This window comes from Hyposmocoma kahamanoa, unplaced genomic scaffold, assembly GCF_003589595.1.
Source record: "Hyposmocoma kahamanoa isolate Upper Pololo Valley unplaced genomic scaffold, ASM358959v1 88, whole genome shotgun sequence".
Classification (NCBI taxonomy): domain Eukaryota; kingdom Metazoa; phylum Arthropoda; class Insecta; order Lepidoptera; family Cosmopterigidae; genus Hyposmocoma; species Hyposmocoma kahamanoa.
In genome coordinates, this window is record NW_020654466.1 from 18,364,260 (window position 1) to 18,436,348 (window position 72,089).

General features: G+C 37.4%; 2 protein-coding genes across 4 annotated transcripts in view; both read right to left on the reverse strand.

Annotated features, from left to right (window-relative positions):
- Window positions 1-15,316: 15,316 nt before the first annotated feature.
- LOC113235961 (membrane-bound alkaline phosphatase-like) lies at window positions 15,317-22,629 on the reverse strand. Its single transcript, XM_026471883.1, has 7 exons — window positions 22,429-22,629; window positions 21,376-21,568; window positions 20,387-20,544; window positions 19,814-20,147; window positions 18,772-18,974; window positions 17,357-17,465; window positions 15,317-15,719 (listed from the first exon to the last, which is right to left on the reverse strand). The coding sequence occupies exons 1-7, from the start codon at window positions 22,627-22,629 to the stop codon at window positions 15,517-15,519; spliced, it is 1,401 nt and encodes a 466-aa protein (XP_026327668.1). The 3' UTR covers window positions 15,317-15,516.
- A 31,728-nt stretch (window positions 22,630-54,357) lies between these two features.
- Window positions 54,358-72,089, reverse strand: part of LOC113235616 (membrane-bound alkaline phosphatase-like) — a 66,108-nt gene continuing 48,376 nt past the window's right edge. Inside the window, exons 3-9 of one of the 3 annotated variants that reach the window (XR_003310884.1) lie at window positions 68,675-68,867; window positions 65,773-65,942; window positions 60,134-60,298; window positions 59,417-59,582; window positions 58,434-58,757; window positions 57,491-57,896; window positions 54,358-57,434 (exon numbers count right to left, since the gene is read on the reverse strand). Coding sequence is in view for 1 of the 3 variants with exons in the window: in XM_026471386.1 (XP_026327171.1) it covers window positions 57,592-57,896; window positions 58,434-58,757; window positions 59,417-59,582; window positions 60,134-60,298; window positions 65,773-65,942; window positions 68,675-68,867 (1,323 nt within the window). In the remaining 2 variants the exon portion in view is untranslated. Of the gene's footprint in view, window positions 57,897-58,433; window positions 58,758-59,416; window positions 59,583-60,133; window positions 60,299-65,772; window positions 65,943-68,674; window positions 68,868-72,089 lie in introns of all 3 variants that reach the window. The other 2 variants (XR_003310883.1, XM_026471386.1) reach the window with 2 other exon arrangements.

Sequence of the window (72,089 nt, forward strand, 5' to 3'; positions counted from 1 at the left end):
TTAACCTGAAAATTACCCTTTAACATAACATTTACTTAATTTAGGCTTACCTAACTCGGCATCTTAAAGCCGCTAGATGGTGTTAAATCTTGTAATGTGTATTTTCTAAAACGCTATATTAAGTTGTTCACGGAAATTGTATAACTGTGGAGTGACTATAATATAAGTACTTGCCATTGGGACAAAAAGGTTATTTGAATATTTTTGAGACGGCTTTAGAATCAAATCCAATAATAACGTAAACTTGGCGCAAACCTGATAATCACTCCAATTATCTGGTTTCAAGTGGGGAATTCCTTCTACACTTTTGCCATTATTCCGAGTAAATCTGGGGGCACTACATATGTATCTGAGTACTCTGTAGAGCACTGACAGTTAGGTCATTTTTTTTCTTTTCAATGTTGTCTTTTTTATACGACAGACTTCCGTACCGATTTCCTGGTCTCAATATTTAGGAACTCCCTGTACTGTGAGTACCTGAGAGCAACGAAATTAACTCCTGAAGCTAAACCAGGCCACAAAAAAAAAAGATTTAAAACGTTCATTTCTCAGATTTATCTCATCGGAATGGAATTTGGGACCTCCTTATCTAACGCTCACAGTGCTAACTGCTGAGTCACAGAGGTTGTCACATGCATCTTATCCCTTTGTTTCCCTCGAACAAACAAAATGAATCCGTTATTGGAGAATGGATTATGTGTAGGATGATCTAGCAGCTTTGTATTCGTGTACTCGCCCAAAAGGGTCTACTCTGAATGACCCGCGGCCGACCTCATTGGCCTACTTCTCCTGCAATTAATTTTACGATTCGGAGGTGAGTTCATCCATTAGTTTGTACAGTTGACGCCTCAAGATAAAATCTATACTCCTATTGTACAGGACTTACAGCTTACTAATCGTCAACTTCTAAAGTTCAGCTGAAAACGAAAACAGCGCACCTACGTATAACCTTTGTATAATACTTACCAAAAACTTTGCAGGACTATAGAACTAACATTTTTTTCTTTTAATTATTAATACAAAGATCGAACACTCAGAAAAAACACTCAGAAAAAATTCCTTCGATCCGGTCGGATTCGAACCGACGTCTTCTTGCATACCGTGCCAGACGCTATACCAACTAAGCCACGTAACGAACCAACGGACCTCACGAATTTTTCTATGTGCTTGCGTCGTGTCTTTGTACTTGGTCTTTCAACGATTTTTTAGTCGTAGCGCCATCTATGAGAAATCTTTAACAGATTTATCACCCAGTTAGTACCTTTACAGCTACCAGTCCTGACGAGAGATGTCTTTTTGATGTGTTCTTTTGTTATCAAAAATGGGACGAACAAATCGCGCCTGGTAGTAAACAATACGCGTGCCCATACTTTTACTGTAGTATATACTGCGTCAATCAATCACGCCAATTACTTGGTTTCAAAAAAAGAGGCCCCTGTACCATGTCTACGAGATTAATGAAATCAAATAGAACTAAAACCTTTTTTTTTTAAATGTTCCTAAATTACTCTACCGAGAATACTATGCCATGAAAAAAACGATTTCCGTCAATCAGGATGCACACTCTGTTTTTGACAACATCCTGTCACTTCATACGCGTCCTTTTAAAAAATTCCACTGCCGATACGATACATTGTTGCGTTAATCAATAACAACCTTATATCTTGACCGTAAAGTATACTTTCTATTGCAGTAGCGACTTTACGAGTGAGATTTTTTTTTTATTATACCTAGTGACGGGACGAATAAGTCGTGCACCGGGTGTTAAGCAACACGCCTGTCCATAATAGTTGCAGTGACTGTCAGAGCTTTAAATCGCAAAGATCTGAGTGGCACTGCCACTGCGCCCGTCACCCTGAGACATAAGTTGATAACTTCCACGTGTCTGTAAGTTCACCAGCACCCTTCAAAACCGAAACGTAGTAATGCACGTCACATCACTGCTAGGTTGCAGAAATAGGTAAGGTGGCAGTACTTCTCTGAATGAACTCTTTCACAAGGAGGATAACATATCACAAACTCGAATTTCTTTTTTCCGAAATAATGTTTGTTGGAATTTTCATTGCACCGAAAACCGAATTATAACGAAACCGTTGTTCTTTCAGGATATGTTGGATATTTATCGCAAAGACACGATTAGGTTCGGTTAGGTTAGGTTAAGTTGGAGCGGCGGCATGCGCCCTGACTGGATCCGCACTCTGGGAGCTCGAGGCGTCCGTCCTCGAGCAGACCTACAGGTGCCGTGCGGAAGCCAGGGCACGTGGAGAGCGCCCCACACTAGAGGAGCTAGCGAGGGTGCGGCGTACCGCCAAGACCGCCTTCCAGGTAATTGTATTCAATTAAATTAAAAATAAGCGGTGCTACAATGGGCGGTCTTATTGCTTTAAGCGATTTCTGTCAGACAACATTTGAATGGAAGTAATTATACAACTCACAGGAAAAAGAGTTATATAATACAACTATAGAGTTATATAATATAACTGCCTCCGTAGCCGAACGGATACCATGCCGGAGTGCCACGCAGAGGTCCCAGGTTCGATTCCCGGGCCGGGAGAAATAGTTGTATGGCCTACAATTATTTCTCTTGTGAGTTTGGGTGTAATTTGTGGTTGTCTATGTGTGTGTCCATGGCACCCGCGACACAGGTTTTCCTAGTGCGGGGCTATGTTGAGTGTGTGCGTTATTTATTTATAATTACTTCCATCCAAATGTTGTCTGGTATTATACAATATAATGACTTGCTAATGTGGACATTAGCGTTTGCGTGACCAAAAATGAAATAATTTTGTAGCGTAATAAAGATAACTGTGTAAGAAAATCATTGATATCTTTCCTATAATTTCTGATTTAATATACGTCAAGAACTATAATAGTGGAAGTGAGTGAGCAGAGCTAGTGTTGCGCCCCTTTGTGCCCTTACCGATTTGAAAAGATGTTACCGCAATAAAAGCGATAAAAATAATGGCATTTTTTTTAAAGCTACAAAGTGGACTCTTCAAATAGTGAAAAATTTTCTTTTTGTCATCTCATGCCACCACTCAAAATGGTGCCATAGTCAGAAGAGCCTTCTCTATCTAGATCGGATTCATCTATGTCATCTCATGCTATGCATAGCCTACAGGTTTTATGTGTATATGGCGCCAGTGACATCACGTCACGTGTTTGAAATTGGTAAGTCACCTTAAATCGTTGAACAACTGAAAATAGCTAGTGATAAGTAAGTATAGTATAAGAGTATAGTAATTAAATATTTATTGAATTGATATTCACAATTATTTTTGTGAAATTACTCCACTAGTAATTATAATTTATTAATAGAAAAATCGAACACTTAGAAGAAATTCCTTCGAACCACGCCTCCTAGCAAACCAGACGCTATGCCAACTAAGCCACGGAACGAACCAGCGGACCTCACGAATTTCTTTATATGCTTGTTGTTGAATCTTTGTATTTAGTTTTTATCGACTTTTTAGCCGTAGCGCCATCTATGAGAAATCTATAATAGTATTTCTTCACCCAGTTAGATACCTTTACAGCTACCTATACTATAGTACTATATCACTATAGTATAGTAATTATAGTCTCATAAATTATAAGCATCATGAAAGTTAACAAACGGCTTCGGCGTTTACATCGACAGCGTCGTCAATGTCAATTTGATGTTCAAGTTAGACTGCTAGACGTGATTTTTTTATGAAAGAATAAGTGTGCATTTGACCTCCATCATCTTCATCATCCATCCATCATCTCAGAAATAATTACTGTGACATACGTAAGTAATACTCGACCAAATTAAAAGGAGCACGACACGAAAAAAAAATGCGGTCGAACGAATTGCGTCGCGGTCGCGCGGACGTCGTGTCGACAATGTGCGTGCGTTGGCAAGACGCTGACGCTCGAAGGAGTCTAGTGTGGGGAGTCTCTTAGGGTACTGGTGAAACTACGGGTATATGGAACGTGCCAATTTCATGTTATACGATGACGGGTGCACCGGCAGTGCCTCTCAGGTATTTGTTTTTTTAAGCTCTGAATTGTTTACAACCACTCACGATTTACTCGTCTTGTCACTGTAGATACATAGTTAAATCTTATTAATGCAATATAATGCTTTCTGGTCAAATCAACAAACACTCTATAATTGCGTAATGAAGCTCCCTTAAAACAAAGTAGGTTGTACCTGTTTGAGGAAAGACTCAACAAACAGTAATTTTGCCTTACATTTTTAGGATTTTTTTTCAAATTTAAAGCGTATTTATAATTTACGATGTGATTCTGCCTACCGATACGCACAACTTTTACTGCATGGACCCTACATTCTCTTGTGATACTTCCCGCGAATCGCGACAATAATATCGACTTTTCATGCGAAATGCTCATTCCTATTCGACCGAAACTCAGCCAGTTTTTATTTTCGCAGTGCGGTGTTACCGCGGAAAAAGTACTTTTCATTGATGAGTATCTACTTGCATCCATCATTGTGATCATACGTCATACAAAAGTCATAAAATGTGAAATTTTACAACTCATCTACATAAGCATAAAAAAGTTATGGAGTAATTTCGTTCATAGAATCTTTAAACTTCTATCCTGAAAAGCAGTCATTTTGCAGATGTGGCCTTATTACACCAAGGATGCGAAATATAATATTTTTCACTGCTCTTAAAGTTCGTATTTATGCCGGGTGTAGGCTGCGTAAAATAGGATTTTATGCTCTAGTGCATAAAATAAAAAACTATCACATTAAATATGTCTAATTGTTGTAATTTTACATCCATATTTAATTAAATAATCGTTTATTTGTAATATTGCTGTTTAATATCCTCGCAATCGAAGTGCAAAGCAGAGTGTATAACTCGTTCATAAAACCCATTTTACCGTCGATTTAAATATCCACAGGTGAGTATCCGTAGGACAAACTCGTATGGGGTAAAATGACGCGTTTTATGCACTTGTTTTACAATCTACTATTGTATAATGTGCAACGTATATATTTCTTTTATGAAAAAAACTAAAACTAAAACTTGCTATGGTGTTTAAGTTGCGTTGTATTCATTTATTTTCTGCATACCGTGAACACTGTTTTATAACGATTGACACAATATTGACACTCGATGAGCTTCACCAAATACTTGCATGTGACCAGTGGCGTAGTGTGGGGAGTGCAGAGGGGGCCATGCAGAAGTATTCTTTGCGGCCATATCACAACAACGGTGGCGGCGGTGAGCGCGGCCGAGCCCTGACTAGTCAATATTATATTATTTTACTTAACATTAGAATAGTTATGTGTTATGCAAGGATGCAAAGTTGTTTTTTGAGCATGTATGCTAAGATTGAACCATGATCGTCGTTCGTGGGTCAAAAATAGAATCCTGACCGTAGCGAAGGTTTTAAGGCACGAAACGCAAAACAACTTTGCTGCCGAGCGAAACGCACAACTTTTCACCTCAATAAAGCGAGGAAAATGGTAGGTGAAAGAAAAATAATGGAACTATAAAACATCAGTTTTTTTAATCAAAAGAAAAAGTTTTCCTTCGGATGCGTTCTGAATTTGCACCGCATCAATTTATATTCATGCTTGTACTTATAATTTTGTGTGATTATTGATATTATTTTAGTTCTTCTAGGAATTAAAATAATTTAATAAACAAAATTGGTAGCCACCAGCGGCTGGCCACGTCCTGCGCAGCCCCTCCCCGAGAAGGGAGACATATCGGTCCCCCGACTCCGAATGTGAGGCTCGTCGAACACCAGACGAGCCTTCTGTCCCGGGCCCCTCTATGCTGGGTAACGAACTCCCCCGAGTCCGCTACCCAGGGGCCATGGGGGGCCAAGACAGCATACACTCAACTGTGATGTGTGTGACTGCTCCCTCAGCCCCCGCGGCGGATCTGATGGCAGTTTCCGCCGCAACACCTAACGCGCATCAGAGTACCTTGGAGCGTCTACCACAGGCCAACCGCCCAAGTTCGGCCGCTTAGGATAGGACGGGCGGCACGTCTCTTCCCCCGCGGCCCCATCGCCACTGCATCATCGTAAGCGGTGCAGCCCCGCCACTGTCGCGGAGGACAGGACGAGCGGCAACGACACATCGACATGTCTCTCCGCCCGCGACCCTCCTCCCTGCGCGCATCCGCGCGGTCCCGCTGACCAGACGAGCTCGCGTGGAACGTCCTCCTCCTCGGGCCAGCCTACCACTTTCGGCCGGCCCCGTGGTTTCCTCTTAGATTCACCGTGGGATGAAATCGACCATGGCTACTAGAAGACAAGGCGAAAACCCGTGAGTACCCGGCTTAAGTAAGCGGTGTAACGTTGCGATACCGCATTGCTCGTCTGGTACTCGGTGCGGCGAAATTATAGTGTAGCGATGATGCAACGCATTGACAGCACCCATGTGGCATCGCTCTTACTGTACTGCGTCAATCAATCACACCAATTACTTGGTTTCAAATAAAAGAAGCCCCTGTACTATGTCTACGAGAGTATGACATCAAATAAACCAAAACCTATTTTTTTAAATGTTCCTAAATTACTCTACCGAGAATACTATGCCTTGAAAAAAACAATTTCTGCCAATCAATATCACGATGCACACTCTGTTCTTGACAACATCCTGTCACCACATACGCGTCCTTTTAAAAAAATTCATAGCCGATACGATACATTGTTGCGTTAATCAATGACAGCCTTGTATCTTGACCGTAAATTATACTTTCTATTGCAGTAGCGAACTTACGAGTGCGATTTTTTTTATGATACCCAGTGACGGGACGAATAGAAAGAAAAAGTCGTGCACCAGGTGTTAAGCAACACGCCTGTCCATAACAGTTGCAGTGCCATCCAGAGTTTTAAATCGCAAAGATCTGAGGGGCACTGCCACTGCGTATATAACCCAAAGACATAAGTTTACAGTCCAATGTGCCTGTAATTTCAACAGCACCCTTACCCTTCAAAACCGGAACTCAGTTATGGTCACATTACTGCTTGGCCGCAGAATTAGGTGTCAGTAAATTGCTGTAAGTGAATATATGCTGTAAATTGTAATCTTTTATATAGATCTTCAAATAAAACCATATTAATCCATAATAAAGGAGATTACATCACCATTACTCCTTAATATTACATTATGTTTGTGCGTCGATCCGTGAAAGGGTTGTTCACAAACATGAAAGAGACATAGCACGTCATAATTTGACTTTCGAAAGGAATAATAATAATAAAAAGTTTGTTTATTTTCTCATCACAATATAGGTACAATGAGCATAATAAAAAGAACTAAAAAAAAAAAAGAATTATACTGAGACTTGCGCCTAAACTATTATTAACTATTATTAACTAGTATTTCAGGTCTGGTCAGGTATTTCACAGCAAAAGTACATCTACTGGGGGTGACTGCGGATCTTTAAAGTTATCAGGATTTTCAAAGTGATATTAGAGTGAATGAAATGAATGAATAATAGTTTATGTGACTGTTACATAATGAAAGGCATTAAAACAAGAGTGTGGGTTTATATGAAATTAGCTTTATCTATACACGTATGTATTATAAGCTCTCTAGTGTTCAGGTACCGCATGTTACGACCGGCATTGCGGCTTTGATCAGAGCTGCTATTAGCAGTAATTTATTAGTAAAATTATCCAAAAAGCTTATTTCTGTTGTTTCTAATCTTAAACATAGAACTAAAGAGGTTGTATATTTATTTAATATTTATGTGCTTCGTGACGTAAGTCATTCGTCATTATAACTTATATTTACTTACAAACATCTTATTTGTTTAAATTGCATAGGTGTTTTATAAAACAACAGATTACATTTAAAAATACCAAAATATTTTCCATAAAGATGGCTGATTGAGTATTAACAATGACCGGAGGTGAGCATTACCCGAGACCGCTGCGCGCCGCGCCACTAATGTAGTAATTTTAATGTGACTGAATACTAGCAACAGTTGCCACATTGAAAAAAGTCGGCCAAAAAAAAATACTAACTTTTTTCATTTACATTGCCGCCTTTTTCATTTCCTTTTTTAAAATACTGTTTTATTTTACTTTTAATGTGGTTTTTTCGCAAATGTATTAAAAAAAACGTCGTTTGATACACATGCGGATTTGTCATTTTTACTTGTCTCGAGTCTTGACCTCGAGGCCTCGAGTCTCGTAAATAATGACTAATTTTCCGCACTTGTATCAATAATAACTATATCTTAATCCTGGTCGTAATTTGCGGTTTTTTGTGTAAATAAATCTTTATAAAAAAATATTGGTTAAATTCCTTTTTTGCCTGCTGGGCACGGGTCTTCTCTCAGGCGAGGAATTTAGGTCATAATAGTAAATTTCAAATTAAATTTTGTTTGTGCGAGTCTGGATTCAAACCCACGGTTTTTGTTTGAGAGGTGATAGGTCAAACCATTAGGCTAGCACGGCTTCATACACTGAAGAAATAATGTAATTGAAATAAACAAGACGTTGTTTTTTTGAGTTAGTCATATAATTTGTATCCTTAAACATGTTCTGAGGCTATTAAGCAAAATAATTACAGCAATCATTTTAAGTAATGAATTTAATCACATTGTGTTTGATACCATCAAGTATTTGAGAGGCAAATTTTGTTAAAGTTACTATAAAGAATTTTCATATTTACAATATTGTTATTTTAAATGTAAAAATAAAGAGTAAAGTAAAAAAGTTAAGTGAAAAGCACTTAAAGTTATGGGCACTTAAATAACAACGCAGTAAAAATAAGGAAGTTTTTAATCCAACTTTTTTGTATAAAAGTATGATTTTTTTTATTAGAATTATCAAAAGGTAATATAATTCTATATTAACTTAAATATAAACTAAATACTCTAGTATGTTCAGCAGTTTTACACTTTGGACTTCGGAGCGTTCTTATCACATATGCATAAAGGTGAACTCATTTAAATCCTCAATATTATTTAAATTACTCCTCAAGTAAAGATAAGCATGCTGCTGCTGTACATCTTTTTTTATACAATTACCTACCTATTGGCGACTTAGTTTAGGAACTTAAATATACACAAAATTATTCTAAAATGTGATACATTTTTGTAACAAAAGTGTCGCTTAGAATATAGTAAATCTATTTTTTTTAACTCACTTCAAAAAAAGGAGTAGATTCTCAATTCGACTGTATGTTCTTTTTTTGTATGTACTTTACGCGATAACTCGGCATTTGTAATCCGATTTTGATGATTCTTTTTTGTTGGAGAGCGAGTACCTCATATGTGGTTCCATTTAAATTAAAAGAAAATATTCCACCTCCAAGGGTGACAAACTAGAGGATGAATGACTATTGAGGTCGGGTTTTTTAGTACTCTGTATTGTTTTTTTTTATATTTAGGAAGTCGTGAATCGGGAACACGATCTAAACTGTAAATGATTATTTTTGTAGGGATACCTCAAATCACGACTCTACGTCGACAAGAATTTGAGGACTCGATCCGTTAACAAATCAACAGAGATTCTACTAAGAAGACAGAATACCAATTTTCCTAAACGCCTTCAACAATGTATGGACGATATTGGCTGTTATATGCCATGTATCATTTTCCGTATATGACCATATGAAATGCTTTGTTTTTTTTCTAATTACAAACGATCTGGCGCACCAGATCACCGACATTTGGGATGTGGCTTCCACGATCTGAAATAATCTCAATTGTTTTATCCGCAAACGGATTAATGCAAGTTAACCTCGCTAGCTGTTTGAGACGGTTGGATTTTTGTGGCGTGTCGCTTTTAGCACAAATGCAGTAGGCGGTCCTGCTCAATAAGGCACGTATTGTTCGCCGGTTCGTGAACCAGAGTTTCGTTAAAAATTCTAAATATTCAAAGGCCGTTGGAGATAAATAATAATAATAATAGCATCGTACACTCATAGCCGGGCACTAGAGAAACCCTGTATCGCAGGTGCCATGGACACATAGATAGACAACCATACAAAGCCTTTTTAAAAAAGTGCAGATTGCGTGAGAGCACCAATGGTATCCTGAGGATGATAGCAGGAAGAATGGACTCGGCTGTTTTCCGTAGGTACCTACACCGTGTTACATGAGGACATATAATAATGTATTTATAATATAATAATGTAATTTAATTTAATGTATTGTAATTATTTTCTACTAACTTAGCTTACAAGATTGTTACTAACAAATATGGACTAATTAGTCTGAGAAATAAAGATTTTGAATTTTGAATTTTCACTGCCATGACTTCCAAAACTATTTAGTGTAATTAGTTATATGTGTAGTTGTACGTTCCTTTTGTTATTAAAATTTGCTATTCTCAAGTGGCTCTATATAATAATTATTATGGTGTTAGATTTAGTGGATCGTAGTAAATAAGCTGTCATGGAAGTGAATAAAGTTTTTATCTATCTATCTATATTGTGCTATCCAAATATTTCTCCCGATCCGGGGATCGAGCTCGGGACTTCTGCGTGGCAGTCCAGCATGGTAACAGTTCGGCCACAGAGGCAGTTAAATATAAAACAAAAAAACATAATATAGAAGACAAATAAATTAAACATAGAAAACAATTGTAACAGGTGGACTAGCATTCATTCTTCTCGCAAAACGTTGTAGACATTTTTTATGATAAAAAAGTGACGGGAAAGATTTCAAAGATTTCAGGGGCACTGCCACTGCGCGACTGGGTGACGACTCAGAGACATAAGTCGTCATCCCATGTGCCTGTAATTTCACCAGCACCCTTGCCCTTCGAAACCGGAATGCAATAATTGCGGCAGTAATAGGTTAGGATTTTTTATTTAAGATGTCCTAGAAATGTTGCTCAACCATTAAATTTTCTTTACATATGTAACTATACTTTTCCTGGCTTCCCACCATGCAAATAGTTTCAGATTTTGTTTCGTGCAATTTTAGACAAATTTTTTCTCGTGCTTCCTTTTCATAGGACTAAGAAATATTTTAGCAGGTAATTAATATGACACAAAACAATGGAATATGAAACGAGGAATTTTCGGAGTTTTTCCGGAGGTCAAGATACGAAATGAGGTTATCGGACAGAGAACCAAGGTCATCGACATAACTGGAAGATAAGCAAGCTGAAGTGATAGTGGACCAGCCGTATCTGTCGAAGAACCGATAACCGGTGAGGGAAGCGAGTTCTTGAGTGATGATCTGCGAAAGGCTGCTGGCAGCAGCCAGCTGGTTGCGACAAGCTGAGGACCGGGCGATATGTCACACGTTGGGAGAGGCATATGTCCAGCAGTGGACTACTATACGCTGATGATGATGATGATGAAAACAGAATGTGACGAATATATTCAGATGCAATGGACCTTACATGGTATATAATGGAACTGAACACTCAATAAAACGCACGTTCCAAGCGATTTCTATTCATTGTCGATCTAATTCTGACTTCAAAATCTTGATTGCTTTTGAGATTAACTACAAATTATAATAAAATAGATTTACTAAGTGCTAAGTGACATTTCTTCGATAACACAGCAACCAAATAACTTTTACCACTCTAATACTGAACTTCGACACACGCGACTCCGACAACATGTTACATCGACATGATATTACTCAAACATTACGTTACTCCGACAATACGTTACTTCGACATTATTTTACTCAGACACTACGCTTCTCCGACATCATGTTACATCGACATGATTTTACTCAGACACTACGCTACATCGACAACACAGACGAGGTGTTTATTAAAAGAAATCTTTATACTCTGATAAGAAAAATAATCATTATCAAACCAAACCCATCTAGGAAATGGTTTCTTATTATATATATCGATCAATATAACAAAAAAAAACAAAATCATCGTCAACACCTCGTCTGTGTTGTCGATGTAGCGTAGTGTATGAGTAAAATCATGTCGATGTAACATGATGTCGGAGTAGCGTAGTGTGTGAGTAAAATAATGTCGAAGTAACGTAATGTCTGAGTAAAATCATGTCGATGTAACATGTTGTCGAAGTTCAGTTTTAGAGTCAACTATTACTAGAACCTATTTCAATTGCAGAAAAAAAAAACGAATCGAAACGTTATTGACACTACTGCTTTTTTCGTGTCAGAAAATAAAAAGAATATTAGTGTCCCTAATTATGTACTTACCGAAAATTAATTAACAGCACACTAAAAAGATGAACAATTTTGCATACTTAATATAAATATATATACACAGGAACGTTTACACTTTAATACAATAACCCTTTACAATGATTAATTTCATTTCCTAAAATACATAATAAACGTCTTTTAGTGTCATTTGTTCATACCAGTACAATAAAATAGTGGGCATAATTTAGTGCTCATACATTCCAGAAGACGTTATTTGAGTACCTTGTATTCAGTTGAAATTATTAAAGCATAGTATTATAAAACAAGTAGGGTAACTCCATACGCATGTAGCAACGCGGTTTGTATGTGTGCATGCTGCGCCCACACACACACACATTCGCATAATTTCGCAGTGCAGTCGCGTTGCACAGTTATTAATTCAACTTAATAAAAATTCATATTGTTAAAATAAAATAATTTGTAACACATAATGTGGTGTAAATTGGAATGTTTCTTTGTAAAACTAAAAATAAGATATTTAATTAATAATTTTTGTAACTACAGTGAAGAAATAGGGTGGTTTACATTAATATTAGACATAACTGGTTGATGACTGTGCCACCTCAGTCAACCGTGACGATGACCTGTAAAGGGCCCGAAACGTTGGTTTGTTTGAAAAAACAAATATAAGTACGTGATTTAAATCCGGAAAAATATTCTCGTTTCCTATGTGTAACAATCGCTAGATCTAATTTAAATAGCCAATAGCGCGCGCTTATTTCAATTTTATCGCGCGTGTCGCGACTATCACGCGTTGCCATGCTACGGGGGCAGGAGTGTATAAATACCCCACTGCTGTTTTCACGTTACAAAATAGCACTTGAAATAGTCGAAACTAGAAGTCAGCACGATTGCATATAAACTGAGTCGCAACTGCAAAATTAATGACGACTCTCTACCTTGTTTCCATTTACAAAGATGCCACACGATGCGTTACGTCGGGGCGATGCGATGCCTGTTCAGGCAGGTGCAGGTGACGCTGCATTACATATAAATTACATTGACGACAGACGCAATGCCGAGTGACATCGTTCTTACAATGCAGATCGTGTGGCTACACCTTTCTATAGTAACAATTATAGATTTATACGAAATGTAAAGCGAAAATTCTAAGATAATGTTAGTTCGTGGCTAAAAGCTCAATCCAACATAGATTTTATTGGACTATTGTGTGAGTGTATGTTTTTACAGTCCTATTGTTACATCCTTATAAATGGTCCATTCACTTTCAATTTGATTTAAGGGTGGAAAACCTTTTGAAGGGGAAGCTAAAATTGTCTTCCCCGTTTCCTGTAGGAAGCCGACTTTCTACGTTTATTGTCTCTATAATAATTTGTGATATAATGCGATTTATAATTCAGTTACTATGTCTACCTATATAACGTGTATTTTTGTTAAAAAAAGACTTATGCCGTCGATACGTATACAGAGTAAATTCGTGTGCAAATTCGTTTGTCATAAGGGCAATATCTTTGTATGAGCTATGTCACCTGCAATAAAAACGTGGCACATATTATTTAGAGTCATATTTATTGAAATTACTAAATAGTTATAATTATTAATACAAAGATCGAACACTCAAAAGAAAGCCTTCGTTCCGGCCGGATTCGAACCGATGTCTTCTAGCATAGCGCCATCTATGAGAAATCTATGAAAGTATTTCGTCATCCAGTTAGATACCTTTACAGCTACCAGGCCCGGCTAGAGATGTCGCTATTCACTGGTATGGTATTATTTATTATAAATAACTCGAATTATTTATAATAAATAATTCGCGCGGCATAGGACGCTGCGCGTAAATGGCAATGGGTTCCCAACAACAATCAAGTCAATGAGCTTTTGGCGTTTATCCAACACGCCATCGATACCATGGCCGAAGTCAGCATCGTGCAGATCTGCAAATCCAACTTCAACGAGGATGAGATTTGCAATGGCAAGATGCTGTTGTTCTAGAGCCTGAGAAGATTAGCATCTTCAGCGAGATGGCTCTCGCCGGAGGGACGAAGGCGTGAAGAGTCTCCAGAATATTATTTATTACACTCCTGAAGGAGATTGACCCGGACGACGTGCCTACATTCGTGGTGAAGGAGCAACGCAAGCTGTCACGTTCAACCACGTAAATGTTACCAGGCTGCTGAAGCATATCACTTCCTTGAAGTCAAGACTGGCCGAGTTACAGTGTAGATTGGAGGCTTCACATAACATCATAAGTGAGCTGCGTGTCCAAGTTGCGTTATTAAGCAACCCTGTTTCAGTCAGTTCGTGGGGCGCAAAATGCATACATCAGCAGTGTCGAGTCGGCACAAATGCCGCTGATGCGCTGCGTCCAGCTGCCTTCTCCTCCACCCCGGTGGAAACGTCACGCTTATGTTTGTCAGCCACTGCACGTGCTTACTCCGCTGTAGCTGCTTCTACCAGCCGACCCGCCACTTCGAAACCGAGAGAATAAGAGTAAAAGTAATCCCCGTGTGCCTGTCTTTGAAGTTGCAAAACAACATATGCAGACGGATCAACGCGACGAGGACGGCTTCACAACGTTGGTGAAGAGGAAGCTGCCGTAACCTGTGTGGCACAACACCGAGGATCGAATTTTTGCTCCGTCCGGTCATACCGAAGACGCTACTGTACCTGTCGCGACTACATTACTCCACGAAGTCTGAGGAGATAGTGGAGTACATCAGGCTAAAATACAAGGTCGAGCGAATTTTATTCGTTTGTGACGAGAGTGCCGACATCTGTCGGCCTTCATGAAGGAATAGTTTTGGCCGAAGGGTGTCATATATCGGCGATTCCGCAGCCGGTTACTTGACACCAGATTGCGCCACACGTCGCCGACAAGTCGTGTAGATTAGTTATTTAGTTCATTTTATTCTCATATTAAATTGTATGTATGTTAGTCCTGGTATATTATATGGGTCCTGTGGCTTGAAATAAATGCCTGCGTCCATCACCCTGAGACATAAGTTCACCTGCATCCACATCAGCCTCTGGAGGTAGAGCACCTCAAATCCTTGCGCTTTAAAGCTCTGAGTAGCACTGCAACTGCTATGGACAGGCGCGTCGCTACCATCAGGCGCACGACTTGTTGTCCCATCACTTAGCAATGAAAAAATTTACATTGTGATATAACGAGTTTACTTGAAAAATTTCCTTAAAACTAGTTACGCCAGAAGTCAGGAGAGGACGAAACGTTCCTTTATTCCCAGGATTCCAGGTACTCAGTTCGACGTGAAACTATTGTAGCCCTTAAATATCATATTTATTCCCACTAGTTCCATGTAATTTAATGCGAATGTATTTATAACAATACAACAAACGTTCATGGAGATTACTTCATTGTAATTACACTACTTGTTATAGTAATGTAAATGATTAGTTTTCATTCCACATTTCAAGTTGTAAAGTCCGAATTACATAAGGTCAACCCAGGTCCTATACACGCAGCATACGCAATAGCATGGGGAATGAAATTCTGTTCATAGTTGCCAGAGAACAGGTGCGACCATGGTCCCTTTGCGAAAACAGCCACGTCTTCTCCTCCATGAGTCTCACGATATAACGGCACGAGAGAAGGATACGTGTAGTTTACATGTTCTGCAAGAGAAAAATTACTATTATATATAATTATTGGTATGTAATATTGGAGACAGAAAATTGTTGAGGATCGTTACTGCGATAATCTCAAAAGACATATGTGATATAATTTTCAGATTAATTTTTCAAATTATTTAAGTAATTTAGTGTAATATCGTGAAATACTAAATAATATTTCAGGGCACCACACACGAATATTAAATAATACTTCATGGCAATATTCCACAATATTTAAATAAAAACATTACCATCGAAATCAAGTAGAGGAAACTAACCTGAAAATTACTCATTTCTTTCTTACTTTGTAAATACACAAATAACTTGAAGATAACCGACTGAGTAAGGTGTAACAAAAATAATATTTCTGAATACAAGTTATGCATATTATCTTTTTTTATAAACAAACTTTGTTGTAATATCTGTTATTCTCAAAAAATGAAAACGCTCATCGAGCGAAAAAACGCCCACAACGCGTTGTGGTCTCATTAACATGTCCACACGTTATGATGGCACTTTTAAAAATAATTAGAACGCGTTGTGATTAACTGAAAAAATGTGATCTTTTTCAGTTTATTGTTTTGTTTTTAATAACCGCAACGCGTAGCAGTCAAATTGCATCTAAGCCACTATGCGAATCTTATGTGGTCTCTTTTTCGGGTAGTCACAACATGTTTTGGCTATTTTAATAAGAATAATGTCGATGCCGGAAAGGCAAAACTTTTAACGTACATTTGGAAAATATTACAGAAGAGCGTTTTAAACTAATTATTTGTTATAATGGAAAAGCTGAAACTTTCTAGTTTTATTTTCCATATAAGAAATGAAATTAGACTTATGATTTAACGCCTGTAATAATTTCCAAATGCACTTAGACGTTTTACCATTCCAGCGTCGATGTGATAAAGATATTTTGAAGAGACCACAACGCGTTGTGGACCTTTATATGTCCCAATGAACGTTTTTGTTCTTTGATTGTAACTTGTTGTTTTTTAGCTTACCTGGCAGCATTTGAGCTGCCTGTTGCGTTTGTTTCTAATGTGTTTATTTGTCCTATGTTTAGTTTATGCAAAGTAACAAAGCATTATATTATTAGTTATTTAATATAAATTCAGTGTACTTTAACAATTAGACACTTACACACTCACTCTCTTAAACTTCTATATGTTGATAAAAAAAAAATTTTTACAGTGTATAATAAGTAATTATACACAAAAGAGCGACATCTATTGATGCTATTTCGAAATAATTCTCATACGTATGGCGTTGACTATATATACTAAGACTGAGTAGGTACAGAGACAAATAAGTAAGGGCAATGCACTGAAATACCCTCTACAAAGGTGTAGATGAGTCTTGGTTCAAAAAACGAACTTTGATTTCGACTAAGAAAAAATGGTTACCTAAGCAACTTTTTCGTATTTATAAAACGAACTCTGCTAACGAGTAGATTCAAACTTTAATTTAATTTCTTGCTTAAACTTATTTTGCCTAAGTTTCGTAAATACGAAAAGCTTGCTCAGTTCTCCATGTTTAACTAAGCAGTTAAAGTCATAATTCGTTTTTAAAATCTTAGCCTAATAGTTCCTTAAGTTCACTATTACAATCGATATATCTTTTAACATTCGACAAAAACTTACTTAAATTATCCAGAAGAAGGTTATGTCTTTGAGAATTGTTAGGTATCTTATAACCAGGTCCGTTCGCGTAGCTCAGAGTTGTGTACGGCAGTTTATCTGTTCCATTACTCTGAAACAATAATAGTCACGCTCTCTTGTAAGCAAGGTCGAACTCAAGAAGAATTGCTTTTCGCTATTTAAGATCAATAAATAGATACAATAGAATATATCTCAGGTAGTAAGGATTTTGTATATTTCACTTCTTCTTCTGTTGCAACTTCTCAAGGTTGGCGACAGTCACGAATATCCTTGTTTTTGATACCATACGAAAGACGGAACATGTGTTAAGATTATACCAATCTCTAAGATTCTTTAACAAGGAGGTTTTCCTATTGCCACGACTACGTTTTTCTTGGATTTTCCCCGGCATTATTAGTTGAAGGATCCGGTATATATTTCCCCTCATTACGTGTCCAAAATACTGCAACTTCCTTTTTTACGGTTGTGGGTATTTACTGCGTTTTCCCCATTCGACCCAGACGACACACCAGACGACACAAGACATGCCAAGCATACGCCTGTATAGTTATGTTAAGATCAAGGTTCAATCGTCCATACTAAAAGGCAAGATGGTGTAGACATGACAGCGGACCAATCGCATGCAGAGTATATCTCACTAGAGATTACAATGTATCACTTTGTTCTATTCACTAAATAGACAACCAAACTCAAAACTACGATCGTCAACAAAATTTGCGGAATCAGTTTTTGAGGCAAGTTCAGTCCACGAAACCAAACATGTTTAATTACCGAGACTTCTTTTTTAAATCATGATTATAATCATGTTAAATATTACTTATATTTCCTAGCTGCATACACCAAAGTTTGGGGATCAAGCACGAAAATCAGGTTCTTTGGTCAATTTAATTTTCAAATTCAAGTTGTAAAAGTGACTAAAAAATCCATCGATGTAAAAAAAGAATAATTTAAAAAATCTGGCAATAACGTGCTTGATCCCTAAATACTTTTGATGTGTGTATTTTGTTATATTCATCTAGGAAGAATACAAAATATTGTTGAGAGTAGATTACAGTTTAAGTTTGAAAAGTATGTATTGTGATAGATCTATATAATATATAGTAATGATATAAAAACTAGTTTGCTTTTATACTTGCTTTTGCTTATTTACTTTTTTGTACTTACTTTATCCATGATCTGTCGCATCAAGTTTTATAAAACAAAAAATATAGTTATAAAATTTCATAACTCGTAGAACCCAATGATAACCCGAAATAAAAATCATCGTGTTATCTTTCATGCCACCTCATAACTTTCGTCACTAACCGTCACTAACGTCATTGATTCATAGTCATAGCTAAGTAACACCTTTGAACATAATGTATACGAAAGCTATTAGTGTCAAAATCAATTCTTACCCTGGATAATCCAAGTATATCTGATCCCCGCTTATTATAGCCACTATACGTCATAGTATGACTGTGATCTGATGTAACTACAATCAGAGTGTTAAGTGGATCTACCATTTTTAAAGCGGCTTCTACTGCCTTTGCAAACTCAGCTGTCTCATCTAATGCTTTTCTAGCTTTAGTCTCGTGATGGGCCATATCTATTTTACCTCCTGAAAATAAAATAATTTCACAAAATAACATTCGTCCATTATACATAGTACGAAAGCATAACAATTTTGAAATAAAGGGATAAAAAATATCCTCAAAAAAGGCATAATAATTATTTTCAACCACCTTTAGGAAAATTTACATTTTTACAAAAAACCGACCTCAAAATTTCGTGGAATTACATCTATTCGTCAAGTTTTACTAATTGGGTTACCGGAAGGTGCGCGAAACCATTCATCCTCTAGTGTGCCATCTTTAGAGGTGGAATATTTTCTTCAAATTCAAGTGAAACCAATACTGAAGTACCCTCTTTCCAGCATAAAATAATCATCAAAATCAGTTCACAAATGTCGGAATAATAGCGTAACTTACAAAAAATAAGTTGAGTTGAGAACCTCTTCCTTTTTCAAGTCTGTTAAGAGGAGATTTTTTTTAATACATTTGTACAGGCATACAATTTTACGTGTAACTTCCGCAAATATGTAGAACTATACCCAATTACTTCAATTACCTGTATGTATTGACAAGTGTTTATAGTCGGTCAGTATAAAAATGAGTCATCTTTGAAAGGTCATAATTGTTATCTTTTTACTGTATTAAGTTAAAAATTTAATCGTTTACAACAGCTTACATATCCTTAACTTAATGGTATGAATTTTAAATCACTAGCTCTACAAGGATAAATTTCATGGAAATATGCTTAAAATGGTTCGTGCAAACAGGCACTCAGTGAGAGCCCGACAGCTTTTTTACAATTAATGTACAGTCGATCTCAAAAATAGTTTCGAACCATCCATCTCTCGAACAAAAGGCGATATGCAAATAACAGAACCCATCTTACCTTCAACGAACAAAAAGAATCCGTTGTCATTCGACGACAGCATCTTTATTGCTTTGGTCGTCATTTCGGTTAACGTAGGATAATCATCAGGGGAGTCCAAATGATACGGCATGTGATCGGCTGAAAATAGTCCTAGTACACTATTGTATTTTTTGTCATCAATTTCTAATAATTGTTTTTTGTTGTAGACAAAAAGTGGGGATTTTTTTAAAGAATTCTTTGCTTTGATCCATTCTTCGATGAGATTTGCGCCGTCTTTTCTACGACCAGCATAGCCTTGATCGTCTTTGTATTTTGTAGGTAGAAAGTTGTTTCTACCACCACCAAGAACGATCTGAAAGCAAAAATAGGAAAATTTTATTTAATTCAATTGATCAGGTGCTTCATTTAGATGTGTTCATTGGTTACAAATATAGCAAAAAAACACTGTTGTTTTAACTCTAACTATTGTAACATATTCCTACAAGTAAGTTTCAAATTTCGCTTGGTCCATGTCCTGAACTTGGCCCGACTTTCATATTCATATTCATGGTGGATAATGTGACCTTGTCTTTCAAACTTTTAATCACTTACATCAATATTGCTACCAACGCGCCCTCTCACCAACTGCTTGGCAATATCGTCGCACTGAGTATCCTTTAAATCGACATCGGCTTCCCATTTCCGGTCTGCCGAGTGTGCGTACGCAGCTGCGGGCGTCGCATGAGTTACTCTCGTTGTTGTTACTAAACCTGTAGTTGAAATGTGTAGTCTATAAGTTGGGTTAGGGTTTCCAATTGGAGCGCTCTCCTAGGTGGACTGGGTTCGTGGCTGACTATTTTTTTTGTAATATCAAGTGACGGGACTGATTGTAAGATACACGTCTGTCAATAACAATTACAGTGCCACTCAGAGCTTTAAATTGCAAAGATCTGAGAGGCACAGCCACTGCGTCCGTCACCTTGAGACATAAGTTGACAAGTCCCATGTGCCTGTAATTTCACCAGCACCCTTATTACCCTTCAAAACCGGAACATAGTAATGCTGACATTACTGCTTGGCGGCAGAAATAGGTAAGGTGACAGTTGTACCCTGGACGTACTCTTTCACAAGGAGCTTTACTGCAACTAAACTAACTTTCATTCTTGAAAATATGATGCAACAAGTAAAGACGGAGTCGAGTATGAGAGTTGTTTATGATAGTGTATACACGACATGTCCTTAGTTACATTTACGATGTTCGAGCTTTGAGCGTTCTAGTAACGGTCCTCCTACTAAACAATGTCGTCTTTTTTGTGTTACCAGACAAAATCGGTGAATGTGTAAGAAGCAGACGATTGATATCGTATTTGAGCTCTGCTTGAGCTCCATTATTCGGTCTACGGCCTTAGTTCTACTGATTCGAAATACTGAAATAAGTCTGAGCAATTCCAATTCCAATTGGAATGCACATCTGTTTGAATTGGGTTCGTGGTTAGCTGATAAAGAATTTCTGTCGACTTTTTCTTACGCGGAATTAGTTTAACGCACGTCTTATGCCTCTAAAAATGGTCCATGTTAATTTAAAAGACACTCTAACTTACCAGTGGCCTTAGCTGCTTTTTGAGCCCAGTCCATAAGTCCTGTGACAGAATGCAGGCCGTCCTTCTGGCTCTTACAGTCTCCATGTTGAACAGCCGCACTGAGGCCCACAGTCCCGATGTTCGCCTTTACACCCGAGAGATATGCTGTGCCGCTGCAGGCTGAATCGGCTACATTGCTGTTTACGCAGTATGTCTGTAATTGAAGAAAATCAAGTCTTTCGACAATCTTTTTGTAGCAGTAGAGCTCCTTGTAAATTAGTTCCTCCAGGGTAGTACTGCCACCTTACCTATTTCTGTCTCCAAGCAGTAAGGTGAGCATTAACTGAGTTCCGGATTTGAAAGGTAATGGCGCTGGTGAAATTACAGGAGCATGAGCCTTATTAACGTATGTCTCAGGGTGACGGAAGCACTGGCAGTGCCCCTCAGATCTTTGTGTTTTAAAGCTCTGAGTGGCACTGCAACTGTTTAGGACAGGCGTGCGCTTACCATCAGACGCACGGCTTGTTCGATACGTCACTTAGTGTCATAAATAAAAAAATAAAAAGCTTTTTATACAAGACTGTGTCAAATTTAAAGATATACAATTGTATTGAAATATTGATGAATGTACCACAATATGCTGAAATATTTCACCAAAAGTATAATGTTAAAGAACGGCCAAGTTCTTTTGAATTATTATAGGCATGCAAATATATTGAAATTAATATTAATACCAAGTTCATAGAACTCGTTATGTAAAATAATTATGTAAATTTAATAAAATACAAGACATAATGTGATACGTATAGCAGGCTCGTGGTATAGTAATCTCACTTTTACGTACTTACATTATATGCGTACTTTTTTATTTAACATCACGTTTAAGCAAATTTACACATCTTTGTTATTTTCATTCGTGTCCATTTGCACTAAAATTAAATGAGTTTTAAGCTAAGCAAAAGACACTCTTAATACATTGCGTTAAGAGTGTCTTGTCAATTTAAGCATGGGTTTACGACGTTCTTAATTTAGTACTAGTGGACATTAATATGCTTAAATAAAGGTAATAAATACCTTAGCCAATCCGGTAAAAGGAAAAACTTCGAAACTCAGCTTGATTTCTTCCCCGTAATGGCCATATTTCTGGCCGAGATAAGATCTGGTCGCAGCGAGTGTCGTGATGCTCATGCCGTCACCGAGGAACAGGATGAGGTTCTTTGCCACTCTCTTGTTCAGTTCTGCGTGCAGCTTGAAAAGCAATGGTAAATAGTACATTTTTAGACTCACGATAAAAACTGGATCAAAATGAACAGCAACAAAGTAGTCAATAAGTTGGCTATGGATCGAGAAGTATGGGAAGGTTATACGCATGGCTCTTAAATGAAGGTTGTACCATGATTTTTCATATATTTTTTATGAAAATGTTTCATTGATTTGTTATTATTGATGCTTCTGGTAATTACAAGGGTACCTGGCCAAGTGAGTAATTTTATAAGTCTCTCGCGGGTGCGTGGACGGCGAAAAATACTAAAGTCTATAAAATACACATAGAGAAATTCGTAAAGTCTGTTGACTCGGTCTGTAGCTCAGTTGGCAAGAGCGGTGGCCCTAACATGGCAACAGACACTAGTTCCGGTCCAGACAACTGCCATCCATTAACTAAAATGTGGCTAAGTGACAAATGGTCAAATAACAGTTTTCAATAGCAAAAAATAGAACACATAATTCTCCTTTAAAAACAGTTAAAATTATTTAACATGTTCGACTTGGCGGAACTTACCCTAACGATGCATAGTTGAAATATCATTAAACAATTACAATATTCTAAAACTGAGTTATGGTTTTTTATGATATTGGGCGTTTTGGGGGCTCCACCTACATCTTGGAGCCCAAGCTAACCTCACCTGCAAGTGGTGCGCCTGCTGATAGACGGACGAGGCTCTAGCGAGGGGTTTTCCCTTTCGGGGGTTGGGAGGTCAGACGGCAGTCGCTCCCGTAAAAACCAACACCGCCACATCAACTTATGGAAGTCAACAGAAGGATATGGCATAGGGATAGGGCGCCGCCGCAAAACGGCGCGCAGGAGCCTCGCCCGACTTCTGTGGCAAGTGGACTAGGGCTACCGTGTCAAGGGTGGGCACGGTTAAAGAGGCGAGCCCCTACCCATCACAGGAAGCTCCGCTTTGCCACGTGGAACATTGGCACGCTGACTGGACGCGCGAGGGAGCTAGCAGACGTGCTTTCCAGGCGGAGGGTCGCCGTGGCGTTCCTGCAGGAGACTCGGTGGAAAGGCAGCAGATCCCGGCTCATTGGGAATGGCTACAAGCTGATCTACACCGGTGCTCCTGGGGGCGTGAACGGGGTGGCCGTGGTGCTCTCCGAGGAGTTTCACGATCACGTCCTGGAAGTGAAACGCTTTAGCGACCGGCTTATGGTAGTGAGGGTGCTTATCGAAGGGGTCGTGACCCACTTGATAGGCGCCTACGCACCTCAGGCCGGTTGCAGCGACACGGACAGGGCGAGGTTCTGGGATCAACTCGGGGAAGTGCTGAGTGCCATTCCTTTGTCTCAGGCAGTCGTCTTGGGTGGCGACCTGAACGGTCATGTGGGTGAGGCGTGTGAAGGGTTCGAGCGGGTCCACGGTGGCTACGGGTACGGCAGTCGCAACGCGGAGGGAGGAGACATCCTCACAACGTGTGCGGCGGCCGATCTCGCCATCGTGAACACGTTCTTTAAAAAGAACCCCGAGCATTTAATCACCTATAAGAGCGGCGGACACGCCACCCAAATCGATTTCCTACTCACCAGGAGACACCATATCAGCAAAGTGGCCAACTGCAAGGTCATACCAGGTGAGAGTCTCACTGCGCAACACCGTCTTCTTGTCATGGATCTCTGCGTAAAGCCGGCCGACAAGCCCGCTGAGCGCTGCCGACGCCAAATCAGATGGTGGCGGCTTGATAGTACCACGTCCCAGGAGTTCATCTCAGCGATCGGCGATAAATGCGCCGACACTGAAGGTGATCTAGTCCAGAACCACTGGGACAACATTCAGGCTGCCATATCTGAGGCGGCGAAAGCGGTGCTGGGCTTGTCCAAGGGTGGTCGCAAATGTGACAAAGAAACTTGGTGGTGGAACGACACAGTCCAGAGGGAGGTGAGGGTGAAGAAAGCCCTCTTCAAAACGTGGCAAGCGTCCGAATCTTCTGAAGACCGCGACGCATATAGGGATGCCAAACGTGCCGCTAAGAAAGCTGTAGCCAGAGCCAGACGGGACCACTTGCAGCCGTTGTATGACAAGTTGGAATCGTCTGAGGGGCAGAAGCTTATCTTTAAGCTGGCACGTTCGAGGGTCTTAGCGGCACAAGATATTTCCAAGTGTCGCTGCATTAAAGACCCTCATGGCAACCTTATATGCGAGGTCGACGCGGTGAAGGAGAGATGGCGCTCATATTTCCACGAGCTGCTGAATCAGCAGCACAGAGAGGTGCAGCCACCGGTCCTCCCTCCGAATCAGGGACTAGTGCGACCGGTAACGCCTGAGGAAGTCCACTTAGCTCTTCGTCGCATGAAGAATCGGAAAGCTGTCGGAGCCGATGGGGTTCCCATCGAGGCCTGGAAGGCAATGGGTCCCCGTGGTGTGGGCATCCTTACCGGCCTCTTTAATCGCGTGCTCCTCACCGGTAAAATCCCTAACCAATGGAGACTGAGTATTATCACTCCAGTCTTCAAAGGGAAGGGATCGGTGCAGGAGTGTGGCGATTATCGGGGCATAAAGGTCATGTCCCACACCATGAAGCTCTTCGAGCGTATAATAGACTCTCGGATCCGACAGGAGAGTGCTGTCTCGGAGGGTCAATATGGGTTTCGGCCTGGTCTTGGGACCATGGATCCTGTTTTTGCCCTAAGGGTCATCATGGAGAAATACAGATTGAAGAATACGCCTCTGCATTTCATGTTTCTTGACATGCAGAAGGCCTTCGACTGTATCCCCCGTGTAATGATCTGGTGGGCACTGAGATCCAAAGAGGTACCAGAAGCTTATATTGACATCATCCGAGACATGTACCGCGATTCCGAATCCATGGTTAGGACTGCTGTTGGTGACACTAAACCCTTCCCTGTCACAGTCGGAGTTCACCAGGGCTCAGTTCTCAGTCCCTATCTGTTCAGCGTGATATTAGACGAGGTCTCAAGCTCCATCCGAGACACGCATGAGCAACCCCCGTGGATGCTTATGTACGCTGACGATATCGCGCTGGCGGATGCGGATAGAGGGAGACTGGTACGACGAGTGAATGTGTGGAAGGAGTCGCTTGAGAACGGCGGTCTGAGACTAAATGTGGCGAAGACTGAGTACATGGTCTGCAACGCTACAGATCCCCTACCCGTACGCATAGGCGAAGACGCGGTCGAGCCTACGGGCCAGTTTAAATACTTGGGATCTGTACTTAGCGCGTCCGGAGACATCGACTGCGACGTCAGAGCCCGAATCGCAGCCGCTTGGGCAAAGTGGCGTGAGGTGACTGGTGTAATTTGTGACCCCAAGATGCCGGTTAAGCTGAAAGGACAGGTCTATAAATCCATCATTAGGCCTGTCCTTTTATATGGCAGTGAAACGTGGCCCGTACTTGAGCGTCATAAGCAGGAGCTGCGTGTCACGGAAATGAAGATGCTGCGCTGGATGTGTGGAGTTTCACGGAAAGACCGTGTCAGAAACTCCCGCATCCGCGGCAGCCTTCATGTCCGTGACATTGCAGATAAACTGCAAGAAAGCCGCCTACGTTGGTACGGCCACATCTTACGGAAACCGGCATGCTACGTGGGAAACAAATGTCTGGCTATGCCACCTCCGCCGGGCCCCGGTAGAAGGGGCAGACCCAAGAAGTGCTGGCTTGACGTCGCCAAGGGTGATATGCGTGCCAATGGTCTCACCACTAAGGATGCCGAAGACCGTGCAAAGTGGAGGAGAAAAAGTAGGAAAGCGGACCCCGGGCTCCGCAGCAACCCTGCTGAGGACGCAACCGGGACAACGCTAAGATGAGAGAGAGAGAGAGGTTTTTTATGATATCTCAAAAAAATATTTTGTCACTTTTTATTTAGCGGACGGAATTTTCTTCGTATACGACCTTTATATTAGTAATAATAACAAACCAGGATGATGATGACAAAAACCTTCTATATCCTTTGCCCTTATTCAGAGGGGTGCGGTTGCCGGCGTGGGTGCGTGTAAATCAAATGTACGCAGACCCCGCTTGCGTTCACAGTGGTCATGCGTGTCGCGTTAGATATATTAGCTCGATTCGCCTGTACCTTTTACAATGCTTGGTCTAGCGTCTTGCATCACGCCTGCACTCTGAATGAGCCCTTACACTTTATACGTTATTACTAGTCGTTGCATTGATTTGATGACCAGTATAAGATGATCCGAACTGGTAAGATTTCGCGTTTTTTTTTCGTAGGAAAGTCCTCCTAGGACACCTCTCCGCCGCGGGGGCAGCGGAGTTCTACCGGTTAATTTCCACGATAGTCTGTCTTCTCGGGTGATCTAGTGGGAGGGCTTTCGCCTAGCGTAACAATAATAATTTTTTTTTAAATTGAGGTCATATTAGTTAGCAAGATAATTAGTAAAGTTACCTTTAATTTTAAAGTCCATTGCGCCTGCGCTTTCCAATGATCCTTATTAAGCTCATCAAAGACGGCCGTTTGACCATTAACTGTAATTGAATGATAAATATAAAATTAAAAAAATACTCTATAAAAACATTAAGTTTATAATATGATACCTACATGATTTTTCATGAGGCAAATTGGTCCCTTTTAGGCTACAATGCTGGGTTGCCCATGTAGAGGACCCGAATTCGATCCCCGGCCGGGTCAGTGTAGAAAAACTAACTTTTCTATATTATCTCGGGTCTGGGTGTTTGTGGTAGAGTTGTTGTTTCCGATTTCCATACCACAAGTGATTTGGCTACTTACTTTGGGATCAGAGCCACGTATGTGGTGTTGTCTAACATTTATTATATAATTTAAAATTTACGGTGAAGAAAACTTGCACGTTGAAGAAGGTCCACAACCTTCGGAAACCGTCTGGAGTCTCCATCCCATATTTGTCCAGCGTGGTGGACTATGTCATAAGCCCTCGCTTTAGAGGACTGGACACCCGTGCTCGGCAATGGCACGTATAAGTGGGTTAACTTTTTTTTATAATAACAAGTGACGGGACGAATAACTCGTGCACCTGATTGTAGGTAAGCTACACACCTGTCCATCACAGTGCCAAACAGAGCCTTAAATTGCAAAGATCTGAGGGGCACTACCACTGCGCCTGTCACCGTGAGACATAAGTCGACAAGTCCTACGTGCCTGTAATTTCACCAGCACCCTTCTAAATCGGAACGCAGTAATGATAACATTACTGCTTGGCGGCAGAACTAGGTAAGGTGGCAATACTTCCCAGGACGAACTCTTTCACAAGGAGCTCTACTGCTGATAAATGCACACAATCACCAGTTTTACACAAAATCAATTATCTTATCTCAATTGTAAAGTCTTAATATTTTAAATAAGTTGATTAACCTTAACTTAGTTACCTACTGGCGTAATACTTAGTGAGAAACACGCGCACAACGTTGCGGTAAATTTAATTGCATTTCCGTGACTGTAATTCTACTGTTTCGATTCAAGCAGATGCATTTATTAAGAAGTTTTTAAGAAAAATGAATAAATATTTTATTAAACAAAATGCCTACTTGACTGTTCTTGGTTTATTACCTACTTAAGTTAAATTTTATTTTAAATTGCGAAATGGAAAAACGATGTCTCGAATACTACATAGTTATATACAGTACGAAAATTAATTTATTTACGTAGACTCTGCTTTTGTTTCGTTAATTACTTCCGTGGCCGAACGCTTACCATGCTGCCACTCAAAGGTCCCAGGTTCGATTCCCGGGCCGGGAGAAGTATTTGTATGGCGTACATTTATAATTCTCGTGAGTTTGGTTGTAATTTGTGGTGTAAGTGTACATACTACAGAAAGTTATATTTACGAATTCGTTCTCAAATCAAGTGAAAAATGTCTACTACTTCAATTACTACACAATAGTAATAATAATATTTCTTTTTCACTCACAAAAGCACCATAAAAGCTAATTATATCTTTGAAACATTACAATACCATATTTTTGGGACATCGTCTACTTAAACAAGGAAAATAAAAATAATGACAGTGACTTGCCAATATATTTACGCTAATATAATGTGTACCTATACAAAAAAATGTCCATTTATTCCCTGAAAACAACATAACACACAATTTTAATTTAAGAAATAAACATAAACGGGCACTTCCAAAATTTAGATTGCATAAAGTAAACGCTAAATAATAAAATACCAGGTGAAGTAACTCAACTGTCAGAGAAGAAATTTAAAATCCGCTGTTTAATAAGAGCTACTTTGGTATTATTAATTATATTCAGGATAAATATGCTTGGAATTCGTCTCCAGTGGATACTTGACGTTCCTATATAATACTTATCAGTAACAGTAAATGTCTAAGTGTAAAATTATTTTATGTTAATTTTTATTTACTTTGTAACAAAAAACAACGAGTGATTGTTGTTGTCATTGTAATCATTTTGACGATTTCAAGTGTAATTTGTTAACCTATGAAATAAAGATAACTTGTGTTTGAGTTTTAAATGACTGCCGCGCGAAATAGGTTTGACTTTATGTTACGGGTCGCACATTATATCTATGGGGTCCCCAGACTGTTACCCCTCGAACAAGGATACTGTTAAACGGAGATAGGACCTAAAGAAACATATTCCACACCTATTAAACAGCTTACATATGAAACAAAAAATTGTAAATTTAAAAAGTGTGGAAAGATTAATTCACAAATAAAAAAAAAAATAAAAAATTATAATAATAGGTAAACATTTTATCTAACAATTTTTAACCACACCGTCAGGTTGTAACTTTTCGGCTCGGCTCGAATCTCCTCTATTCTGTTAGAAGCAAAGTTCATCATGCTGTATTAGAGAAAAATAATTCAGCTGTACTAAATTCTATACTAAAATAATAAATTTATACTCACTTGAGCAAAACATACGAAACAGTTGAAAACTTTTTCACTATTTCAGAGGTGAAGTCATTCCAATAGTTTTATTGTTTTATTTATGTACAGAATTACCCTCCATTTGGTTGCAATGCAATTAAATTAGCAACCTGTATAAATATATATCTCATAGCGGTGCCGATTACCTAACACTCAACTTTTTAAATATTGAGTTCCACTTTATGGTTTACGGTCAATAACATCTAAACAAATTTACAAATAAGGTCAAGAGCGTGCCGTAACCGACTTTCGTCAGACATCATAACCTCGCGTAATTTTCGAATCGGTTAATAGTGTCTTTTGTCACTAACAAATTGATATTACGAGTGTAGTCGAGTCTGCGACTATATATTTGAACTTTGAATCGTCCTTATCATAAATCTCCAAGAGCTGAATTTGCTTATTACATATTTACATCTTGACTATATTTACGTTGTTTTTATTAGTAGTAAAAATTTTGACTTACTAAACTTTGACTAAGGTGTCTGGCCATATTGCCAGATCTTAGATTGTAATTTTTGTTCAATATATCGAGTTGTTAGGTTTTCGCATTTTCGCGATTATTTCAAATACGAAATGAAACTATTTTTCTCAAATTTATCCGGATTTAAATCGCGTATTTTTGTTTTTTTCAAATGAATCAACGTTTTGGGCGTGTGAACCGAGACCATGGGACCTTTAAAGGGACCGAAACGCTGGTTTGTTTGGAAAAACAAACATACGCGATTTAAATCCGGAAAAATAGTTTCATTTTTGTTATATCATTACAGTGGTCATTTTGAAACTGTGTTGTTTTTAAATTCATTAAACTGAAACTTTTTGTTAGAAATATAACTTTACATCTCTTCTTTGTCAACTGAAATAACAAAGATTTATAGTTATAAACTGTCAACTACACCAAGCCCTGGCTGTATGGTTACACAGCCAGGGCTCGGTGCAGTTGAAAAAGAAGAGATGTAAAGTTATATTTGTAGCAAAGAAGCGAAAAAATTGAAAGGCTTTTCTAGCAAAGAATCAAAAAATAAAAAATTCGAAGGCTGCATTCATTTTACGAAAATTAGTGTTATTGTATAGTTAGGGAGATGCCATACGGGCGATGCGTCGGCATTGCGTCGTCGGAACTGCGTTGATATCAACGGACTGGGTGCACACGAGCTGTGAGCAGTCGACGCGCACTTTCTCAACGCACCATGTGACGTCGTTCGGATTTAAATGTAGAACAAAGCAGTTGAGTCAATAACGCAACGCCCCGTGTGGCACCTCCCTCAATGTTTAATTTATGTCAATGATTTGAGAATATATACCGTATGGGGAAAATATATAATTTATTGCAACAATTAGGCGGATAACGTGCCAAGTTTTTGTGAGGAAGGGTACTGAAGCGGTCACAAAAATAGTGACCGTACTAAAGTATAAAAATAATATTTAGTAGCAGTAGAGCTCCTTGCGAAAGAGTTCGTTAAGGGAAGTACTGCCAACTTATCTATTTCTCCGCCAAGGAGTAATGTGAGAATTTATTTTGAAGTTTTGAAGGGTGCTGGTGAAATTACAAGGACTATAAGTCATCAAATTGTGTCTCAAGGTGCAGTGGCAGTGCCCCTCAGATCTTTGTGATTTAAAGCTCTGAGTGGCACTGCACTGTTATGGACAGGCGTGTAGTTTACCATCAGGCGCACGACTTGTTCGTCCCGTCACGTGATATTATAAAAAAAAAACTAGTAATGGGAGGTGACGATCGTATGGTAAATGACAATGGCAATTGGCAATACAATTCCACCAATTCCGAGGGGGCTAAGGGTGGAAAATCAAGGGTTTGCATGAGACGGATTCTATGTTGTGGATATTCCAAGTATGAAGCATTTCGCTGGAAGCGATTTATATGGCGAACGGCTATGGAGTGGAATTCCCTGACGACTTATATAATGCCCACATAAATAATGACTATTTAGGCATTATTATGCTTCATCGTCGACACCATCGTCACTTTCCATCACGTAAATGGAGGACAATGCGCACTTATATTCTTTGTAAAAAAGCGGAGCAAAGAATGTTAACATTATTTATTATGCGAACTTACTTCTATATTTGTATATAAATAAAATTGCAGCTTTTTGTATGGTAAGCAAACGCTGTACAAAAAGCTGTGATTTTATTAATAGAAGAAATCGAAATAGGCTCTCATCACAACATAGAATACACACCATATTGAGTTTATCATATTGATTTCGATTCGTGAATGTGTAAATCACATTCACGAATCGAAATCAATATCAAAAACTGGTCAAAAGGCAGAGAAAATTTTATTTCTTTATTTATGTTTATGTTCAGGTTACAAAAGACCCACAAATAAATACCTTATAAATAGACTAATATGCATAATAATCTAGTAAAACACTAACACTATTTATTTATTTACACGTATGGACCGCAACGTGTAACGCAACGTGGGTGTTCGGTAGCTTTCCTGGGAGAAAAACATAACAACTGACCAGAACTGGTACATGGTACTGGTACAGCTCTATCTAACTTTCACACGATTTTATATGTGACGTTCCGATTTTTACTGCATCTGGCCACTCAATGCACCGCGGGGGCTAATTATCAATTTGTGTCTATCGTGACAATTTGCGGATACCAAAAATTATATGCGATCGACATAAGCTACGTTTCTCGACATTTTTCTACTGCTCGATAGTCATTAAATTTGAGTTTATCTAATGATGGATATATTTTATATTTATTTCAAAATTAAGGGACAGTATACATAAAATTGTGGCTAACATCTACTAATAACGAACACAAACTGTTACATAAAATATCACGTAATGATAATTATTAATACAAAGATCGAACACTCAGAAAAAAATCCTTCGACTCGACCTATTCTATTTCACGAGAATCGGATCCCCTGGCCATGCAAAGAATTATTAATGATACACTACATATAGTTTACAGGTAACTATAACTTTTTTACACAAAAAAACTAACCTCAAAATTTCATGGAATTACATCTATTTGCCAAGTTTTATTGAAATCGGTTATCGGAAAGTACGCGAAACCGGATTCATCCCCTAGTTTGCCACCACTAGAGGTGGAATATTTTCTTCAAACTTAAATGGGACCAATACTGAGGTACCCTCTTTCCAACAAAAAATTAATAATCAAAATCGGTTCACAAATGCCGGAGTAATCGCGTAACATTCAAATTAAGAACCTCCTCCTTTTTTTGAAATCCATTAAAAAATTGTTTTAATTAGCGCCAATTTTTAATTTATTATTAATTTAATTTATTATTATATTAAACTTTAACTTTAAACTATTTTATTATTTTAAACAACTTTTAACTAACGACTTTTAAATTTTTTTTCCAAAGAGCCTGTGTAAAAAGTGGCGCAAGCGGATGAAGTGGCTATTGCTTCCCCATTTCCTTTCACTGTGGAAAATATAACTGTACTTAAGTATTCCATTTTGATAGCGTGGCTGTTAGAGGGCGCCAAGGTATTATTCATACCCGGGCGCTACATGGACCAGTACCGGCGGGCTGGTTTTACCTTTTTTTTATGATACCAAGTGACAGGATGAACAAGTCGCGTCTGTTGATAAGCGACACGCCTGTCCATAACAGATACACGAAGATCTGAGGGACACTGCCACTGCGCCCGTTACCCTGATGTCTCAGGTTAACCAGTCCCATGTACCTGTAATTTCACCAGCACTTATACTGCCTTTACCCCTCAAAACCAGAACGAAAGTAATGCTGACATTATTTTTTGGCGGCAGAAATAGGTAAGGTGACAGTACCTCTCTGGACGATTTCTTTCACAGGGAGCTCTGCTGCTACAAAAAAATATTTTTTAACTCGAATTTTATTTTTTTACAACAAATAATATTGCTAGAGTGATTGTGTTATAACATTTACCATTTAAAACAATCACTGGGCCGGAAGAGGTACTTTGTCTTCAAAATAATTTGATTAATGCCTCGAGCTAAAGTAACACGAGTACTTAACAATAAAATTTCTCAAAACATCTTTTATGTGCTTTGTTTCAACAGAATTTGAATAATATTTAGATACTACATGTTAATGGCAGGAAATTGTACGCGATGAAATATAATTTGCCCACGTAGTAAGTAGTAAAGTGTTTAGTGCATTCTAGCAGCTTTAGCTACCTTTAAATATCATATTTCTATTTATTATATACATTTTTCCGGATTTAAATCGCGTATATTTGTTTTTTCAAACAAAACGTGTCAGTCAACTGTGACCATGGGACCTGTAAAGGGCCCGAAACGTTGGTTTGTTTGAAAAAACACACATCTATATATAAATATGAAAAAACAAATATACGCGATTTAAATCTGGAAAAATAGTTTCATTTCCTAAACTTTGTTCAATAAAAACGGGTATAAAAAAGGCCATAAATTCGCAATCTGAAGATCAGTACTAAAACACGGGGATTTACAAGAGACTTCGTAAAAAAATCGTATTTTAAAAAAATTCGTCCTGTACCGCACCTTTTTTTTTATAAAAAATAAGTGTGCATTTGACCTCCATCTCACCTGATGGAAAGTGACGATGAGATCGAGGATGTAGCATGCACACCTAAATTGACAACGTCCAAATTCAGGGAACAAGTCTGAACAACTTACAAACATCGATCCACATAAGTCCCACTGTTTGACACGGGCAATATTAGTAATGAAACTCCAATTCACATCGTTTGAAGCGAGCAAAATTTATAAGCCGGTAATTTTAAAAACCGGTTTGTCAGGCGGTTGCCGATACCAAGATCGTTCATTGGTTTTTTTTAGTTCATTGTCCCTAAACCGATGCAAAAATTTTACCACTTTTTTTTTCTAAACTTGTTAACTGCTCACCAATTATCAACCGGTTTATACGGCCCACTGCAGGGCACGGGTCTCCTTTTGGGTTTTTCGAGGATTATGAACCTTCTTCGACGCACAGGTTTCAATCAAGGTGTTATCCTTCACCGAAAAGCTCATGGTAAATTTCAAATGAAATTTCGCACATAAATTCAGAGAAAACTCCGAGGTGCGAGGGCGGATTCAAATCCACATTTTGTTTTGTAAGTAATATTAAGTGACAGGACGAACAAGTCATGCGCCTGATGGCAAACTACACACCTGTCTATAACAGTTGCAGTGTCACTCAGAGCTTTAAATCGTAAAGATCTGAGAGGAACTGTCACTGCGCCCGACACCCTGACACATAAATTGACAAGTCCCATGTACCTGTAATTTCACCATTACCCTTCAAAACCGGAACACTGCAATGGTAACATTACCTCTTGGCGGCAGAAATAGATAAGGTTGTAGTACTTCCCTGGACGAACTCTATCACAAAGAGCTCTACTGCTACTGAATCCATTAGGTCAATCCATTAGGCTACCACGGCTTTTTATATTTATTAAGTATTTAGATAGTGCGACAAAATTATAAATTAAAATCTCCTAATTTCTAGGTTGTGAATTACGAGCATTTAGCTGTCGGCCTTGCAGTTACTATTTAACAGTGCTAGGTTCGATAGATACGAAATTTAAATATGATGATGAAATTTCTGTACCGACATAGACTAGGTATAATTGCTTAAGGATTTAGGTCAGCTGTACATACAGGGTGTGTTCAGTTGATGTAATATACTTTAATAAAAAAATGGTTTATTTACACACATATCTTAAACTCTCTATAATGTGTTCAAAAACCACAAACTACGACCAGCATAAAGACAACTTGTTTTGTTAGAACAAATTTCTTATCTGTGAAAATGTTATTATTATTATTGCTTCATAATAACATTGAATTTTATGTTATTATGACATTCAAATTTCGAATATCTCTGAAAAACAAAACAATTGAATGAGTGGTGTCGGGTTTATCGTCCACAAATCCCTTATTGCATTATATGGCAACATTACATCCATTGGGAGTGTGCCGAACAGGGTTGCGTACCTCACACTCAGAGTATCCAAGCGCTACTAGCTGAAGGTCATACAGGTCTACGCACCGACCTCGACATACCCAGATGAGGAGATAGATGCTTTGTATGAGGACATAAGTCAAGCCATGCATACCTCCCAAACACACTTCAATGTCGTCATGGGGGACTTCAACTGGGCCAAACTGGGCAGTCGAATGGTTGATGAGCCGAGAGTGGGGAAATTTGGTTATGGACAGCGAAATTCCAGGGGCGAAAGGCTGGCCGATTTCATGGAAAAGGGACTCTTTATGATGAATTCCTTCTTCCAAATCCGCCTTAAAGGAAATGGACCTGGTTGAGTCCCGATGGTGTCACAAGCAATGAGATAGACATCATATTGACCGACAAGAGACAGATAATAAACAATGTTTCAGTGATCAATAGGGTGAAAACTGGAGCGATCACAGGATGGTAACAGGCTTGTTGAATATCGATGTCAAACATGAGAGGCCACGACTGATGAAGTCTACGTTGACCCAGCGGTGCCCATATAAATGACCCCAAAAAGTTTCGGCTCGAACTTCAAAATCGTTTCGACTGCCTACAGGACTGCGTCTCTGTGGACGAGATTAGCAACAGGTTGGTGGAGACTGTCCACACGGTTGGGTCAAAATGCTTCAGGACCCGCCGCAAGGATAGGCCGCAGAAACTCTCCGATCATACCCTCAAGCTTATGGCAAATCGGCGCAATATGACGCTACAGTCCTCCGATAAGGCTAAAGCCTACAGACAGCTCAATAGACACATATGGAAGTCTTTAATATCAATAATATTAAAGATACCATAAAACGGAACAAGGGCTCCAAAGTTTTTGCAAGGGACATGTCTTATGGGCAAAATCAGCTCACAAAGCTGAAGATGGAGGATGGCAGCGTTGTAACGTCCAAGCCAGTGGTACTGGGGGTGATCGAGAGGTTTTATAGCCAGCTATATGCCTCGATTACTCAGCCTGTTGCTGATTCTAAAGATTCTAGAGCCAAGCTCACCCGACACTATTCTGAGGATATCCCCGACATCAGTCTGTACGAGATTAAGATGGCTCTGAAACAGCTAAAAAACTACAAGGCACCGGGTGAAGACGGAATTACATCCGAGCTTTTGAAAGCAGGTGGAACACCGGTACTAAGAGTCCTTGAGAGGCTCTTTAATTAATCTTGCTCGAAGGTTCTACGCTAGAAGCGTGGTGACACCCTTCTTCAAAAAGGGAAATAATACACTATTCAAGAATTACAGGCCCATCTCGCTTCTAAGCCATGTTTATAAGCTGTTTTCACGAGTCATCACGAACCGTCTCGCGCGCAGATTCGATGACTTCCAGACTCCCGAACAAGCCCGTTTCCGAAAGGGCTTCAGTACCACAGAACACATCCATACGTTGCGGCAGGTTATACAGAAGACCGAGGAGTATAACCTGCCATTATGCTTAGCGTTTGTGGACTATGAGAAAGCCTTTGATTCGATCGAGATTTGGGCGGTGCTACAGTCTCTACAACGGTGCCACATTGACTATCGATATATCGAATTCTTTGCATTTGGTTTTTCAACTACTTTCTAGCCGTAGCGCCATCTATGAGAAATCTATGATTTCGTCACCCAGTTAGATACCTTTACAGCTACCAGCCCCAGCTAGACATGCGCTATTCATTGTATTTACATTTTTATTGAATTGATATTCAATTATTTTTATGTGAAATTACTTCACTCTTTGTTATAATTATTAATACAAAGATCGAACACTCAGAAAAAATTGAAGCAAAATGAAACCCTATTAATTATTTAATTAAAATTTATCCTAAAATTTGCAAATTGTCCGGAGGTATAAAGTGACTCCACGCAGCCCGTTTTCTGTGTCAAATTTTCTCCGCCTGTTCTTATTTTATTCATATTATAATTTAGAGTGGCCGGATTGCACAACGCGAGGGGCAACTCACCTCACATTACTGCTTGACGGTAGAAACAGGTTTTTTTAAATCTTTTACTTAACCAGAGCTTTTATTGCTTAGCGATAATGCCAGCTTAGAAACAGGTGACGTGGCAATACTTCCCTGGACGAACATTTTCACAATAATTTTAACAGTCTTTTTTTTTTGACGACTTTGATTTGTTTAACACAAACCGTACGTTCGTTAAGAAGGTATTATCTCATTCATTTTTATTACTAAAGTAATCTAATTTGCGTAATGTTACATTGCTTCTATAATGTGTCATGTGTGTGTGTGTGTGTGTACAATGTCGCTTAGTTGTTTAGTGTTGTCAATGCTGTATTTTTATCAGTAGTGAACTGTTAAGTAATTAATAGATTCAGGCGTTACTTTGCGGAAGTCCACGTTCATCGTGCAAAATAGCTGCGCTTGTGTTGAATATTTTTTCATGCAGGTAATTATCCCACTCTCCCTCCGCATAAAATTAATAAAACAAATAACACATAACACAAGCGCAAGTATAGTCACAAACCATCACCAAAAATATACCCGACACGTGTTTCGCCTCTCGAAATATATAAAAATATATTTCGTAGGTTATTCTACTTCTTATTGTGTCGATATTATCTTAAATTTTAGGACTATATTGACTTTCAATAGTTGCCACTTGACTGCGTTATCTGTGGCTGCGTAGAGATCTTTTTACAATTATATCAAATTGCAATGTTGTTTACTATTGAAATATTTATACGTGTTATATAAAATTAATTATACAATGATTAATTGTACTGTAATGGAATGGTCTGCTCGATTTCGTTTGTGCTTAAAGTAATATGCGCTTGTGTCATTCAGTGTCGTTGGTGTCAATCTGTAACGGCTACTATGCTCCGTGTCACGTGTGCTTTGCTTCCGGATCCGCTAAAAATCATCGTCGTAGCACTTTAAGTGAGACGACAAGCTAAGCGGATCACGGGTTCCTTGGCAGCACAACACACATGCTTTGTACTCTCTTATTATTTGTAATTAGTTTTTCATCTAAATCTTGATGTTATTTTTTATTATTACTTATTTTTTTTACAACATCAAGTGACGGGACGATCAAATCGTGCGTCTGATGGTAAGCTACACACCTGTCTATAACAGTTGCAGTGTCACTCAGAGCTTTAAATCGCAGAGATCCGAGGGGCGCTGCCACTGCGCCCGACACCCTGATACATCAGTTGACAAGTCCCATGTGCCTGCAATTACACCAACACCCTTACCCTTCAAAACCGGAACACAGTAATGCTCACGTTACTGCTTGGCGGCAGAAATAAGTAAGGTGGTAGTACTTCCCTGACTCTTTATTATTTACTGTTATTATTATAATAAAGTGTATGTCTATTGTGTAGTTAATTCAAGGAATAAATGATTTCTGTTCTATCTTCTCGTAGGTTAAAGGATATATAATTATGAATTAGTCATGCAGATAAATACTAACCGCTATCTTATTTTAATACATTATTAATGTTTGTAAAGCACACAAAATTATTTTTCCCACGTTCCCTATAGATAACCCATTGTTTGTAATAATTGTTTATTCAAAATTAATTTGTTTATAGTTTTACCAGACGCGTAGCTAGAACAGGGTTTAAATATGTGATGAGATGGTTTCAAATTCAGCCCTGTTTAGCACTTAACTAACACAGCTTGGGATTAAGCCGGATGCGATGAGCATCAGCTAACTGAACATTAGCTTCGATCAGTGTCAGCGAAGATGGTTGACGAAAATAAAATCATTGTAACAATTCAAATATTGCAACCTATCTCTAAAATACGGTGAAATAGTACAAACAGCAATCTAGTTACACGTTTTTCTGCGTTTTGTGTGTTCAGGGTGCTGATGTTGTGTTCGTATTATCACCCAAATTATTTAATAAATTGCCGGTTGCTGTTAATTAAATTGTAGGCAATTAAAAATGAAATTGCATAATTTGTTTTGTTACTTACTCAATGTTATTACAATATTCATGATTTTTAAACTTTATAACATAAAAATCTAAAATTTAACTACTAGTTGTTATATTTTTGACTTCTAATTTTCTGGTTAAATTCCAATTGTTGTAGCTTGTTTATGCTATTGTTTTAATTCGACTTTTCAGCACGCTACGTCTAAAGTGAGATAAGCAAGAAGAATAAGAAGTCAAAGTCAAAGTCAAAAATTATTTATTCCATAGTTAAAATAAATTTACACTTGAAAACGTCACATTTAAGCTACTGCTCGTTCACTACGCTGACCTCCCTGAGAAGAACGAGCAAGAAACTCTAGGGATTGCTCTTTTCAAATAAACTTAAATGCTATGGAATACACTTTGAATAAAATTTGTGTGGATTCTGGAGCCATGTCGTTTTTCCATACATCTTTTTCTAACACGTAGTCTTCAATTTTGTAATATGATTTTTCGATCAAAATGTTTTTAATGTAGTTTTTAAACTTAGGAAATGATAAACTTAATATATGCTCCGGAATCTTATTGTAAAAACGTATACAGTTCCCCATAAAAGAGTTGTTTACCTTGGTTAAACGAAATCGTGGTACCATGAGTTTGGACTTAGCTCTAAGGTTAATATTATGGATATTATATTTTTACGGGCATATAAAATATTTGAGTAAATGTACTGTGATGCCACAGTCATGATACCAGTCTCCTTAAACTTTTCTCTGAGAGATACCCGAGAGCCTAGACGGTACACAGAACGAATCGCTAAAGAGTAAAATATTCGCATGCCAAGTTTTGGTGAACAACCATTATTATAATATACATGCAGTGCTATATTATTATTGCAATTACTAACGTGTAGTAAAGAACATTTTTCATTCATTCATTCATGCACTCAATACAATGGAATGGTTTCTTTGCCCTTTATGGTAAATTATAAAATGTTTAAATATGATAATATAATCTAATAGTTTAATAATAAAAGATCATAATGAACCTTAACAAAACATAATCGTTATATAATAATATGAAATCTTGGTTTGGTATTTTTGGTATGTATTCAAAATTTATTTTATAGCTACGTAATTCCCCTTTATTCCTGACAGTTAGGGTTCATTTTTGGAATTTGTTCAACAAATTAAAATCGAGAAATTGAGTAATATCTTAACTCAAACATTAATAACTAAGTACTCACGTGTGTAATGGTTAATTTTAATGTTAAAATGTAAGTTTCTGATACGAAATTAACACTCACACAAAAAATTAAAACTAGCTTCAATCTTTCGAATTGTAAATCAATAAAGTCCAAACTAATATTATAAATGCAGTGTCCAACGTAATAATATAAATTGTGACGTTGTTTGGAAATGTAAAAATTAAACACTAAATCAGGTATAAGTTATCCCGCGTTATACACCGCTCTTTCATAGCTGTAAATATGCATTTATAGCTATGGAAGAGCGGTGCCTCCTGATACAGGCTTGATAAGCTTAATAGTAGGTACCATCCACTGTTAATGTAAAGTTAATTGTATTATGTGTCTTGAAATAAACATTTTATGTACTATTTATTTAAAGGCGAAAGTAACTCCGTTTGTTACGTTTTCGCGCTTAAACATCTGAACCAATATTATTGATATTTGGTATAAAGATAGATGAGACATAGGAGAAAGCGATAGGCTACTTTTTCTCACAAAAATAATTCTTAACCTCCTAAGGCCCCGTGTACCCACATCAAAATGTACATAATATGTGAATGTGAAAAGTGATGCAGACTCATAGAATACATATATATATATACATATATATATACATATATATAATACAGTAAACGCTCAGTGTACAATATAACGAAAATATTGCATTCAAATTCAGCGCTATATGATCATAAGGTACCTAGAATACTACGTGTTTTATAAAAAACATCTCGTACTTGCTTGGGACTGAAAAATAAGATAAATTGTTCAGTGGTACCACGGTGGTACCACATCGCTAGACAATGAAGGCGATTGAGATGACAAACAAAGTCAAGGGTCCAATGTTTAGGGCTAATCTGGAAGTACTTCGGAGCTCTATCCTCCTAACCTTAGAACGAATGACCAGTACCAACCACTGTGTTATTTTCGTATGCATTTAGAATTATGTGTATCTATTGCCTCGTGTACATTTTAATTAGAAAATGCAGTGAGAATAACACATGTTAACTAAAGTGGCGAATATTTCACGTATGTCACGAACCAGTCTGTTGTTCTTAAATATGAGCTTCCGCGGCGGTACAGAAAATTCTGTTATTAAATACCACGACCTAAGTTACTTAATATGTCAAGTAGCCAAGTGTACAAATAAACTATTATGTACATAGGTACATATCCATATCTGTAGGTGAGAGGTAATGAAACCTAAGTTCATATTTTGAAAGATCATTGGGAAAAGTGCCCAATAATCTTTCAAAATATGAACAGTATGTAACATTTACCCATTTACACAAATGAAATAGGGTGCAATAAGTTGGTAAATAAGTATACTTTACAATGCTAGGGGTCGCATACTTGCAGGGAATGGGAAACCCAATACATAAGCATATTAGTCGTCTATTCATTATACCATATTCATATAAAAATGACGTATAATGTATAAATAAAAATGAGTATTAACTAAAACTATTGCAATTGCCTACATAGCCATTTCATATTTATTTAAATCTATAAAAAGTAGCGGAGTTAGATTTTACAGACACTATTGACTTCTTAGGTTTTCGCGATTGTTACACATAAGAAATGAAACTATTTTTCCGGATTTAAATCGCGTATATTTGTTTTTTCAAACAAACCGACGTTTCGGGCCCTTTACAGGTCCCATGGTCACGGTTGACTGGGACCTGTAAAGGGCCCGAAACGTCGGTTTGTTCCTTTCTAGTAGTTAAGCTTTTATTGAAACTTACCTGTATATTATGAAAATAACGCGAAATATACGCGATTTAAATCCGGAAAAATAGTTTCAATTCCTATTTGCAGAAACTATTATTTGCATGGCAATGCAAAAATGACCGGGAAAGAATATGATTGTTATATGCAAAACGCATCGATTAAAAAATGTATATACGGAATTAATACGAGCCTATAACTGTACAATAAAAAGGTATTTCGGTTATATACATAAAATTTTACAAAGCGGGTAAATATTTGAGCAATTGTCTTTACATGTTTTTACAAACTGCTATAAAAAGCTAAAAGACTTTAAGTCCGATTATCGTTTGTTTTTTATTTAACACATTTTATTTAAACTTAAGTTTGATTTTAAATGCCTAGTTTAGAGTTTAATTCTCTTTAAAACGCTCTGCAGTAAAAAGTACTATTTGGCTTTTAAAAGTTCTTTACCTGTCAGCTGCAGATGTGTTCTTACTCTAACTTGTGCTATTGAAATTTGCATAAAATTTAGGTAAATTATTTTTAATAAATAGATAAATTTAATTAAAAATTCCCGAATACCACTTTTTCCCGGCTGCTATTTCTACTAAATAAAAAGTTTTGGCCACCTAAAGGTCCAAACCCAAAAAGTGTCCGATGACTCAGGTGGCGGTCTTTGATGACATTTTTAACATAATAAATTAGATCTATATATTTTTTTCTCTTATTTTGAGCTCATTTTGTATACTATTTCCTGTACTTAAGGTCTTGTTGATAGTCAATAAAATAATGTACTCACGACCATTGTGGATGACGCGTGTTTTGATAGATATTACACGAGTAGCCACAATAAGCGCAATAACCACAATTTTTAAAATTAATTCCATTTTTCATAGTCCCAATTTTAAAATACCTAGGTCACCAAAATACACTTATAATTTGTATTCATGTATACATAATTTTATGACGTCATATTGCACAAAAGTTTATTTAAATGTATTATTTATTTTGCTACATTTTATTTCATTGCTAAGACACTTGCGCTCGCGCGGTTTTCTAACCACTACACTGCGGGTATGATTTCCAAGTCTCTTTTAAAACTGCAATCAATTATTTGGAAGGACAGAGAATGGCGTGGAGTGAAAATTGTTGAATTTTTTGTTGTATTGATTTGGGGCCAAGCCAGTGGTAATACATACTTTGTTTAAGTATCTGTTTCAAATTTTGAATCTAATAATAAATAATTATTTTTTAACTATGTAACATTGTTTATTTTATTTTATTTTATTTTGTTTTATGGTATCAAATAACGGGACCAATAAGTCGTGTGTCTGGTATAAGTAATATGTCTGTTCATAATAGTCTCAGTGCCACTCAGAGCTTTCAATGGCAATGACCTATGGGGCACTGTCACTACTCTAGTCACCTTGAGACATAAGTTGACATGTCACATGTGCCTATAATTTCGCTAGCACCTTTATTTACCCTTCAAAAGCGGAAAGTAGTAACGCTTACATTGCTGCTTGGCGGCAGAAACAGGTAAGGTAGCAGTACTTCCCTGTACGAACTCTTTCTCGAGAGGCTCTAGTGCTTCGAGCGTCAATAAGCTCTTGCAACTTCTGTTCTTTTAAAATAATAATTATACCAACACTAGTGTCGATTAATTTGTACAATGTTTAACCCTCATAATTCTGGCTTAGGGAGCTAAACGGAGGTCTATCACTAAATTCCTTGCCACGCTTGTCTATACGTATCTATACGTACATACTAGAAGTATTAAATATTTCTTTAAATAGAAGAAGTCATGAATATTTTTTTCATACTGTTAATTTCCCTAAAATCACAAACACAAATACCACCACCAAAATTGTATCCAATTTTGGGTATTTTACATTAAACTGCCTCCGTGGCCGAACGATTACCATGCTGGTCTGCCACACAGAGGTTCCTGGGTCAACTCCCGGGCCGGAAGAAAATTTTTTACGGCCTACATTAATTTCTCTCGTGAGTTGGGGTGTAATTTGTGGTTGCCTTGGTGTGTGTCTATGGCAACCGCGAGCCCGCATGCAAAGTTTCCCTGGTTATTCATAATAAGTAGTGATAACGCCAATTCCTATATAAAATTTAAAAACAAACATTTCGATTCCGTGCCATCTCTGTTCTATACAAAATTATATCGTTATTGTAAACAATTCACAGAGGTGACATATAACCGCTTAATTATAATTAAAGCGTATTTAACGTCTGCCCCCAAAAAAATACAAATGAATAATAACTTACGCCAACAGCTGTGTTCGCGCAGAACTGTTGACGCACAATAAATCGAAGGCCACCTGTTTTCATGCGTTTGGTGGTTGCCATCCATTATATCTATGGTGCCGTCTCAGGGTTCTTTATCACTGTCGGTGAGAGCTGTTTAAGGTGTTTAAGGTGCGACACGCGTCGAAAAATGCAATATCGATCGTCTGCTTTTTATACATTTACTCGATTTTGTCTGATCACTCATATTGATCGATGGAAAATACGATATCGATCGTATACTTTTTACATATTTACTAGATTTAGTCTGATCACACATGTCGATCGTCTGCTTTTTACACATTTACTCGATTTAGTCTGATCACACATGTAGATCGATAAACAATACGATGTCGATCGTCCGCTTTTTACACATTTACTCGATTTAGCTCGATCATACATGTGGATCGATAGAAAATACGATATCGGTTGTCAGTTCCTTACAAATTTAGGTACTTTGTGACAGCGTTCTTCATAGCTCGTCATAAAACTTACCTTTCAGGTTCTTTGACTCGATATCATCTCAAACCTGATTGTTGCCGCAGCCGATACTTCTTATTTCTTCTTCTATCTTCTTATCTCTGCGTTCCGGTTTTGAAGGGTAAGAGTGCTGGTGAAATTACAGGCACATGGGACTTTTTAACTTGTCTCAGGGTGACGTGCGGAGTGGCAGTGCCTATCAGATGTTTGAGATTTAAATCTCTGAGTGGCGATGCAACTGTTATGGATAGGCGTGTCGCTTAACATAAGATGTACGAATTGTTCATCCCATCACTTCGTATCACTAAACAAAAATAAAGCATGAACACAAATATATCGCAGATCTCCGTCCCAACTGACGTCAACCCCTTACGTGCCGTACATTCTTCTTATCACACTGATGGCATTCACTGTTTATTTTTGCCATCGTAGTGAAAGCATTTGCCAGTCAGTGTAAGGTACTCGCCGATTGTAGTCCAGTAGACCTATCACGATAGGGCGCGACTTGCGCGAGAGTGACATAAAACGCGAGAGTGACTTATAAACTCCTATAGATAATCGATATATCTCCCGCTTTTATCTCGTGCAAGTCGCGCCCTATCGTGCTTGACCTACAGGGTAGGCCAGATGTACTGGAAGTTCCTTCCATGCACCTCACTTGCCGTATGCTGATCATACGGATACCCGGAGGAGCTCAACGCATAAAGATTTTAGCTACCAGTTAACAAGATTCCATAAAGAATTGTCGGTTGACAAAAGAGTTGACAGTTACGCAGAGTACCGTTCTGATATACGATTTTTCCCTATGAGTTATAAAGGTACAAAAAAACCCTGAGAAAAAAACACTGTTTTTTATTTTTTATAATACCAAGGTGACGGAACGAAATGTATAGTACGGACAACGGCACATCAGACTACACATTTTTGTTCGAAAATCGCCTCTATTGCAACGGAGCAAGATACGTCAATATGTAGCTTGATGTGCTGGCGTGTACATTATTGCAGAGGCCGGGAAGTAAGGGATCGCTAAACGAATATCAGTACAAGATCATGCGCCAGCGAGGCCTTGTACTAGTACGAGTGAAGCAATCCTCATTCCCGCCGAGGCTTATATAGTGCTTTTTTCAAACAATCATCGTCATCATCATCATATCAGCCGGAAGACGTCCATTGCTAAACATAGGTCTCCCCCAAAGATTGCCAGACTAGTCGGTCGGACGCGACGTGCGAGGAAATAATAAAAAACTAAGAGAGGAAGACGTGTGATAGAAAAAGTAAACAAATTAATATTAATGAATATTAAAATTATTATTTGATATTTTACATTCCATTACTGTATTCTCGTTATCGCTCTTGTCACTAGAACCATTTTCGCGATGAAAGTTCAAAAAAGACGAAAAAACACAAACGGTATCACAACACTTCAGATTATTTTACCGCCATTATAAAAGTAAGAGGTACAGGGCATTTGGCTGTATGAGTTTTTCTATTGCTTGTTTACATAGCTCATAGTTAGTAGATAGATCTAAAAATTTAGAGCAGCGGACATTATTAGATTTTCATGCTTACTTTGCAGGCCTTGGCCGGGAAGAGTCGCACGGTCCATAAACGACTATCTTCCCGTGTTCGTTTTTGGAAAGTAACACAAACACTTCCGAGCATGTTTGAGAAAAGTACATATATATATTATTCCGGATTTAAATCCGGGAAAATAGTTTCATTTCCTATGTGTAACAATCGCAAAAACCTAAGAACTCGATAAGTACATTTATGTATAGGTACTTCTTAGTCTCACATAAGATAATTAGGGACAATAGTGATTAATAGTGACCGGATATAAGACTGTCGTAACACTATTCTTCTCTTTTTAGTTTCGTGACATAGAGATACAATGACACAATACGCCTTTTTGCTTACTTCAAAAAAAGAGATCGAATAAATGTCGGAATGCATTAAATGGGTTGAATGATTTTGCATAGTTTAATTTATGGACGACCTCGGCCATTGATTGCTCTCGTGTTATCATAGCTCTATAATATAGTAGGTTTACGGTGGTCTTAAATGTGTAGACATATGAGCTACACTCCAACGGCATTTGAAATGTAAAAAATAGTTGGCATGCAATCTGAAAAAAGTGTAGTGCAGTAGTCACGCTTTCATCATCGCGGCCAACACCTAGTGTAGTCCGCTTACGGCATGGCTGCATGCTATCTGCACACTGGCTGCATACCGACTGCATTAGCAGTCTGCAGTTGTGATGCTGTCGCACCGACTGCATCTAAAGTGCATGTCAATAATTACTTTTTGCAATGGGCATGCAGTTTCTGTGATTATATTCTAACATAAGTTTATATTTATCGTATTACATGAAACCTAGTACAGGATTTATAGATATTGAAAGATATGTGAAGACTTCAGGAACGTCTTAGGAGAGTTTTGTAAACTACATCACAGTTTTTCTTTTCCGTTATTGTGCAGTTAATGATTGGATGCAGTTATGCAAACCAGAACCAGCCCCCGACACGAGCGACAATTTTAATTTTACCACAAAGGATCAATATATTTACTTAAACATAAAAAACAAACATTATTTGTCGAATCTGAAATCATGTAAATTTGGTGCATGATTTCAGTTGGGCATGGTACATTTGTTTTTTAAACAAACCAACGCATCGGGTTCTTTACAGGTCTCATAGTCACAGCTGACTCGGATGGTCTCCTTGTTAGTTGCGATCATGTGAACAAATATATAATTAATATTAAAGGAAAATGTAGTCTCTGCTGAATCTCAAAATTCCAGGCAAATATCACCGTGCTTTGATCACGGTATAACATCGTCACATCTACAGCCCTAAAAACGAGTAAAACCAGTTCAAGGGCGTTAAAAAAACAAGCGAAATTAACTTTCATTTCTGGTGGAAAACTTATGCTTGTGTGTGCCAATTAAGTGTCGTCAAAGTAGTTCCACTTTTTGTAATTTGAATGAATAATAATAATATGAATAATAATACCCCATCCTAATAATGCTTTTTAAAGGAGACATATATATAACTGCCTCTGTGGCCGAACGGTTACCATGCCGGACTGCCACGCAGAGGTCCCAGGTTCGATTCCCGGGCCGGGAGAAATATTTGTATGGCCTACATTTATTTCTCTCGTGAGTTTGGGTGTAATTTGTGGTTGTCTATGTGTGTCCATGGCACCCGCGACACAGGGTTTCCTTAGTGCGGGGCTATGTTGAGTGTGTGCGTTATTATTATTATTATTATTATATATGTAATAGTACAGTAATAAAACGTGCATTCACAATATAATGCGAAACGATTACGAAAACTGGAAGAATTTCAAAGAACTAGTTCTCAAACTTTACACGTTCCTTTCTCTTTTGTCTCAGTATAGGTTGTCGCACGGTGGGCTGAAAATCGGCTTTCATAGACTTAGGGATTTCAATTTGCAAGTGTCAGTTTTTTGCCGAATATTGCTTCTTTTAGTTATTACTATGTACAAATATGACACCCGAGTTGATTATGTTCAAAAACGAAGTAGTTATTTAAATAATTCTTTTTCCAAAAATTTTGTATGAAACTTGTATGAAAAATCGAATTATCTTTTAAACGGCAAGGAAAACCGTAATATCCTTACAAGTGGTTATAGTACTAATTATTTATGATTTTTTGGCATACCTACTCCAGATAACGGTCATAAATGCCTTTTTTTTTTAAAATCATCAAAATATTTTATTTAATTTTACTTGTGAAACCATTGACTTACAATTATATGGACGTCGGGTCCGCGCTAAAAAGTGTCCGCACTTGTAAGGCGCTAAAATCGTATACAGAGCGCCAAACTCCGCTTTAGTCTTCATTTGTTCTACTGACAGCGCGATACTGCGATGACATTACAATTTAAATTTCGAATAGGTTGACTTGGGACATTTTTTTCGTGGTTTTTGTATTAGACCCGTCGTCCATTTATTTGTAAGTCAATGTGTGAAACGAAATGATTTAGTCTTTCAGTTGAGGAACACAATCTTTTTACAACACGTAACATAAAATACTCCCAAAGATAGAGATAGAGAGAAGAATACTCCCTATATTCCCAAAGAGTAGGCAGAGGTTTACAGTACACTCACACTTAGACAAATATTGTTTAGTTTTATAATGAGTCTAAAAACAAGTGATTAAGTAAGTAATTACAACGACATTGTCTTCTAATGAGTTAGAATAGGTGACTAAATGATTCTCAATACCGCACAACAATGCCAACTATGGACTTAATTAAGCTTTTTCTGACGAGTAAGCTATGTTGATTAGTTGTGCTTTCAGTTCTAAAAAAATATATATTTTTTAAGCGCACATATTTTTAAACTCTAATGAGGGTAGTTAACTAATTAACTAACTAATTATCGACTTTTTGCAATAAAAGGGCTAACATTTTGCTTAATAATTTATATCGTTCATAACTGTGTAACTGCTAACATTAAATCTTTGCTCAAAATTTGTTTTTTTTTAGACAAGTAGTTTAGTAGTAGTTTTTTTATTTAGACTTATTCGTTCTTCTAAAAAGTGAGAGTACTTCATTTAATCATGAAATATTGTTTGTTGCTATTGTATCGCATAGGCGATTGCCTTGCTGATGAAAATCAAGTAACTCTGAAAGAGTTTTGTCGGAGATTCACGCGAGCTGCTTTACAGGGGTGGTAGAAATCCAATCGATTCATTGATAATTTCAGAAGACTATACGGGAATTGGCTGCAAGCAAATATTCATTGGCCAAGTAGTGTGCAAACTTTACTTCATCAAGAACCAACTGCTAATGAGTTACTAGGCACACACCCAGTCTCTCAAGAACCGTCTACTTCGTCGTGTGTTGGAACAATGACCAAAAGATCACGAAAACCTTTCGAAGATCTGGAAAGCAAACAAAAAAAGAGAAGATCTGATGATCATGCAGGCGAAAATTCCAGTGAATTAGCATATGCAGCTGCAGCACGTTTGAAAGAAGAAGGGCATGATGATATCGCATCTGTAATCGAGTATATGATAAAAAATCCAGCAGCAGCCGTTACAATTAATAAAACGCTTAAGAAACCATTGAGAAAGCGTCAAAATTATTGTATTATTATTATTATTATTATTATTATTATTATTATTATTTCTTTTTTGTATTTCTTGTACTCGACTGGTGGTCGGATATTTGGAACCAGGTACGGGCCTAAGCCAAGTATTCTGGTTCGGTTGTGGTATTGTGAGGGGATGTGAGTGAGTGGTGATTTTTTGTGGAGTTTGTGAAGTCAGGTGTATTTAAGAAACGGCGGACTATTGAGCATGTGTCATTATTATTATTATTATTATTATTATTATTATTATTATTATTAAACTGAAACAAAACAAAAACTTTCAAAGTGGCAATATATTACGTTGCGAGAGGCTGTCATTCGGGAAGGTGCTGAGGGTATTTATCCATCCTACTATAAAGTGTAACAAACCAAGCTTGATTGCTATCCTCCGAAGCAATCAGTATCAGTTACGGATTCATCGGCCAGGATTATCCTTCAAGCTTTACTTGACATCACGGTGACTAGGATCCTTCAAAGTCTTTCTGATGATGTGCAAAATAAACAGCTAAAGCTAATATCTAAGTGGGGATTTGATGGTGCTTCCAACGAAAGCCGATACAAACAGAAAATGGAAGGCGAGCAAGATGATTCAAGCATTTTCATGACCACATTAGTGCCATTAAAACTGACAGATGGAGATAATACTTTATGGACGAACCCAAAATCTTGCTCTTGGCTTTGTATTGTCGTCCAGTTCTGTTTACTTTTGTAAAAGAGAGCGAAGCAGTTATCATTGACCACTTAAATTAAGACCCTTGTCCCCACAGAATGCAGTAATAGTAACAGTGTGACTCATCAACTAATGACGACAATGATCGACGGTAAAGTCTGCACTTATCTTTCTGAAGCCAGATTAAATGCATCGTGCTACCTGTGTTTATCGAAACCAACAAAAATGAACCACTTAGATGCTGTAACATCAAAGACCGTGTGTTCTGATATATATGAGTTTGGCTTGTCATCCCTACATGCCCGAATAAATTGCATGGAATGTCTATTACACATTGTGTACAGACTTGACTTCAAACAGTGGGCTGCGAGAAGTAATGAGCACAAAGAAATGTTGCAGACAAGAAAGAAACTGATTCAAAATAAATTCAAAGATGAGCTCAATCTGTTGATTGATATAGTGAAAGTTTTTCGAGTTTCCCAAAGAAACTGCAACTATTACCGGGTTGGATGAAGAACTTATCAAGAGATTTGCTGATATTTTGCAGGCAATCACATCTGGAGAAAAGATTGACGTTGTCAAATTCAAAGATTTTGCCCGCAAAACAGCAGAAAAATACGTGGAATTATACGACTGGTATTACATGTCGGCAACTGTGCATAAATTATTAATTCACGGGGCTTTTAGGAACTTTTAGGAGCAATTATGTCAATAATAGAGAAAAACGACATTGTGCCTATTGGGACTCTTTCGGAAGAAGCCTCAGAGTCTCGAAATAAAGATTTCAGGAGATTCCGGGAACATCATTCACGGAAAAGAAGCAGGCAAAATTCAAATCAAGACCTGAATATACTTCTTGTATCTTCGGATCCTGTTCTAAGTGCACAAAGGCCTAAATTAGATGCCAAGAGAAAGCAGAGCTTTTTTGCTGAAACTCTTGATCTAATTCAGTTTCAGCAGACTGAGTTCGAGTTTTTAGATATCTCCAATCTGGATTCTGACTCCGAATTGGAGTCCGACAACGAGAGCGATAAGGAGAATTTGTAAATTTAATTACATATTATGATTTCTTACTATTTTTGTAAGTTTATTGTAAGGTTTAAGTAGTTATTAATTCATCAAATTAGTTATTAAGATATTTTGTATGTTGTATTTAAAGTAGGTACTGCTTTTTTAAATATTTTTTTGGTTTTTAGATATTTATGTAGTTAACTAGAAATGTTTCATTTTTAGTTTTGTCTTTGGTTAGGTTTTAGTATATGTGCTTAGGTATTTATTATTTGATATAAAGTAATTTTTTTAATTTTGTTTCAGTTTAATAATATTACTTGAAAGTTTTATTGTATGTTTAAATTTTTTTATACAATTGTATTGTAACTTCATTTGAATTAAAATATTTTTTGTATCTATTTTATAGTATTTTAATATTTTTGTAACCTCTGTTTTATTTAAATTATTAATAAAAAATAATAAGAAACATATATTTTTTATTTCATCTTGTTTTGTATATTCTTATTATTTGGAAATACTACGTTCTTAACTTAGACACTAAAAGGAGAAACAGTTCCTTTTAGTGTGTAACTTAAGAATGTACGTTAAGAATGTAAATAAACAAGAATATTTTAACATTAAATAGGTAGTTGTAATTACTTAATCCCTTGTTTTTAGATTCATTAGAAAACTAAACAATATTTATCTAAGTGTGGGTGTACTATAAACCTCTGCCTACTCTTCGGGAATATAGGGGTGATGCTGTTTTATGTAAAAAGTTTGTGTTCCTCAACTCAAAGACTAAATCATTTCGTATCACATGTAAAATTAAATAAAAATATTTTGATGATTTTTTTAAAAAAAAAACGGCATTTATGACTGTTATCTGGAGTATGCCAAAAAATCATAAATAATTAGTACTATAACCACTTGTAAGGATATTACGGTTTTCCTTGCCGTTTAAAAGATAATTCGATTTTTCATACAAGTTTCATACAAATTTTTCTAAAAAGAATTATAACTCCTTCGTTTTTGAACATAACCAACTCGGGTGTCATATTTGTACATAGTAATAACTAAAAGAAACAATATTCGGCAAAAAAAATGACACTTGCAAATTGAAATCCCTAAGTCTATGAAAGCCGATTTTCAGCCCACCGTGTGTCGTCACTAGGTCTAGTAACCAACCAAGTAAAGAACGCAACGTGCCGAACAATGAACTACCGGTACCTACCGTCTATTTGAAAAAATAATTATACTAACTACTATCTTATGTTGTGCTAATCACTAATAATTAAAACCGCCCTCTATCAAACTATATTTGAACAAAAATGAGACCATTGAAGCTATATCGTTCACGACGGCTACGCCGTTATCAGTTCTTTAAGGTTCGTTATAGTGATTATAGATGGCGCTATGAATAATAAAAAGAATTACTCCTGTTTCTATTTTTTTTTACATCCTCTATAATATTTTTACATACTATTTTCAACTGTACAGCCGAACGTACTATAGGGAAGTGAAAGAAATTAAATGTATTTGCACGGCTTAAGAAAATAATATGACTATGATATATTAAATATGTGTTCTGTAGATGGACCGACACAATTTTTTGACAGTTTTGGGGTCAAATTTGCATGCATCATAGTAGAAGCTGATAATTTTCAGCAACATTTGAAAGAGCTAACAATAAAAAATAGAACATAAAATGTCTTTTTTTTATATGAGTTTTTTGTAGTATCTCTTATTTTGACCACGTGTCGAATAATTCCTATAACATGCAGCATATCGTTGGAAAGGGTTATGAGTAAGAGGATAAAGTACATTTCAAAATAATTTAGTATTTTTTAATGAATTAAGTTTTAATACTTCAATTTTTTTTCAACTTTAAAAGCTCACCAGTACTTTGTTTGAAAATGTTTGTTTAAAACTATGATTTATTTAAACCAACCAAATTTATTTCGTGCTACCTTAAGCAAAAAAATTATTACGATATAAAGGCGAGATTTTGTGTAATTACACAATAAAAACGTCATATTTCTATTACCGTGACACCTAGGACATGGGGTCAACGAGAAAACGCTAGCAAATGACCCAAACTCCCCAAACTCCCTTAAAATTTTGTCGGATCATCTGTAAAACACCCTGTATAGAGAAAAAAAAGAAATTTATGTCTACGCTGTAAGGTATGATAGTAAATTGTTACAGGTACAAATAATTGGGCACACGTGGGCCGTTTCTTTCTCTTACAACCTAATTTGACGTTTTTGACACAACAGCTAACAATATCCAATATCAGTTGTATGTATGAATATTACTCATATTATTATTATAATGTAACTACAATGTATATGATATACAATAATTTATAAAATAATGTATAAAATTTTAATTGACTAAAATAAATCTGAAAAATGAAAATTATCTGAATTTGATCATTGTGAACAATATTGCAAAATTTAAATATTAGTTTACACTTATTAACTAAATTTATTAACAAATATTCTTTTTGCAATTGGGTTTTGGTTAAATTAAAATAATTTAATAGAATTTTATTTAATAATTTATTTACTATGCATAAATAGTCTTAAAATTCGCTCAAAAGGAACAACATTCGTAATAAATTAATGATAACAGCCACTGAATTAATTGCATTGGTCTTAAAATATATTTTATTGTATAATTAATTAGTTTCAAAAATAATATTGACAAATAAATACTTACATTATTATAGGAAAAAACAACATTATTCAGTGGTACAGGGTCAAGAGGTCGTTACGCTTGATACTGTAGACTATAAAATACTAAGATTTAAATTCCCTTTATGCCGCTTGTAATAAAATGCGGCCTTAAGTAACTATTACATATTTGACATAATTGTCACAGTGCTTTTATTTTATACAAATATACATGGCATAAGTTAATAAGGTACAGAAAATAAAATTCGTACCACATGCTCATTCTCCCAGTTTTTCTACATTGGCCCAGCCGGGAATCGAATCCAGGACCTCAGAGACAACGACACCATGAAAACCGGTGTGCAAGCCACTTGACCACAGACGTCGTCGCATTGCGTCAGTGAGTACAGAATGTGTACTAAAAAAAATTACATAGTAATTTCATCATATAAATTTTAAGTCTTTCGTTGAACAAAATAACAAACTTCTTAAATTTTTTCGGTTGAAATCTGGGAATACTTTTGATTAAAAGAGATTACGTAGATTGCAACATATTCTTGTATCGATTGGAACATTCAGGATATAATCGTTAAGGCGATTATTCCGTAGATATAAGAGGTATCAATATGCTTTAAACTGATATTGAAAGTAATAAACATCACTTTGTTTTTATTTAATTGAAATATAGTTTCATTACCTTATTTAGAGCAGTGTCGTAATCTGTAAACTTATTGTTACCTCTTATAGTAGGGAAACCAGAGCCTCGCTAATGTCATATTATATGTATCCCATACAAGCGTTTAAGCGTGAAACACCGCGTGGGCTCGTCTCGCGCTTTATATATTTAGTTTTATTTCTAAAAACTTCTTCATCGTTTTACTTATTACGTAACTTAATTTTTGATATTAAAGGTTTTTGATATCTCTTATATTTACGCAATAAACGCCTAGGGCAGCTTAACTATTACACCCTGTATATTATTGAGTTTCGTCTGGCACGTACTTGGATTCGAAGGTTTCTATATTAGGTTTCTATTGGGTATATAACTCTATAGCTTAGATTTTCGTTGATACAGCAACAATGAGCAATCTCTGATCGTCTGGAGTTTCATCATCGTCATTTCAGCTAAAAGTTGTCGACTTCTGGATTTAGGCTTCCCGTAAAGATCATCACAACGAGTGAAACTGACTCTGCAAGTTGCTCTGCAAAAACGAACTTGCTCTGCAAGTTTCACTTGCATATCAATACCCGCAACCTTGACCGGTTCATCGGTTCACCTTGTGAGTAACCCGACAGGTCGAGTCGAAAACTCTTTGGTCACTCCGGTTATCGTTCTTTGAGTAATTAATGCGACTTGCTCACGGCCATTTCAATTTAGCAATTCTTTGGGTTGTACCGGTAACCCTGGTTCTGTTGCGGATATCTTCGCTCCTGATTCGATTTTCATTAGAGTTCGAAGCCCATTTAGAGTTTCTCTTCAAAATTACAAAAATAAACGTAAAACTTATGAAGTGCTTCTACTATGAACTTACTGTAACAGTTGTCACTAGCAATCGCGTAAAGTATTTGAGAATTTTGTATGGCAAATTGTGCAGCGCCCTCTAGTGGTTACAAGAAAAAGTAATATTTTACAGAATTTTATTTTTTTACGCCATCGTCTCGTAGTAGAGGTAAAGTAATTAAAAAAGAATTACCGGTAAAATAAACTGAAATAGAATGAATTTCCTATGAACTTTAATTTATACAACTTAGATAACTTGACATAAATGATCAGAAATATTTTTAACGAATACTTACATGGTAAATAGAATAGAGTAGAAAACCTTTATTGCAACGCTACAACACGTATGTGCAACTTCGTGTACTGTTGGCATGCATACCATGCAAACTAAGCACTTCTACCGCATTTATTGTTCTCTGGTGGTTTGAAATTTCAATTATAATGATCGTATAATTGAAATTTCAACTATAACGTCATAACATTAAGAAATACCTATTCGTCACCTAAAAAGTCCTTACTTTGCCAACCCCTCAGTGGGCGCCGGGTATAAGTAGATAAAGGCATCACTCATTGATTTCGTACCCTTTAAATATAAAAAAGAATGTGGCTGTTTACAAAAATAACAGAAAATGACCAAAAACTTAAGTTGACGTAATGTTGTAGGTATTGGTTTCTTTCATGTAGCACGCATTGTTTTCACGACTTTCATGTGATAAAAGCACTTTTGACGTATGATTACTTGAGGCTTTATTAAACTTCGGTCTTATTCCACTACGGGTGCAACTTATTTTTGATCAACTTTGTTAATCTATGGAACTAACTTAGATATGACTGTGTGGTTGATTTCTAATAATATTTTATTTGATAATGATAATGATTAAGTTTTATCTATTATTATTCGTAAAATCCAATTAAACTATATTCATTTCACAGAAATGTCCGGACGGCAATCTTCAGGCATTTTAAAGCCTGTCCAAGTAATCTCTATCTAATGTTTAGTATTACGCGTTATGAATTTTTATTTGAGACCATTAAAATTTAAAAGAAATAAATATCGTACACGTAGCCTGTATAGTCGATACCCTAAGATAGTATATTTTTAGTAACAGTAGAGGTTTTTGTGAAAGATTTCCTCCAGGGAAGCACTGCCACGACTTACCTATTTCTGCCGACAAGCCGTAATATGAACATTACTGCGGCCCAGTTTTGAATGATAAGGGTGGTGGTGAAATTACAGACAAATGGGACTTCTGAACTTTTGTCTCAAGAGCTGCACTGCTCTGTTTTGGACTTGCGTGTCGCTTACCATCAGGCCCACGACTTGTTCCACACACAAAACAAAAACCTGACCCCTTACCCGACCATTTGGTTTTTTCATGTAACAGAAAAGTGATAAGGTTGAATAATTCTTCAGAGCACTCACCACGGTATATTCGATAAAAGGATAAAACCAAGCGATGCAATATCTTACGCAGTTGCAGAGGTTCAAGGTGGGATGAGACCTCTTCATTTTTGATACATAACAAGGTCTCAAAAAAATTCTTGACGCGTAAACTAGTTTAGAAATAACAACAATTAAAACAATCGAATACTAACTATCACAGCTGATATGCTCATTAAGACTATACTGAAGATTTGTGGTCGATGATAGACCGCATTGGAGCTCCAGAAACCGTTGTGATGGTTCCTCACTCTACAGTTGAAATGGTGGTCATCACCAAGACACATGGCGTAGGCCATGAAATGGGGGATGGCACTTTGTTCAAAGCTCGACGTGAACAGATGAGACCAGGGTCCCGAGGAGTAGACTGCAACGTCTTCTCCGCCGTGCGTTTCTGAGTCCAGAGGAACTAAACTGGGATAGGAATAATCGTGAGCTCCTGAAACAATAATGAAAAATTGTTAAAACAAAATAAACAAACTAATTAGAGCATTTTCAGATTGTTTAACAACAAAAGCCGTAACCTTATTGGCCACATCTGCAAAATGACAACTTCTGAGTAGACATGTTTGAAGATTCTATGAATGAAATTACTTTTTTATGTTTAAAAAGAGAGTTATAAAATTTCACATTTACATATTTATTTCAGTAGTTCGTATTATTTTTATGACTGTTATGTGATTGATAAAAGCACATTAGGCTTTATTTGTAAGTCAATGCCTTAGGCTTTATTATACCAAGGGTACGAAAAGTTGATTCCATAAAACTTTAAAAGTTTATATATATTTTAATTAATAATTGATGTGATTTACTTAAAGAGGTATTCTGAAAAATATTTTAATCAAAACTTTAGTGGCATCAAGTTAGGCTTTGAATTTTAAATGAGTTAGAAGCAAGAAATAACACATAAAATTTTTTTAAAAGGAAATTTACAAACCCACCAAAAAGTGATAAAACTAAATACTAAAATACTCACGAGATGTGAACTGCTGATTCAACGTGACATCGACTCTTTTTCCTTCAGGACTGATAGACAGAGCCTTTCCATTCGCATAGCTAATGGTTGTGTAGGGGATTCCATCCATTCCTGTTGTAGTATCTACTATACCCAGTATGTCGTTGCCCCTTGAAGGATATCCAGCTACTGTCATCGTGTGAGCGTGATCAGCTGTCACCACAATCAAGGTATCTTCTTGGTTAGTCAATAATTGGGCTTTTTTAACTGCTTTGGAGTATTCAACTGTCTCGTCTAAAGCTAAATACGCGTAGCTATCGTGGTGCGCGTGATCAATTCTGCCACCTGGAATTTATTGAGGAAAAGAAACAATCAGATGTTGTTATTAGCTTAGTCATACATAAATAAGAGCATGCCAAGCTAGTCAATAAGATGAGAGAAAGAGAAAATTCATCTATAGATGAAACTAAACATGGAAATACTTAGATGTGAAATATTTGAGACAATGAAATTATGTTATTAGTCGTAGTGTGTGAGTAGCAAAACAGCCAGGCTCAACTTCGATTGGGACGTTGACCAGATGCAACCCAAGAAGTGGGACAAACATTGTCACTCCTTGGGTGCCCGAGGGTGGAAAGCGATGGCGGGAACGACCGAAATGGTGTTGGCAGGACGGTCATGATGGGTATAATATATATAGTAAGTGGTGGGAAATCGCCAAAGACAGGGAACATTGGCGGATTGATGGATGGCGGAGACTTTGGCAGCAGTGGGTCATAGTAAGTTAATAAAAAAATGGACACAAAATTGGGTTCCTAACGGCGAAACGCATAAACGAATATCGAGTGTCCATTCGGATATTCCTACGACGGGATATGAATCGATTAGGGAATTCCTAAAACAATTTCTGGAAAAATTTGAAGAATAAAGTTTTACTTGTGAGTTTAAATATCATAGAGGCAAGAAAAAAATCATTTGCACTTAACGTGAGATCAATTACTTACCTTCAACGAACAAAAAGTATCCATTAGAACTCCGACTGAGCATCTTAATGGCGACCTCTACCATTTCTTCCAAAGTAGGCTCGTTTTCAGCTTTCAAGTGATACGCCATATGGTCATTATTAAAAAGGCCGAGGAGGTACTCTGGCAACTCGTCTGAGTTAAATACCTGACAAAAACCAACGAACACAAATGTTACATATGTTACTTTAATTAAAAATTATTGTGATCTTGCAACAGATTGTATTTATTTTTCTTGTCTAGTTGAATATGCGTCCTGGTCGTAAACTGATGACGATCAGCATCAAATCACTTAAAAAGTATGTACTGATCAAAAAAATTGGAGACAGTCACTGTAAGGCAGTAACACGTGGTGTCTCTCCACTGTTAATGGTCAAGAGCAAGGATACGTAAAAAACTTCACATAACAAATATTTGGATAACTTTTACGAGTAATGGGCAGGATAGGGAGTGCCGAAACCACTTCCTGAAATCTTTAGTAAACCTAATACAATGCCAAGAATCCTGAAGAGCTTGAGTGGTTCATGTAGGACCATAGACTCTATGATGTTGAGTTTCAGAAGCCATACGTAGTAGTTTATTCACAATATGATTCGACAGAGTCGTAAGAAAATCTTTGTACGTGCAATACATGCTTTTTTGCCTTAAATCTATTATAACTTAGGATAGGAATCTTGGTGCAATTAAACTATTTTGTACCTTCATCAGCTCATTCCTATCAGTAACGTACTGGTGAGTGGCTTTCTTCCCGACTTTGTCTTCATGCCACAAGTCAAGCAAATCGGTGTTGTCCAGTCTCTTACCGATGTTGTCTGGTGTCGTCGTGTTAGGCAGAAACTCTCGTCTACCACCTCCCATAATTACCTGAAAATGGGATTAATGTTTTGATAAGTTCCTTATTACGGGACGAATAAGTCGTTCGCCTGGTTGTATTAGACACGCCTACCCATAACAGTTGCAGTGCCACTAGAGCTTTAAATAGCAAACACCTGAGGGGCACTCTCACTGCACGCGTATACTCACATTAGCGCTTGGCGTCAGAAATAGATATCATGGCTATATACTTCCCTAGACGAAATCTTTCGTGGGTAGCTCTACTGCTACTATTTACTCTGTTACTTTCTGTTTTTTTTATATGTTAATACCTTGCGTTATGTATTTCACACCCAATATTCTATACTGGACAGGATTATTCGAATTATTAAACAAATTACGGAACCGACTGACTAGCTAAGAAGAAAAAACTAGAAGAAACGTTGACAATGTTACGTGTGTTATTGAGTTGATTTTATTGCATCTACATAATAATCACTGAAGATTCTGCTTTGATAAGAGTAGCTCCTCTTGGGCAGTATCACTTCTTACAGCTTCGGCAGAAGATAAGAGAGATATCCGGTATGATAATTTCAAATAAAATGTGCTGAAACTTTGGTATCAAACCGTGTGTGGTATCAAACAGTGTTTGGCATATATGTGTTGCGTAAAACGAGCGACTAGTTTTGTGTACCGTTTATATGACTGTGGAATCACAGTACATTTACTCAAATGTTTTGTAAGCCCGTAAAAATATACATAATTTCGTTAAGAAACAAGATGTCCGTAATATTATTAACCTTAGAACTAAGTCCAAACTCATGGTACCACGATTTCGTTTAATTAAGGTAAACGATTCTTTTGTGCACGTTTCTATACGTTTTTACAATAAGATTCCGGAGCACATATTAAGATTACCGTTTCCTATGTTTAAAACTTACATTTAATTAGAGGTCATTTCGTGATTTTTATCAATTGAGGAAACTTTATTGTTTTATGTTTCTGATTAGTGTCAATGCTTGAATATATCGTGTAGTTACTCATACCATATTTTATTTTGAACTTTAAAGTGGATATACCCCTCTAAAATCAAATCGAAGATTAGGAATTTTTCCTCTGCTCCCTCAGTTTATTTGAAAATAGCAATCCCTACAGTTTCTTCCTCGTTCTTTTCAGGGAAGTCGGCACAGTGAACGAGCAGTAGCTTAAAAAATGACATTTTAAGTATAAAAATTTACCTATGGAATAAATGATTATTTGACTTAGACTTTGTTATCACCATCAAGGCTTATTATGTTCGTTGTATTTATACATGTACGTGTCCTAGATTTATCACAAATAAAGTTTTGAGAACTCGATCACATTTGAATAGTTAGAATATTTTTCTTTAAAGACCATCAGCTTCATTGATTGTTGTTATATCGACAATGGCATTGGATATTGCGGCTCAAGAGCATTTCTCAGAAATGAAGGAAAAAAAATACAATAACAATTGATGCGAAGTTCATGGGCAATTATTCAATGAAATTAAAACGTAATAAGGTATTTATAGCCTATTGACTTGTTAGTACAATATTTGTTTATCATCGACTAACGATTATACGTCACAAGATACTCAACGTAAGTGAAATTCTAGCCTTTATTGAAAGAAAGTACGATGCAAAAGAGTAATTCCTGAGATGAGTGTATTTTGTGTAGCGCAATAGGGCGCTCTGTTAGCCCAACTTCATTTAAAATTAAAAAATTTGTTTGGATCTAAATTGCGAACATTTGTTTTGTTAAACAAACCAACATTTATAACTAAAGCTCAGAGTAGGGTGGTTTGCTCTAATATTAGACGACCAAAAAAAAATTTGATGACCAACATCTCAGTTAGCCTTGAACGGGGGACCAGACTATTTTCAGGCTCTTAACTGAAATGTTGGTTTGTTTGTGTTCGCGCCGATATCAAGGTAGACGGCGTTTAAGTTAAGTTCGTCTACCCTTTCTTCTTTTAATATTTATATTGCAATCCTTTTTAGCTTTTTGGTAGCAGTAGAGCGCCTTGTGAAGGAGTTCGTCCAGGGAAGTATTGCCACCTTACCTATGTCTGCCGTCAAGGAGTATTATCTGAATTACTGTGTTTCGGTTTTGAAGGTTAAAGGCGCTGGTGAAATTACAGGCACTTGAGACTTGTTAACTTATGTCTCAGGGTGACGGGCGCAGTGGCAGTATCCTTCAGATCTTTACGATTTCAAGCTTTGAGTGTCACTGCAACTGTTATGGACAGGCGTGTAGCTTACCATTAGCCGCACGACTTGTTCATCCCGTCACTCGATATTATAAAAAAACCCTGCTGCAGCTGAACTACTTTTCATAATTGGGATAGTCTATACCTAACCGACCTGAGTAACGGCCTTGGATCACTCATCGGTGATCGTTTAGCTGCGTGGATGCAGTCTGCACAGTCCTATTTTGCCTTGTGTGAAATACCGCTTGTGTTTTACTGTGTCAGTGTCCTGTGCTTAAACACTTTTAGGTGATAAATCAAGTGATCACCATCATAATTGGTAGTCTCCTCTGACCACCACTGAGCTGACGGAATTGCCACGCATTCCACCGCATTTTGTCGGAGATCCTTAATTAGAACGTCTGCTGGAGCTTGAGAAAGTGGGCTGCTTAGGACATTATACGAGCACGAAACCCACCTCTAAAGTCAGTTATTCAGCAGTCCTTTCATCTGCCCATCCGTCCCCTATACAGACATTGCTTTCTATACAACCCACTTTTCTTCTTAAAAGCGTCACAACGAACGTACCATACTATCAGCTCGTACGGTCACATACAGTTTGAAAAAACAAATGTTCAAAATCCGAAAAAATAGTTTCATTTCCAATGTTTAAAAATCGAGACAACTTACGAACTCGTCATCTTTTTGTTTAATTTCTTAATACATACACAAGATATATAAAAGATGATCATACGCACGAAATGTGTTCAGCAATAGTGCAATTTAATATAATGTAAGAATTAGATTTCATCGTTTGAACATTTTGCAGAATGATTGACAATGAAAGCCAATCAACTGCGAACTGTGATGTTTTAAGAACGGTTCGTTACGCTAAACGTAAAATCTGTGAGCATTCAAGCATATTGTAAACATTGACATAATTCGTTACTCGATTACGATAAAACGAAAGGTAAGGAAAAACTATGTAAAGGATTGTTTTAGTACCGCATAATCTTAGTACAGAGTAACTAATAAAACCGAACACAAAAGTGGATCACTGAGATACCCTCTTTCCAACAAAAAAAGAATCATCCAAATCGGTTCAGAAATTCCGGAGTTATCGCGTAACATGCGTACAAAAAAAAACATACAGACGAATTGAGAACCTCCTCCTTTTTTTGAAGTCGGTTTTTACAGCTTTTGGAATTCGTTACGCTTTCTATTTTGGAATTATTTATACATTTCTGTACATTACAAAAAATAAATAAAATACAAAAAAATACTCGTCGAGTCCAGTTTAGTGAGCCCAAACAAGATATTTCTTGCTTCTGCTGTAATTAATAGAGAATTTGAGTAGTCTACGGACTGTTGTGATAAGATCAAAATACAATGACCGGTGCAATATGGAGGCATGGCCTAACCTTATACTGGCATGTCCATAATCACGACGCATTTTAAAGCACGTAAAGCCTAGATTCTGAATCTATTCCTTGATTTTCATTTAAAGCAGCGGATTTTTATATATTTAGTAACAAAAAACCTTCTTTTCCGAACTTATAACTGTTTAATAATAATTCAACAAACTTATAAACTTGCATTCTATACATATTGGTAAAAAAATACCCAGCTGCGCGTCAGTAGGGACGTTCTTATAGTTGTGATCTCTCCGACACGTCTACTATAAGGGAGATGCCAGGGCGTTGCGTGTCGTCGCAACTGCGTTGATTACAACGGACTGAGTGTCACACGAGCTGTTCCGTCTACACGCGCTGTTTCGACGCATCGTGTGGCATGTCGTTCTCATTTATATGTAGTACAACGCAGTTGCGACAACGCAACGACGACGCATCTCTCGTGTGGCATCTCCCTAACAGTTGCAATGCTACTGCGCCCATCACCTTGATATAAATAAAATAAAAAACATTCATTTTATGTCTAATATCTGTACACTAACAGGAAAAAGAGATGATGATCTTTGAAACAGCTGTAAGCTACAATAGATAAAAGTGTACCCCGCTGCATTGACTTACAATTATATGGACGTCGGGTCCGCGCTAAAAAGTGTCCGAACTTATAGGGCGTTAAAATCGTATACAGAGCGTCATTCACGCTTTAGTCTTCGTTTGTTCCACTGACAGCGAAGCAATCAAAATTTGACAGTACTGCGATGACATTACAATTTAAATTCAACGTTTTAGCTTTTTCATATTCCTTTACATGTCACTACGTTTAAATAGGTTGACTTGGGACATTTTTTTCGTGGTTTTTGTATTAGACCCGTCGTCCTTTTATTTGTAAGTCAATGCCCCGCTGCCAAAAAATTATATTCATTTTGGAGCCATCTTTTTGCGTTAGGTATTAAAAGAATTGTAGACAAACTGTAAATAATATATTCATAATAGGTAAAATAATTACCACGTCTATAGTCGTTAATGTACAATGGTACATTGATCTGAATTATTCCTGCTAAATGACGTCAATTGTATACTTTTTTTGTATAAATATGTACATTTAATATGGTAAATGCATTCATTATTGAAAACTTCACGGTAAATTATAACTTACACGAGCTCGAGACTCTTTACATATGTTAAATGGAAATGTCTTACTTTGTAACTCACTTTGTAAATTTGAATATTAGCTTGACGTCTAGTATATTTTATAACCTCGGAGTGACTTATATTGTTAAGTGATCAAAGTTGTTTATGACGATGGAAAATTTTTGTTTTCATGTCTAGTAGTTAAATTCAACATTACAAGTTGGCCCTTTTTTACCACGAAACGCCTGTCCATAACAGTTGCAATGCCACACAGAGCTCTAAATCGCTATTACATGAGCCAATGCACCCGTGACCCTGAGACATGAAAATTTCAATGTGCCTATAATTTCACCAGCATCTCTACCCTTTGATACCGGAACGCAGTAATGCTCACATTACTGCTTGGCGGTAGAAATAGGAAATTGGCAGTACATCCCTGGACAAACTCTTTCACAAAGGCCTCTACTGCTACGTGAGCTACCTAGCGGTAGCTATAAGAACGGTTAAATGTAGCAGCAGAGCTCTATGCTTTTTTATAATACTAAGTGACGCGACGAATAAGTCGTGCGTTTAGTAGTAAGCGACACGACTATTCACAACAGTTCCTGCGCCAATCAGAGTTTTAAATTGCAAACATTTTAGGGGAGCTGCCACTGCGCCCGTCACCCTGTGACATTAGTTGACAAGTCCCTTGCGCCTGTAATTTTACCAGCGCCCTTACCCTAAATGCAGAATGTTCACTATTGACTAATATACTAAGATATTGTATTTCTCACCTTAAATTGTCTTCCAGGATCATTTGCGATAAGCTGGTAGGCAATGTCGTGGCAACCCATGGACAAGCATTCCTCAGGTACGTCGGCGTCCGATTCCCAGTTCCTCTCGGAGGTATGGGCGTACATACCTGCTGGTGACGCATGGGTCACTCGTGTTGTTGTCACTAGACCTGTAACGAAATGACAATTTCATTTAACCACCTCCGTATGCCGAGGTTAATTTCTGGTATAATCAATTTAGCGGTCATTCTCAGATTAGTGTCCATGGTGTCCACTATCTAATTTCCGTGGCAATTTTTATTATTTAAATACTCAAGTATATTCTCGTGTAACTATTAAAATAATATTACACGATAAAAATCGAACACTTAAATAATAAAAATTGCCACTGTAATTAGGTTATCTCTCTTTTCATTTAATAGATAGGTGACCTATCTCTTTTCAGCGCCCTAACCTAGCTTCTGTACAATGATTCTTGTCTGGGTGTTCTTAGCCGGTTTGAGATCAGGCAATATTTTATAACACAGGGTGCTTGAGTGGAGGCCTAGAGCAGAGTACAGAAGTATATGTAGGCAACCGACCCCCTATACTCAAATTCAAAGTCAAAGAACATTAATTCCATAGAAAAAATAAATTTACAAAGACACGACGCAAGCACATAGAAAAATTCGTGAGGGAGTTGGTATAGCGTCTGCCACGGCATGCAAGAAGACGTGTCGGTTCAAATCCGACCGGATTGAAGGAATTTTTTCTGACTGTTCGATCTTTGTATTAATAATTATAACAAACTAGTGGAATAACTTCACAAAAAATAATTGAATAGTTGTTATTTGTTTAATAGTTTAATTAAATAAATTTACATTTGAAAACGTCACTTTTTAAGCTACTGTGCTGACTTCCCTGAGAAAAAGAATAAGAAGAAGAAACTCTAGGGACTGTGCGTTCCTAATAAACTTAAATACATTGATTTTTTTTTTTAATATCAAGGAACGAACAAGTCGTGCGCCTGATGGTAAGACCTGTCCACAAAAGTTGCAGTGCCACTCAGTACTTTAAATCGCAAAGACCTGAGGGGCACTGCCGCTGCGCTGAGACATGACCTGAGACATAAGTTGAGAAGTCCCATGTGCCTGTAATTTCACCAGCACCCTTACCCTTCAAAACCGGAACACAATAATGCTGACATTACTGCTCAACGGCAGAAATAGATAAGGTGGTAGAACTTCCCTGGACGAACTCTTGCACAAGAATCTCCTACTACTACTGCGCATACTAGAATATACTTTGAATGTAATTTGTATGTTATGTCGTCTTTTCATACACTTTATCTAAACGTAGTCTTCAATTTTGTAATATGACTTTTCTATTAAAATACTCTTAATGTAATTTTTAAACCAAGCAAATGATAATTTTAATACAATGCTCTGGAATCGTATTGTAAAATCGTATACAGTTCCCCATAAACACGTCGTTTACTTTAATTAAACGGAATCGTGGTACCAGGACTTTGGACTTAGTTCTAAGGTTAAGGTCTTGTAACTTGGTAGAAGTACTACTTATTTGACCGTAATTGTTTCGGATCTATGTCAGACGGAGAACAGAGTACAGTGCCTGGTCTTCATTAGTTATAGCTTTTACGTGTTATATATGAAATTTCAGACTTTTATCCAACAATTTGATGGCCTTTTGTATTCATACAAACCATAATTAGTAACAATACAATTTTTAATATGTGAACAAATGTGGTATTTTTTTCTGTTCATTTGCAAAGTAACAATTGTTCATTTACTACATTGTTAACAAGTGACACTAAGTATCTAGAAATTACGTCAACAAATTATTGTATTATTTATATTCATCTATCTTTTGCGAAAATATTCCACTAGTTTGTTATTATTACCGATACAAAATACAAAGAAAAAATATTACAAAGTAAATAGTAACCATCAGTACCTATTTCTGCCGCCAAACAGTAAAGTGAGCATTACTGCGTTTCGGTTTTGAAGGGTACCGGTGAAATTACAGACACATGGGACATTTATCTTATTATGTGGCGAGCGCTGTGGCGGTGCTCTCAGATCTTTGAGATTTAAAGCTCTGAATGACACAAAACTGTTATGGACAGGCGTGTCGCTTACCGTCATGCGCACGACTTGTTCGTCCCATCACTTAGTACGATTAAAAATATTTTTTTCTTTGTATTTTTCGATCTTGGTATCAATAATAATAACTCATTATACGTCTCACATTTGGGCACGAGTTTTCCCTATGGAGAAGGTTTTGGCCATAGACTACCAAGCTGGCATGTTGGGGAAGAATGGTACAGGACCTTTCAGGAGAATAAATTCAATTCGGTATAGTAGTCAAATGAAATGAGGGATATGAGAATCGAGAAACGCGTAACTTGTCAATGTGTCAAAATAGTGAAACATTAAAATAATAGTGTAATAGTTTTCGGACAAATAAACCAAAATTAAGGTTTTCAATCATGTTTTTTGATTGTTATAGTAACCCAGTAGGATGATCTATAGTGCTGATTTCTCACGGTCCGTGGTTGCACGGGCCGCGCCGCGCGTGCTCGTGGCATCACGTCATGGGAGAGTGCCGCCATTGCCGGGGCGGCCTCACATTGTATAGGCTCGTGTCGCGACCCGTGATATCACAGGCCAGGAGAAGCCACCTTATTACGTCGATGTTTTTGTTAAAACACCATAATTATCACAGAACAATAATGAGGTTCCACTTCAGGAGCATTATTCGCTTTGATATACATATAGGTACCTCTCCGCATGTGTACGTAAAGTTATAATAATTTTCATATCTGCCACCTACCACTTTATCGCTATTGTAAAGTAATGCATTACACAAGTATTTTGCATTTCTAAAGAAACAAATAACTTACCAACATCAAATCCACGGTCTAACGCCCACTGACCGATGGAAGGAGCCCAATTTGCTTTATGCAACTGCGAGGTACAAGAGCCTCTGGTCACGTTCCCATCGAGACCAATAACGCCGTATTTCGTCTTCACACCACTGAGATACGACGTAGCAGTGCACGCTGAGTCCGGCACTTGAGCGTCAAGGCAGTAGGTCTGAAACAAAAAACAAAAATGCTGTATTCTGGATGTAAAACACTTTTTTATCACACTTGCTCGCAAAGAGTGTCATGACATGCAGACAAAGTTGGCTGTAATGTCCTAAATTACTTACATTACCACCCTAGGGCGATAATAGATATTTAATAGCACTTCTCTTATACGTCAAAATTAAGCAAACACTTTTAATGCTCGAAAAATCTGAATATATAAAAAAAACTAAACCTTTTGTAATTCAACTACTTATATTTCATTACGAAATACATTCATAGATTTCTCATAGATGGCGCTACGGCTAAAAAGTCGTTTATAACCAATCATAAGAAATTCGTGAGGTCCGCTGGTTCGTTCCGTGGCATAGAATCTGCCACGGTTTGCTAGGAGACGTCGGTTCGTATCCGGCCGGGTCGAAGGAAGTTTTTTAAGCGTTCGATCTTTGTATTAATAATTATAACAAACTAAGTAATTAAAATAATTGAATATCATTGTGGTGAAACATTCTGACATTCAATAAAAATTTAATTATATTTAATTAATTTAAAAAAAATCCTATTTTCCCCACTCAATACACTAAATACGTCCGGGCCCTATATTGTGGAAGAAACTAAAGATGCTGGACTTGGAGAATAAGAGAGAATCGTGTCGCGAAGAGAGCGTACCTATTTGTATGACCGACAGGACGCCGTTCGAAGTCTAGAAAGATCTGAAGGACCTCGGCACTAGTAGCTGGAAGGAGCTGGCTCAGATCCGGGAGGCGTGGTAGAATCTGATGTCGTAGGCTACGACCCCATAAGTAAGTAAGTAAGTATATTAAATATGTTTAACGCAAAATAAAAAAGAAACTATTTTTAACTCATATCTAGTTAAGGGCGCAGCTGTCAGCACTTTGATTACAGCAGGCTTCAACGAGCAACTAAAATCTCATACTCATATCCAATTTTATTCGCAACCACTGGACGTTTGCTTTAGGAGCGTCAACTCTACGGCCAGTGATTTAGAGTGTTTTTTTAACCGACTTCAAAAATAGGAACCTTCTAAATCCGACTGTATATTTACGTATGTTACGCGATAATTTGTAAACCGATTTTGATGATTTTTCTTTTGTTGTAAAGAGGGTACCTCAGTAGTGGCAAACTAGGGGATAAATCGGATTTTGCACACTTTCCGGTAACTGATTTGAATAAAACTTGGCAAATAGTTGTAATTCCGCGAACTTTTGTGGTCGGGTTTTTGGTACTCTGTACTGAGATTATATCATTAAATGGGACAGTACGGGGAAATCCAAAACAATAGAAGATACAAGGAAACTGTTTTAGGAATCATTCAGTATTTTTTTGTGAAAACACTCTTTTCGTAGTCAATTTTTGGTCAAGCGGGAATTGTACATAAAAATGAATAAAATTGATCAACATGTTTTTAGTGCTCACTCAGTTTAATGACGGGATTATTTCATTGCATGGGACGAAAAAATCGGGACAGTAGACGTTGGTCAAATTTAATTTAAAAAATTTCGCATACAAGATGAATAACGATGGTGCTGAAGCGCCCACAGTAAATATTGTCCTCAAGTATATTTACACAAAATATAATAAATAAATAACGCATACACTCATAGTGCCACACTAAGGAAACCGTGTGTCGCGGGTGCCTTGGACACACACATAGACAACCACAAATTACACCCAAACTTCCGAGAGAAATAAAATTGTAGGCCATATTTGTGCCGGCCCGGGAATCGAACCCGAGGCAAACCAGCATGGTAAACGTTCGGCCACGAAGGGAGATACTATATTACATCCTCCTCGGCGCCAGTGTGAGTTGAGTCTAAGATGGGTCGACGATCTAATTGACCGTTCATTTAGCAATTTATACAGTAGGCTCTCCAGCAGCTTTTAAAATGTACACATTAGAGCTTAGATCGAACGTTCCATTAAATTGAGCAATCTAGCAGATCGATTTAGTGTAACAGGAAGTGTTGACAATAGCGGCCTTTACACAGACAGTCTATCGCGCGTGATACAGCAATTGTGCGTGATTGAGCGTGCGTATAAAGACGTTGGAAGGAAAAGGGAAAAACCGCGGGATTGCGCGCGCACTCCGACACACGCCAGTTTCACGCGGTCTATCCTGCGCTATTAGCCTTTACACGGACGCGCGAGAGAACGTTAGGTCAACAAATTTCAAACAGGTAAGATTACGATCTATTCGCTCCTGATCACGCGCGATAGTGACTGTGTAAACGGGGCTATTGACTCATCTCGTTCTACGTATAACCAAAATCAATTGCATCAATGGACCTTAGATGAGATGGTATGGTCCAAAAAACGCCGCTACTTAAAAAAACAGAGATCTGTAACAAATGCGTAGGAAATTCGTAAAATCTGCTGACTATCTGTAGCTCACTTGGTAGAGCCCTGTTGGTTTGCCCTAAATTATTGTTTTCACGTAATAATTAACACCCTGATGTGCCCTTTAAATTAGGACCCAACTAATGGCCGATTAGGGGGTCTACTCCCGTTCAAGGTCTGACATTCGTCCGCAACGATTACTATTAAATAAGGACCTTCACAGTGCGACGCGGATGACCCACGCGGAGGTCCGTCGCGGTTGGTAAAATATATAATGCTTATTATTAATGGTTATTATTATGAGTGCGATGCGGTCGTGGAGAGCTATTCGCGCGCGGAAGCGCACTGGTTCTTACGTAATCATTCAGTGCACGGCGGTAGCAAGGCGTGATTGTGAATGATTTCACAATACAAAAATTGTTTATTGTACACCAAAAAAGGAAACAAATACAATACAATTAAATTAAAAAATAAGCGGTGATACAATGGGCAGTCTTATCGCTTTAGACGATTTCTGCCAGACAACCTTTGGATGGAAGTAATTTTATAATTCACAGGAAAAAGTCCTCGGTGTGTGAAAAATTACTGTTCAATAGATAAAAATCGTTAGTAATCTGTAATCCTGTCACTCGAATGTCAAATTAGTAATAGTAACTACTAATTTTCGTATTCGAATGATTTTAACGATCATTCTTTACTAATTAGTCATAGATACTAATCATAGATTCCCTAGAGCATTTCTGCTCGTGATCACCTATATAGTGGTAAATACTGTAAATGTGACGGCGACAGGGATATTTTGGTATGGACATGGTGAATGAGGTGTTCCGATATAATAATCATTTGACTCGTGCACCCGACCGAATGGCAT

Bases quoted from the DNA above. Each gene is read 5' to 3' on its own strand.
- LOC113235961 (XM_026471883.1), bottom strand. From the start codon at position 22,629: ATGTACTATTTACCATTGCTTTTCAAGCTGCACGCAGAACTGAACAAG. The intron at 21,569-22,428 runs GTATTTATTACC...CTTCAATTACAG, and splicing joins CTTTTACCGGATTGGCTAAG to ACATACTGCGTAAACAGCAA. The intron at 15,720-17,356 runs GTAAGTTTTTGT...TTTCTCTTGCAG, and splicing joins CCTTCTTCTGGATAATTTAA to AACATGTAAACTACACGTAT.